This window comes from Ursus maritimus, unplaced genomic scaffold (genome assembly GCF_017311325.1).
Source record: "Ursus maritimus isolate PB19 unplaced genomic scaffold, ASM1731132v1 scaffold_14, whole genome shotgun sequence".
Classification (NCBI taxonomy): Eukaryota; Metazoa; Chordata; class Mammalia; order Carnivora; family Ursidae; genus Ursus; species Ursus maritimus.
In genome coordinates this window covers 58,813,221-58,880,104 of record NW_024423786.1, presented here as the reverse complement: position 1 = coordinate 58,880,104, position 66,884 = coordinate 58,813,221, and the positions used below count along the sequence as shown (strand labels likewise).

At 60.5% G+C, this 66,884-nt stretch overlaps 1 protein-coding gene across 1 annotated transcript; it reads left to right on the top strand.

Moving 5' to 3' along the window:
- Nucleotides 1–6,737: 6,737 nt before the first annotated feature.
- On the top strand, nt 6,738–26,197 carry WSCD1 (WSC domain containing 1). The gene is made up of 7 exons (XM_040629846.1): nt 6,738–6,828; nt 7,949–8,133; nt 10,308–10,429; nt 18,566–18,725; nt 19,176–19,340; nt 21,155–21,355; nt 22,366–26,197. The coding sequence occupies exons 1-7, from the start codon at nt 6,791–6,793 to the stop codon at nt 22,716–22,718; spliced, it is 1,224 nt and encodes a 407-aa protein (XP_040485780.1). The 5' UTR covers nt 6,738–6,790; the 3' UTR covers nt 22,719–26,197.
- The last annotated feature ends 40,687 nt before the right edge of the window (nt 26,198–66,884 follow it).

The window sequence follows — 66,884 nt, the reverse complement described above, 5'->3', positions numbered from 1 at the left end:
CCCGCGGCTCGAGGTGGGTGCCACCTGAGAGCTTGGGGCCCAGGACCCCACAGGAGCAGCAGCCTCTGATACCAGGACTAACCGGTCAGTTTATCCTCTCGTTCACCCTGAGAAGTGCGTTCAGAAACCAGGGTCGCCGCGCATCCACACGGCCGGGCAGGCCTTGCGCTGGGGCCAGAGTTACAAAAACAGACAGGGTCTGGCCTCTCACCTCGAGCCGGTCACAGTCCTATGTGGATGAATGACAGTGAGCTGGGCGACGACAGCTGTCCCAGGGTGGTGGGTGCCACGTTGGGGGTTGGCATGGGCTGCAGGAAGACAGAGGAGCCTACACCAATGTGTGTGTGTGTGTGTGTGTGTGTGTGTGTGTGTGTCACTGGGGGTGGTCAGGGAAGGCTTCTTGGAGGAGGTTGCACCTGGGCTAAGCCTTGGAGGGTAGACAGGGATTCAGTGGGCTTTGAGGGTGGAAAAGACAGAAGAGGCCCCAAGGCAGCGGGCTCCGGTGGCTCCCTGGGTCTTGGTGTGTGCACGCTCGCACGCGCGTGTGCTGGGAAGCCCGAGGTGAGGGCTTGGCTGTGGACAAGCCCCGGCAGGGGGCCTTGTGTGTCCCCCCGAGGAGCTCGGCGTTTATCCGCGAAGCCGCAGGGAGCTATTGAAAGGCGTTTTGAGCAGGGGAGCACCGTGATCAGATTTGTGTGTTCGGAGGACCGCCCTGGCCGGCTCGCGGAGGGCGGATTGGAGGCCCAAAGCTGGAGGCAGGGGATCAGGCAGGATTGCTTGGGATTTTCTCTGTGGCGTTACAAATCTGACGGGGCTGGCTGGGGCAGGCCTGGCGCGCACCGGCTTAACGAGAGAGTGAGAGCTCTGGAGACGGCGCAAATGGCTTCCCCGCTTAGAGTTTAAACACTGCTCTGTGTGCTGATGCTGGAGCTGCCACCCCCCGCCTGGCCGGCAGGACCTGCCTGCCACAATCCCAGACCCCGGCCCTCTCGGAGTTGAGCTGGAAAGGGCGGTGCTGGTCGGGGGTGCTCTGGACCTCCACCCGGGGCATGCCAGGCCACAAGAGCCCAAACATTGTCTTTCTGCTCACACCGGGCTGCCTGTGCCCCACGCACAGAGCAGCCATTGAGGGGCTGCGGGGCCTGGCGGGGGTCCCGGGCCACGTTAGTCACGGTCCTGGGAGCTTTTCTTCCGGGGACAAGACCGTCCTTGTGCTGAGGGCCGCCGTCAGCTGCAGAGCCCCCGCCAGCCCCTAGCAGCCCGCTTCAGAGGTTCCGCCAACGGGAGCCAAAGCCCAGCGTGAGAGCCGAGGGCAGCCCTGGAAGGTCGCGCAGCGTGCCTCCCGCCTTCCCGCCAGGTGCCCCGGCCTCCATTAGCAGGTGCACGGCCCCGCACCCTCTCCCGGGCTGAAGCCCCCGAGCCTCTTCAGAAGCAGTTTCCAGAGAACAGCCCGCAGGCCCAAGGCACCCCCGCGAGGGTGTCGCCAGATTGCGAGCATGCATGGAGCACCTGCTGTATACACCTGCCCCGGGCTGGGTGCACTTGTACGTGCCGGCTCCATCACTGGCCAGGCCCTTTACTTGTTCAGAGCCCAGGCCCTGAAACAGCCCATTCCAAGCCTTGGCTTCTCTGTTGGCTGGCTGAACGACATGGGAAAGTTCCTTTGCCTCCTTTTGTCTCCTCTGTAAAATGGGGCCACTCCAGCGTGCACCTCGCTGGGCTGCCCTGAGGGTCGAATGAGATACCACATCCGTGTTCAGCTCAGGGCCTGGCCGGTGAGGATTCCGTTCCGGGCCGCCTCTGTCCCCGGATCTTCACTGCTGCTCAAGGGGCGGGGGCGTCATTCCCGTTTTACAGATGGGGCAGCTGGGGCCGGGGGGTGGCTCTCCCCTTTCCTGGCCCTGCAGGCCCGTGGTCTCCAGACTGTGGGTTCTGTCCACTCGGTGGGAGCTTTGCTCGCTCGCTGACTGGGCAGGCACTATTGTCCCAGAGCTCGGCCTCTGGGTTTAGGCGGACCTCAGCTTGCATCCCGGTGTTGCGGCAGGCGTGACGGTGACCTTGGACACGTGACTTAATGTCCCCGGGTCCCTGGGGAGTGGGACAGAGATACCCATCCCAGGGCTGGCGTGGGGATTGGATGGGACAGCAGTGAGGGCCCCGGGGCAGCAGCCTGGCCCACGTGCAAGTCCTCAGCCTCCCCCGAACGCGGGGTGGGGGCTGCGTCTGCACAACACTGTCTGTGGGTGACTCTGGTGCTCACACAGGGAGACCCCTGGGCTGGAGGGCCTGGTGCGTTTCTCGGCACGGGTAACTGGCAGCTCTTATTTCATTTCTAAACAGCTAACTCGTGCGGTGTTTACGGTGCACCTGTAAATGATATTTATGGGAATTACCGCTATCGTGATACCCTGATCTGCAGGGGAGACACTGGGGAATGGGGACGTTCAGTCAGTTGCCAGGGTCACTCTTCTGGTTTGGGTTCCCCAGAAGCCGTGCTGGCCTGTCTGGGCTGTGACCCCAGGACTCCGGCAGGGAGCGAGGAGGGAGCTGGGGAAGAGAAGGTGGAGGGGAGGGGCTTGGAGGGAGGGCAGAGTGTGCATCTCGGAGTGCAGCCTGGAGGTGGCGGGTCAGGAGGAGGGCCAGGCCTGGGAGTGTGGCTTTATTCTCAGGATGGTGAGAAGGTCCAGGGAAGAGGGAGGAGCCCCCACGGCCCTCGTGTCAGGGGGATGACTGATGGACAGTGAAGCCCAGAGGACAGTGCCCCCCCCCCGTCTCCACAGAAGGAGGTTTCCCCTGAGATCACGTAGGTCAGAGCCCTTGCTGTGGGGTTCCTCAGTGAGCCTTCTACCTAAGAATGAGGGGGACATAGGAACGGATTCCGCAGCTCACTTGGCACAGGACTGCCTTCTGTAAACTCGCCCCAGCACTCCAGGAGGCTGGGTCTCTAGGCAGACAATACCAGCACGACTCATTTAGACTAAAGTGTGAATGACTGACAAAATCGACATGGAATCCTTGAGAAGCAACCATGGAAAGAGCACAGGTTTTGAACACAGACCTGAGTTTCTCTCTTGATATTGCTGGTCACTGGCTCTGTGACCTTGGGCAGATTGACCAAAGGTCAACTCCTCTTCATTTGTCCCTGTCCGCCCTTTCCGGGGATCCATGCTTGAGTCTGTTCTCCGTGCACTTGAGGAGCTCAGGAAGCGGCGGAACCATCACTGCGCAGCAGCACTGAGGCACGGGTGGGGGTCTTTATGACCCGGCCAGCGGAGGGGGCTGGGGTGACCCAGTCAGAACCCTGGGGGCACCCCTTGGCTCCAGGTCATCTCCCCCTAGGGAAGCCGTGGACGGGGTGTAGCGGCAGCTGAAAGATTGGGGTGAGACGTGCTCGGGACCGCAGGGTCACGGTGAGCAGCAGTTGTGGGGCGATCGGGATGCTGACCGCCGTGAGCCCCGGGGCGCCTTCCCCATGACCCAGTGCGAGGAGGAGGGTCAGGGCCAGTGTAGAGGGTGGCAGCTCTGAGTGGTCGGTGCCCCCCCGCCCCCAGGATTGGAGGAAGCGTTTGCGCTCAGGGGGAGACTGCGGCGTCACCGTCTGGAGGGACACCTTCAGAGCAGGGGGTGCTGGCCTGCCGCATGCCCCCAACGCCTGGGCTGGTCACGGGGCCCGGCGGCCTGCGGGCCAGCTGCTGGGGTTGCAGACAAAGAGCGCGGCTCTTTGCGGCCGGGCAGGCCGCCATGAGCCTGGAAGGGGTTCCTGCAAGGTGCGGAAGCTGCAGGGGCCCATCAATCAGCGAGCATTTCATTATACCTTGGACAACATCCATAATGGAATAAAATGTCAGTAAGTTTACTAGGGGAGAAATAGTAACTTCCCCTCGCCAGTTTGTTTTTTATTGATAGTAATTTCCAGAGACATTCCAATATCTCCAAAGCCGTCGTTAACAGCCTCACGGCTCGTCCGTGTTCATGTGCAAATGAACAGATGCGGAGTCACAGACGATGATGCGTTGCCTCCGTTTTAGCCGAAAACAATAAATCCGCCTCAGAATGTGTCCCAGTGTGTCCCTCGGACGTCCTCTCTCTGCCGCACACCCTCGCCTCCGTCAGAGCTGGAAGAGCCATTCAGTAATTTTCCAGGAGGAAGGGCTCGCCTCCTCCTCCAGACGGAGCGGGCGCGTGGGTCTCGGGCCTTCTGCGTGCCCCGTGGTGCGGCCGGCGGAGAGCCCAGCCCACGGCCCCGAAGCGTTTCCCCCTCTCTCACTCGCGGGTCAGGTGTCCTGCTACTGTTTTCTGGCCCAGCATCCTGCTCGGACCCCACCCGCGAACTCACTTCGTCCCCAGACGGCCTCGCGGGGAGGCAGGAGGGGGCCGCCGACCCAGGGATGAAGGACCGGCGAGTCTGCACCCTGGTTAACGGTAACACAGTCACCCTCAGCACCACTGCAGGCCGAGCAAGGCACCAGACACTGCCCGCGTGTCACCTCCCTCTCTCAGCCCTCCCTGAGCCCGCGGGGCCCGTCCCCACTTTACAGGTGGGGAAGCCGAGGCACAGCAGGTAGGGGGCAGCTTGGCCTGGATTCGTGCCCCCGCCCCGCCCCCAGACATGCATTCCGCACGTGCCAGGCTCAGCCGTGGACCCCTTGACGCGTTGCTGGTTAATTTCCTGTCAGCGGTGATACACGTTTACCCCTGAGCTTGAGTTTTGGAGCTTGATTGAAAGTTGTAATAGAATTTCTTCTTTGGTGAGCAGCACGCCAGAAACTTCTCAAATATTAGTTTTCTTTCACCAAGTACACGGCCGAGGGTAACCTTTATTCCTGCTGCTGGGGGGGGGATTCTTGTCCCAGGGGTCCTGACCGTCCCGGACCCTGGGGGCCGGCGTCCTGAGCGACAGCTGGTGCCCGTGGCTGGGTGACGGCGTCCTAGGGCGAAGGGGGCACGGAGGCTCATGGCCCCGCGGGCAGACAGTGAGGAAGGTGACCTCAGTCCCCGCTGCCCCGGGGCTCTGCCAAGGCAGAGTCCTGTGTCCGGCCACATGCTCTCCTCCTGCTGCTCCGCGTCTGTTGTTTGGGGTCCCGGGAGCCGTGTGTGGGCGGCCGGCAGGCCCACCCCTCCTTGTATCCGGGCTCCTGCTCCCGGCCCCGTCTTCACAGGGCGTCAGCCTGGTTCTGGGGGCCTGACCCACCGCAGACACGGGGTGCTGGTGCTGACCATGTGCCGGACCCAGCGGGGACCTCCCGGACACAGGGCACGCGGGTATAAGAGACTTTGAACAGCAGCAGTTAGTGACGAGGACTTCTGTGCTGCCCAGTTTTTCAGATACAGAATGTAAGAATATGGAGAAGGAGAGGCCATGGCGGGCTGCCGGGCTGTGACGGGCTGGCGGGGTCGGGGACGCCGGTCGAGGACCGGCAGGAAGCAGAGGGTGGGCATGATCGGGGAGCAGGCACAGGTCCACGCTGGAGGCAAGAGGAAGGGGCTCAGGCAGGGTGGGCAGGTGGTGGGCTTTTATCTGTTGGATGGTTAGGGAAACTGAGGCAGAGACCGTTGCTGTGACGTGGCCAAAGTCAGAGGCAGAGTTAGGTGTGCACAGACGGGATGATCGCTCCTGGGTCCGGCCCTGGGAATGAAGGTTGGGGACCCACTGCTCCAAACCCCTCGGTGGGCGGCCCCGGGCTCCTGCTCTGGGCCGGGTCCTGGTAGGGATGCAGTGAGTGTCGTCTGCCCTCGGGGCACTGGGGCTGGGGGGCAGGGCGTCATCCTGCCGACTGTGGGGACGCCGTGGGCGCGTCACCCCCCAGAGGCAGCGTGTGCTGTGTGGATGCCCTTCCAGACATCCTCGGGGTGGCGGGCAGCGTCTGCACCACGGGCGCCCCATCCATGTCTCGCCACACCACTGGCGTGCGTGCGTGCGCGGCGTGGGACCCGGGGAGCTCCTGCGCCATGTGGTGGTGCGTTCATGCGCCCCGGTGCACTGGCCCTGTGCTCGTGTTCTCCAGGCTTCTCTGTGCATCTCTGGGCGACCCCCCCTGTGTCGGGGTGGCGGGGAGGGCTGTCACCGGTCACTGCTGGGGCAGCACTGCCTCTGCTTAGCGGGGTCGCGTCCTCCCAGCGTCCCCTTCCAGGGACGTGCCAGAGGTGCCCGGACAGGTGAGGGCTCCGCAGTCCCGTGGCGCCGTTGATTCCCACACGGACAGCTCCCTTACCGCCTGGCAGACGCTGTGTCTCCGCCTCCAACGACAGCGGCTCATGTCCCTCCCGGAACCGCAGACTTTTCTTGAGATAACCCTTCCCGTTTGCAAGATGCTCTTTATTTTAGCGAAGGTCAGACTTTGCATAACTGATTCCTTCCCTCTGGTTCATATGCAGGCGACCGAACCCGCTCGTCAGGACGATCGTGGAGCGGGGGGCGCTTTCCAAGCCGGGAGCAGGGGAGGGGGTGGAGACGAGGGGTCCTCGGAGGTGATTCAGCTGGCAGATGCGGCGAGGTGAGGCTGGAAGAGGAGGGGGTGTTCAAGCTGCCACCCGCACCTGGCAGGTGTGTGGGGACAGCCGGCTGTCCAGGCACAGGTGTCTGGGAGCGCCGGGGGCATGTGGGACCGCCCCTGGTGCCCTGGGCCCTCTGAGAAGTCCTCCTGGGGGTGGGCACACGTCAGGACCCCCCTCGCGCCCCCCGCCTGAGTCTCCACTGGGCTTCCCGCCTGCAGGCACGTATGTCGGATGCTTCAGCGACAGCGGCCGCGATAGAACCCTGAAGGGCGCCGTGTTCTTTGACTTGAGAAAGATGACCGTCTCCCACTGCCAGGACGCGTGTGCCGAGCGGTGAGTGAGAGCCCTGGGCCGTCGAGTCCGCCTCCGAACGAGGGGCCCGTGGCTGTGGGGGGGGCCATCCTGCTGTGACAGGAGCTGGATGGATCAGCCCCCCGGGTTACGGAGGACGCAGTGCAGAGTCACAGCTGTGCCCACGGGGCTGGCGGATTTCCTTCCCCGGGCCTTGGTTTACTAGTATGTTCAGACTACAGTAGAGGGCTCAGCTTCAATGCCACCTCTTCCTTGAGGCCTTCCAGCTTGGTCATAATGCATTGTGCGCGCTCTATAGATGGAGAAACTGAGGCCGGAACGACAGGTTGGGTCCCGGCTCGGCCTTGCAGTGTAGACAGTGTTGAAAGTGGCACCAACTCAGTCGCCTTTTATCTTCCCAGCAGTTCGGGGAATAGACTTGGAGATAGGAGGGGACAGTCAGGGCTGCACGGCCAGCAGGTGGCCACACGAGGATGAGGAGCGCGAGGGGGTTTTCAGTCCTCTGAGCCGCGGGCGTAAGAGCGCCGGCCTCTCTCCACAGCTGACGTGCTGTGTGGCCCGCGATGGGTCCCATTTGCGGTGTTTCCTCACCTGTGCTGGTTCCGCACCTGATGCGCGCGGTGGGGCGCGGCCCTTCGGGGAGCCCTGGTGGCCGGCCCCAGTGACGCGCAGCAGGCGCGTCGGACTCCTGCTGGCCCAGCAAGGGCTAACGGTGAATCTTAGACATGTCGTGAGCCCAGGGCTGAGCGCTCGGTGGCTGAAATCATCCACGGCAGGAGTGCTGGCGCCCCAGGAGCTGACAAGTGCCACAAACGCAGGCTCCCGTCCTCCCACAGCGAGAGCCCGTTCACAGGCCGCCACGGCCTTAGGTCCAGTGTTCCCGTGGGTGGCGCCTCGGGGACAGAGTTCAGCCTGGCACGGGCGGGGCTCATGAAACTGGTTCATCACGAAAGAAGGTCTGCTCCCCAACGTCAGCCAGGGGGACACCTAATCTGGCCAAAGATCGGCCCCTACGGCCAGCCATGTGCCGATGGCCGTGGCCCTGGCCTCCTGACCCGACCCCAGACTGCCATGACCCCGATCTCGGTCACTGCTGCTGTGGGGTGGGGGCCGCAATTCAGTGGGGCCACTCTGCCTACAGGTCCTACGTGTATGCGGGGTTGGAGGCCGGGGCCGAGTGCTACTGCGGGAACCGGCTCCCACTGACCAGCGTCGGGCCCGAGGCGTGTAACCACGAGTGCAAAGGGGAGAAGGGCTCCGTGTGTGGGGGTGTCGGCCGGCTGTCCGTCTACCGCGTGGAGGAGTTGCAGCCCGGCTCCAGGAAGCGTGAGTGTGCCCGCCTCTCTCTGCGCTCGGTCTCCCCGCCCGCAGCCCCGCGACCAGACAGCAGACACGGGAAGAGCCGGTGCCCTGCCTTCCCTGTTGCCCTCGCTGGAGGGGCTCCCGTGGGGACAGGGGCGGCCAAGGGCTGCCTGGGCTCATGGCCTGCAGGACAGACACACCATCCGGAGGCCTGGGCCCAGGCCTGTCTCGCACGTGCTGTGTGGCTCCAGGCCCCTCGCTTCCCCTCTCTGGGGTCCCGTTCCTCGTAAAGTGTGGAGGCAGCTCTAGATGTGTGGCAGTGAGGCCGCCCGGAGAGTCTGCAAGCTTCCTAGCCGTGAGCACTAGACGTTCCCAGCAGACAGGAACAATCCTGGAGAGCCCGGGCCCAGAACCAAAGGGGGACTGAGGATGGTGGTGGGGAGGCCAGTGTGGGAGGGGGTGAGGCGGCCGGGGCCTCCTCCGCAGAGCGGGGCTGCTGGTCTGGGCGGTGGAGTGGAGTCGGGCCCAGAGCTCTGCACACAGGGGGACTCGAGTCTGCTGAAGTACAAACCTGTGAAATTTTAGGTTCAAGGGAAAATACCACCTATCAGTTCGGGGAGATAGGAGAATGGGTCTGTTTTGACCTGAGCTGTAGACGAGATTAGAACAAAACCAAACCAAACCAGACTTTGCTAGGAACTCGTAATTACAGGCCTGCCTCTGGGTGAGTCTTGACACTCAAATTTTTACCGCCTGCCTGGTCCTGACGCCCCGACTGGACAGTTGGCTCTGGCCGCGTGGAGCCAATGCGCGGCCCCCAACCCAGGCAGACGGAGTTCGCCCAGATAAATCCTGAGGGTGAGCTCACAACCCAAAATTACAGAACGCGGGAGGCAGGAGTCAGCCGCGAGAGGCAGTGAGCTGACGCACAAGGAAGCAAGGTTGCGCCCCCAAGACTTTCCACTGAGCACGCCCAGCAAGCTGCCTCTGAAACTCCAGGCTGACGCGCCCCGGATCCACTCGATGTCGTGATCAGAGGCTGCTTCTAAAATACCCTGGCAGCGCACCTCTGTCCCCCTCGGGCACACCTGTCATGATGGGGCGCAGCCGGACTGAGCGTGGGAAGGTCGGAGCTGGGGAGACCTTCCCCCAGCACCGGCAGACGTGGGACCACCCCGCGTCCAGCCACGGCGCCTCCTGGCCGCGGACCGAGTGACGGGCTGCAGGAGAGCTCTGGCTTAGTCAGGACTGCGCCCAGCTCGGAGAGGGCTGGGATGGGCAACCCCGTGGGAAGACCCACCACGAGAACCCTGGGTGACGGGGGAGCCAGCGCGGGCCACCAGGTGTGGGTGCTCAGGCCAGGCCACCGAGGCTGCTCAGGGGCGTCTCTGTCCAGACGGGGTTCGTCTGGGAACAAGGAGCAGGCGGGAATGGCGACAGGGCAGAGCTCCCAACAACACGCACTCTGTGGACTCCGTGGACTCACGGAGACATCCGCCCAGTGGACGCCTGCTCTATGCCAGGCCCTGTCCGAGACAGCTGGAGCCCTGTCCTGTCACCTGTGCACACACACAGGCTTCCGGGCTGGTCTCTGGGACCTTTGATGTCCCTGGGGTCAGGCACCACTGGCCCCTGCCCTGGCGGGACCAGTCTACACCAGGGGCTCCGGGCTGCCCCGCCGGCCCCTTCTATGCGCCCAGATGCTAACTGAGAGATCATTGTTGGGCTCCAGGTCGTGCACGGTCAGGGTCAGGTGGCCCCAGGTCTCGGGTCAGTGGCCCTGCTGTCACCGTTAGCGTCGACAAGGTGGAAGGCTGCCCCGGCAGCTGACCTTTGCCTGCCCACCTCAGGGGCTGAGCCACAGGGTGTCTGTGTCAGGGTGACCAGGGGACCACCGTCTTCGATTTCGGCTTCCCACCAGCAAGGAGCACTCACAGGGCTGAGACCCGTGACCGTGCTCCCGGACGGTGGGCACTGGGCCTTCGAGTTCATCTCCATTGCACCTTGTGTCCCGAGAGGCCCTGGCCTCAGGAGTCTGGTCCGTCCACACCCTGTCCAGGGCGGTCTGCTGTTTGGTTTGAAACCCGCCCTGCTGACTCTATCCGTGTCTTTTCAGACCCCGCAGCCACCGTTTCCCCGCGACAGCAACAACAACCAGGGGCACCGTTTCTTACCAGAAACCCGTTGTGTCCCCGCAGGGAAGACCGTCACGTACCGCGGATGCTTCCGCCTGCCGGAGAACGGCACGCGCTCCTTCCCCGACTCCCTGACGCAGGCCAATGCGACGGTGGACGCGTGCTCGGGATTTTGTTCCCAGAAAGTAAGGCCAGCTGTGACACGTGCACGGTGGGCTGTGTGGGGCCGGTGCCTGGGCCGGGTGCAGGGGTCAGGGGGCCCGAGGAGAAAGACGCGGAGGGGCTGCGTGGCCTGTGCTCACGTGGGCCCCATCCGCGGGGCCACGAGGCTGGAAGGATTGTGCCTTCCCCCGATGGCAGCTCTTGGCACAAACGTCAGGCGTTACACTGACTGGGTTTGTTAGTGGGAAGTCCTGGCTCGGGCTCAGGGAGACTGGACGGGTCATCGGTTGTGCCGTGGACAGGGCTGGGCGCTGAAACCGGCGTCAGGGGCCATGGTCACGCGTGTGCCTTTGGCGCAGCCGAGGCTCCAGCACAACTCCGCAGGGGGTGGGGAGGAGCGCCAAGGCCCCTGTATCTGGGTGGACATGGTGGTCAAGGCCAGACGGGGCTGGTAAACAACGGGTCCCCCAGAGCACTGAAGTCTGGGGTGGGGTCCGGTGACCCCACATGTGGCCCCCGGGGCATGGCTGCAGGCTGAAGGTGGGGCTGCTCCCGCGTTCTGGGGACCGTGACCAGAAGCCACGACGGGGCAAGGACGGGAGGGAGTGTCCTGGTGATGGTGGCGCATACGTCCTTGTCCGTGTGGCTGCAACCACACTCCTCACCGCTTAGTAACTCACTCGATCCTGCTAACGGCCCTGTCGGGCAGGTGCTGGGACACGCTGTGTTTGTAGGTGAGGGAACGGAGGCAGAGAAGCTTGCGTGTGCTGCCCAAGGTCACCCATCCCCTACGTGGGGGAGCCAGGATTTGGACCCAGTCGGGCCCCCTGGTTCTGACCGGGCCGGTGGCTCGGAGCTGCAGGAAGTGGGCTTCCGGGCACGCCGAGGAGTGTGCCCTCCCTGGCGCCTTGAGATGTGTCCCTTGGGGCCGAGACAGAGCTTTTCTTGCACTTTCCACCCCAAACTGCAGCCTTTGGAGTGGGTCTCCGCATCTTTGGCATTTCAGGGTGTCTGGGGCATCCTCGGGGCTCACGGCCTCCGGCCGGGGCCCGAGTTCCTGCACTCCCCATGTGGGAGCAGATCTGTGGGTAGAGGGCCATGTGCACCTGCTACCACGTGGCCCTCCCAGGGCTTCTGCACACCTGACGTTCCCAACAGCCCCGGGAGTGACCACCGCCTTCCACAATCCGAGGAGCTCGGCTGCACCAGACCGGGCCACCTCTGGTGGTGCCCCGCATGCCAGGTGACCCGCTTTACCCTCCCGGTGCTCCGAGGGGAGACACTCTGACCCCACACGCTGCCGGAGCCAGCGGGGTTCCCGGCAGTGGGTGCAGGCGCCAGTCCAGTCTGGATGCCGGGCATTCTGTGCTGCGGTCCCTGCTGAGCGGCGTCGGGGGAGGGGACAGGCAGCTCCTTTTCCTCACCTTACCTCTCGGGGACTGCTCCGTACTGGCAGGGACAGCGCTTCCCCGTTCTTGGGCTCCGTCGCGTGGACGTCCTATCACTTGTGTCACCCCTCCCCCGCTGTGGAGCATTTCGTGGTTTTCAGTGTTTCACTTTGGGGAGCGAGAGGCGATGGCTCTCCTGGTGGGTGGGTCATTCTGTGTCGGTGGACCCCAGGGAGATCCTGGATCAGGGTCTGTGTGTCCACTGTGCTCGGCAGAGGTCACGTGGATTTTACACCCCTGCCGTGGACGCGCGAGACAGACCCGGCGGCGTTGAGAATTTTGTGGGGAGGGCTGCTGCAAAGCGTCCTGGGCAGGTGCGCCAGTGACCTGGGCAGCCCCGGGCATTCTGCTCTGTGGTTACAGACAGAGTCCAGCCTCGTGGGTCCTCAGCTTCTGGTTCCAGCTTCCCATTGACCGGGGGGGCTCGCGGCATCCTGAGCCGCACTGCCGCCTCTGCCCAGCACCTGGTGGCAGCAACCCCAGTCCGTGTGACAGCCGGACGTCCCCTGTGGGCACAGCTGCCCCAGGGAGAGTCACCGCCCTCGAGCTGGCTCAGCCCACGAGGCCCGGCCCACATGCCCCACACTGAGGCCTGAGGAGCCGCCGTCTTTTCTGACTCTGTCTGGGCTGAAGTCTGGGGGAGGTGGAGTTCACCATATGGGGACCAAGGCCCACCGAGGGACCTGTGGGCAGGGATGGCTCTCTGTCCTCCCCGGACGTCAAGGCGGTAGGAAAGGTTAACGTGGGATGTCTGGAGTACCAGCACCTTCTCCCCAGAAAGGCTGGTGGCCTTGGGGCCTCGGGGCCGTGGGGGTGGCTTTGTCTGGCGCTGATTTGGGTGGAAGGCTCAGATGTTCTGGGACGCGGGCACGGCGGGCAGCACGGCCACGGCAGGTGTCTTCACGGACTATGGTGCAGAATCCCCACCGTGGAGCCAATGCCGGGGTCGGGTTGGGCTTCACGACAGCGGGTCTGGGCCGTGGCGGCCTTGTGGCACCCTGCTTCCGAGCACCATCGGGGGCTTGTTTACAGCCCCAGATGAAAGTTTCCACTGTCGTTTGCGGGTTGGTTACGATGGTTCAGGAGCTCCAGGGTGTGGCTGGACAGAAGGACATGTGCGGCACCATTAGGGCCTCGACAGTCTGACTGCTGGTGTGGCGCTCGGCCGGCGTCACGTGTGTCTGAACACAGAGAAGCGATCTGATTTTCTGTGGTCATAGGGAGGGACTCATCCCGTCTCCATTCTTGGATCTGGGATGGTTGACGTGGGGCCTGTGTGCAGGCCCCGCAGTGGGGCCGACGAGGGACTCCAGCACCGTCGGCAGACGGGCTGCCATCGCCTGATGCTTCTGCAGGGATCCCACGTACGGTCGGAGGCTCCCTGTCCACGCGCCTGCTCCTGGGTCTGCTGACAGGAGTCGGAGGGCGAGGACGAAGGGGTCTGCCAGCCTCTGGGGTGTATGAGCTCTTCCTATAGATTATTGTAATCGCCCCGATTACGATTTCCCACAGACAGTCTTCTCAGGCTTTTCCTGGCAGGTGCGCTCTGTCCCGGGGGGTGGGGGGTGGGGCTGCCTCTGCGGCTTGGCCGGGGGTTGGGTCAGTAAGGGTCTGGGTTTTGGGGATTAACTACCTGGACATTGGGAGTTTTCCCTTTGCCAAAATGCTAGCCGGTCCTGTGAACAGGTGACGATCTGTCACAGTTTTGGGGTTTTCACACAATTTCGGCAGTAAACCCGTCAACGAACGTTCCACCGTGTGTGTCTTTAAAGAAAACCTACTGTCTTTTGGGGGTTGGTGGTTACAAAGGTAACGCATATCTATTTCAGAAAATTTGGAAAATGGAAAGTTAAATTAAAACTCACCTGTAACATTACCACATCAGAGAAAACCACCAATAACATTTCGCATCCTTTGGTCTTTTATTCTAAGTGTGTGGAATCTGTTTCTTAAACACTGAATCTTTGGGGGCGCCTGGGTGGCTCAGTCGGTCGAGCGTTGAACTCTTGATTTCAGCTCAAGTCATGATCTCAGGGTCATGAGATCGAGCCCCACGTCGGGCTCCGTGCTCAGTGGGGAGTTTGTTTAAAAAAAAAAAAGAATCCTTCCTTCCGTTTGTTCCTTTGCTCCACGTGTCCCTCATGGCTCCGAGGCACGCCCTCTACTTTGGGCTTCCTTTCTGCACTAAGTAACGCCGCCGTGAACATTCCTGAAGGTCGACTTTGAGCAGGCTCGTAATCATTTCCTCGCGTCATCACACGTGGAGTCAGTGGCGCGAGGATTCATGTATCTCCTACCTCACTCGTGAGACTTCAGGTGTGTCCAGAAGCAAGTCAGCTGGCCTCACTCCGGAGACGGCGGAAGGTGGCTTCAGAGTCCGTGACTCAGGTGCGTGTCCCTGTGTGGCCACGTCCTTGCCTTGTGGTCCTGGCCAGTCTCGTGGCCTTGAGCCGTGGCATCCTGTCTCACACGGATGCAGTTGGAAGCCGTGGGTTTCTGTGGTCGAGTGTGGGTTGGTTCTGACTCCGTGGCTGCCTCTCTGACCACACGGCTCCCACTTAGCAGCCCGACGGCAGGGGCGTCGGGTCAGTGGGAGACGCGTGCTCAGTGACCCGCTCCGTGGACGGGCTCTGGTTCACCCTGACACTCGCCTGTGAGTGGAAGTCCGCCCTCCACTCCCATCCCTGCAGCCGCTCCCTGGGCACCCTCCTTCCTTTTGGGCCTGAATGCTCGGAGTGAAGGGAGGCGGGAGATCGGTCAAGGCGAGCTCCGTGCTGGTTCGCAGATTTCACTGAAAACCCCCGTTTTCATGTGTGTGTCCACGGAGTTGAGCGTGGTGTGTGGCAGAGCCCCGGGCTGCTGCTGTCCCCGCTCTGCCTCACGGTCTGGGGTCTTGGGCTGCTCGCCACCTGCCTCCTTGCCTCAGTTTGCCCTTCGGAAGCCTGACATTCTGATCTCTGACATTTCTGTCATTCCCTGTAATCCTGGGGACCGACCCCAAGAAAGGTGCTCAGGGAGGATGGGGACTGACGGGCCCGCTGGGACGTCCACACACTGACCCCTGGCCACGACCACCACGTGGACGCCCGGGACGGGAGGGCCCAGCCCTTGCTGCATCGTGACCCGCCGCCAGGCTGAATGCTTGTGCACAGGGCAGCCGCCAGGCCCAGGCTCTGGATGCCGTCTCTGGGTGGGGCCCTGTCCCCTGCCCCGTGCCCCTTCACCCCTTCAAAGAAAACCGTCCCACGTCTGTGTCCCGGCCTCCTCCTTCCGCCTCTCCTTCTCCGACCGTCTTCTCTCTCTGAAGCCCGGGCGGGGGTGGGGGAGCAGGGAAGCTGGCAGAGAGGAGCCTCATCAATATTTAATTTTTATGGAAATCATGTCCTAGAAATCCCCAAGGGGCTGAAAATTGTTCTGTGTTTTCAGAATCCGGTGATGTCGCCGAAGCGGTTATGTTGTAAATAAAACCGCATTACTGTCTGCGGCTCCCCCTTGCTCCGCACACGCCTGGAAGCTTGACGGCTTCATCCGTGCGAGGAAGCCGAGGGGCCCGGGTCGTTGCTGGTGGGGTGCAGGGTCACAGGGCGGCCGCTACAGCTGGGAAGGGGTCCCGCGTGGTGGCAGAGACTGGGTCCTGGCGGGGGAGGCCTTGCGGCTTTCTGCTCCTCCCTCCTGCCAGGGTGCACGCAGCCCACGGGAGGCAGGCACCCGCGTGTACCGCCAACACCTCGGGGGACATCCAACCGTCTGTTGGCACATCTGTCAGACGTTCACGGAGTGTCCACCAGGCGCGGACTCTGCTGGAGCCCAGGACGCAGCACAGCGCACCCAACAGGTCCCGCCCACGCTCTCGAGGACACAGAGCATAGATGCGCGTGGCATGAACGGACACCCCGATGGTGTGCCTGCCCGTGGATGGCGACCCCGTGGTTCCTCGACGGAAGATCTGGCATGGGCGCAGTTGGCACGCAGGTTTCTGGGAGGGGAGGGAGCCTGTTCGTAGGGCGTTCTAGGATAGACTGGGTGAGCGTGGAGCACGGGTGGGAGCAGCCGCTGGCTGCAGGAGGGAGGGGGCCGAGGCCGAGGAACCGTGGCGGTGGGAGGATACGGCTGTGTGTGCGCGTCAGAGCTGACCCAGTGATTCCCACGGGGCAGAACTTTCGTCTGTTTTCGTGAAACAGAACCAGAAGGCTCGGCAAGGGGATAGGGGTCTGGCGAGGGTGGGAGGGGTGTGGCGGTATGAAACGGGGTGACTAGTGAAGGCCTCTAGGGGAAGGGGCTTGAAAAAGTGGGGGGGGTCTGGGGGCGGGACATTCGAGGCAGAAGGAACAGCAGGTGCAAAGGTCCTGAGGTGTGCGTGTGTCTGGACCGTAAGGACCCCAGTGTAGAAGGTCACCACGGCTGCCCGAACAAAGTGCCACAGACGGGGGGGCTTGCAGTCCTTGGGGTTCTGGGAGCGAGAATCCTGAGGCAGGGGTGTCAGTGGGCTGGTTTCTTCTCAGGCCTCGTGGGCTCACAGACGGCTGTCCATCTGTGTCCTAATCTCTTCTTATGACACTAGTCGGATTGGATCACACCTCCCCCCCATGGCCCCATTTTTACTGAATTGCCTCTAGAGACCCCGTCTCCGAATGCAGCCGGATCCTGAGGTGGGGGTAGAACCTGGGCAGGATAGATGCCATGTGTGCGGAGAGATAGCTGGGGGCCCCACCAGTGCTACTCTGCGCCCCCGTCCAGGCCCGGGCCCTGTGCCCCAATGCCAGCCGCGCTGTGGTGCCCGAGTGTGCAGCTGGTGAGGGCTGGGGGCTGCTGTGGCGGTAGGCGGGTCTGACAGGTGCAACGGGGGTGGGACTTCAGACGTCCATCTCGGGCTTGGGGGCCTTGGAGGGGAGCCCACAGGCAGAGTGTCAAACCCTCAGGTCCCCAAGCATGGGGGGGGGGGAGCGGAAGTTCTGAGAGATGAGAGGGGGCTCACCTAGGACATGCACCGGGGTGGGGGGGTCCTGCCCCCAGCTCACAGGGAAACCGAGGCTTGGAGGGAGCAGACTGCTGAACTGTGGGTTTGGTGTTGGGTCTGATGGGTTCCACACCTGCCGCTTCCTCCCTCATCCCCACGCACGTGAAGCTCACAGACACCCCGAGCCCTGCGTCCCCCATCCTCCGAAAATCTGTGTCTCGAGCCTCAAGCCTCGTCCAGCAAAGTCATGGGGACCGGGGCTCTGGTCCCAGGGGAGCCAGTGAGGAGGCTGGAGGGAAGCGAGGTCCTCCCCCCTCCCAGGCCTGGGCCGCAGGACTTGCCTATTTCACAGAGAGACTAACGTTCCAGATGGGGACCCACGGGTTGTTTCAGGGCTTTCCCCATGTCGGGGGGGCGGGGGCTCGGTGTTGTAGCAGCAATGGGCATGTGTGGTGGAGGTGCATGGGGGTCTGTGATGGAGGGCGCGGTGGGGGTCCGTGGCGGGGCTGTGCAGGGGTGCGTGGTGGGGGTGCGCGGGGGTGTGTAGGGGTGCACAGCGTCAGAACAGTGCAGGGTTTCGGCTTCTGTCTCCAGCAGGCAGCTCGGCTGTCAGAGGGACGGGCCGGGACCCTGGGAGCTCCTGGCAGGGGTGCAGCTGCTACAGGCGTCTGTCCGGGAGGAGGAGGGAGGCAGGGAGAGGCTCTGGTGGGGGCTGCAGCGCACTGGGGGGAGGGCGCACGTCTGAGCGCAGGAGCCACCCCGCCCCAGGCCCTGCCATCGCCCTCGCATGGACTCGGCCTCGGCAACTTCTCTGAGTGCGGAGACCCTCCGCTTTGCCGAGCCACGCTGAGAAAACGCTATTGATTTTCTTTTCTTTATTTATGAGATTTTTTCCTGTGGGCGAAAAATAAAAAGGCCTGTGCGGCGTTGCCTCAGCTGAGAGAGGCTTTCTCGGGCTCCGGCCTGCCTCCCTGCCCGCTTGTCCCTGCGTTCCCGTGTGCAAGAGGCAGGGGCAGGCAGGGGCGAGTGGGGCTGGGTGTCCTTCCCGTGCCCGGTGCCCACCCCCCTGGGAGCGCCTGCAAGCGCCGTGCCCAGTGTTGGGCCGTCCTTGTAATGAACGTGCAAGGTGGATTGGATTGCCCTTGTTCAGAGAGGCTCGGCACCTTGCCCGGGGTCGCCCAGAGCCTGGCGGGTCCTCTGTGGGGGCAGAGGGAGCAGGGAGCTAACAGCACAGGGGAGGCCAGGAGCTGGCTCACCGCAAGGGTCCACCCCGAATCCTGGCAGGGCCGGCAGGGACTGTGGCGGTCTGTTCCAGCCCACACCCCACCGCCCCAGCAGGGTTGGGCTGGTCTCCCCAGGGAGCACCGCGGGAACGCCAGAGGTCGCCTTGGGGCTCACGGCCTGTGGGCCCTGCCCTGTCCTGTGTGGGCTTACGTGTCCCATTCTGACCCTCGCACACATTGGCTCCTGCAGACGCCCCTGCCCCGAGTGTCCGGTCCTCCCCGCACTCCTGCCAGGCCCCCTTAGTCCCAGGCTCCGCTCATGTCCCCGGCCCCGCTCACGCTGTGACTGTCGACGGGTCCCCGGCCTGCTCTGAGCTGCTGGGGGGCACAAGTCACATCCCGGGTGCTGTGCCTCCCCTGGGCTTGCACTGGAAGGACAGACGTCGTCCACCCCTGGAAGGGATCCATGAGCTGGGAGGCCTGGCCCCGGCGTGCACCCCACATGCTTCTCTCCCCCTCGCTCCTGGGTAGGAGTTCCCGCTGGCCATCCTTCGGGGCTGGGAGTGCTACTGCGCTTACCCCACACCTCAGTTCAGCCTTCGGGACGCCGTGGACAGCTCGCTGTGTGGTCAGGAGCCCGAGGCACAGAGGCTGGCCGACTACTGCGAGGTGTACCAGACGCCCGTGCAGGGTGAGTTCGGCGCCTGGGGGACGAGGTGCGCGGGGTCCTCCCCGCCGTGTCTGTCACGTTTGCACTCGGGGGGTTTGGAGATGCCAGCGCGGCCGCATGCAATCCTGGGGCTGGGAGGGGAGGGCTCCACCTTCCCTGGAGGCTGGACACAGGACGCACATGGCCTTTGCGGGTCTGGGGTCGAAGGTGATTTGTGGAAAAACAGGAGAGCAGTGAGACGGGGCCCCTCCACCCCCTGCAGAATCTGGAGCATTCTGTGCTGCATGGGGAGCCAGGGCTCACTGCCCGGGGTGTGGGAGGCCTCGTCATCCCTGGGGCTCTCTCTGGCCACAGCCCTGTGCAGCCAACCCCGCCCCCCCAGGCCTGCCTCAGTTTCCCCGTCGGTGAAGTGGGAGTCTCGGGGCAGCGGGTCCTGGTGGGGCGGTTGGTGGCCAACTTCCGGACTTTCAGACACTCGCTGCACGGATCGGCGGTTCCTGCCCACCAAGTCCAAGGTGTTTGTGGCTCTGTCGAGCTTCCCAGGAGCCGGGAACACGTGGGCGCGGCACCTCATCGAGCACGCCACCGGCTTCTACACGGGGAGCTACTACTTTGACGGGACCCTATACAACAAGGGTGAGTGGGGGCCACGGGGCCCGGGGTCCTGGGGTGAGAGCCACCCCAGGGGGCCTGAGAACTGGCATTGCTAACACGCTCCCCGCGATACGGCCGGCCCAGGACCACGCTCCAGGGGGAGAGTCACGAGATCTGTCCTAGCGGCTGGGACTCCCACACTATGGACGCTTCCCAAATTTCCTCTCGTTTTCAGAACCCTTGGTCATTAAGGGAGACGTCACGTGCTCTGTCATGTGCTCTGTTTGATTTTCTGTGAGGCGAAGACGGGTGCGGAATCCCCCAGGAGTCGTGCGGCTTCTAGTCTCCCCCTTACAGAAGCCAGAGGCCTCCCTGTGCCACGTGGGACCGAGAGCCCCAGCCAGGCGAGGGCTGTCTGCCAGCAGGTGTCATGCCAGCACGTCCAGATTCTTGACTGGACTCTGGTTTAGGAAGACAAGACCGGGTCCCCGGCGTCCTGAGCTTGGCGGTGGGCCCTGGGCTGGTGGGAGAAGCCAGGGGAGCTGGTCCCTCGTCCTCAGGCCGAGTGTGACCGGCACCCATGGTGGGGCGGCCCGGTGATCCTGCCCTGGGGTCCTGCCCTCTGCGGCCCGGTGCCCGTGGAGCCCCGCGGCACAGGCTGCCCTGCCACCCGCTCGTCTGGCGGGCTGCACCTGTCCGCACAGCTGGCGGTCTTGGTCTGCAAGTGGCTAGGGGGCCCAGTGGCTAGAACGGCCACGTGTGATGGCCCCGGAGGCTCCCTCTCCAAGGCTCACGGGACTGGCTCAGGGTGGCCACTGGCCTCTGCACCGACCCACCAGTGACACGCACGGGTGCCCAGCCTGTCCTGGGCGAATGTGATCCGTGTGCCGGGTGAGAGTGGCCGCTGTGGGGACAGCCTGCTGTGCACGGAAGGCACCGCAGGTGTCGGGGACCCAATCCCATGTCTACGGCCCGTGGTCTGGCTCCTCCTTCCTGGACCTTCCCAGTGCTTGACAGAAGGAGCCTGGCGGAGGCCGGCGTGTTTGGCCTGCGGCCGAGTGCTGAGTCCCTGTAGGCGAACCTGCATTCGGAGGAGTCCATCCCTGCTTGCTGCACTTCACGTGCTCCCAGCTGCTCACGAAGCAGCTGGTGCTGGGGTGCGTTGGTGTCCCCAAGGGCCCAAGAGAAGCGCGTGCTCGTTTACGGAGCAGGGGCCCCGGGCTGGCGGACCTGGGATCTGAGGGGACGTGGCCAGAGTCTAGGTGCAGGGGCACCCCTCCAGGGGTCCTCCTGTGACATCGCGCTGCACCCCCTGACCGGCCCCTACTCCTGGTTCCCACGAGCCCCTGTGCTTGGCGGGACCGCACGCAGAGCCCCTCCATCCCTGGCATAAAGCCCCCCGCGGAACGAGCACACAAGCGTCTTGTTGACACACCTGTGACTCTGTTACGGATGGGGAGGGCTGGGGCCCCGCTACAGGACCGCTTAAGGTCAGAGGCCAGGGTGGCGTCTTACAGCCCTGGTGTCTGGTGACAGGGAGCCCACCCCCACTGCCGGCAGGCGGGTGGAAGCCGGGCCTCACGGGGACACATGCGCCATGTGCTGCTGTGTGGTCCTGGGCCAGTCACCCACCCACTCAGCCACGCCTGCAGCCACGACTAACCCGCGGATTATTGGTGGTGCTTGCGGGAAATCAGCATGCAAACACTACACGTGTGCACACACCTCCAGGGTCTAGAGAGGCGTCAGGCCCCTGACCCCTGACTTCTGGGGTCTCCTGGAGGTGCGTTCAGCTCTGTCTGCTGCCACGGCGGGGACCCCGACGCCGTCCTCAGGGGTTCCCCTCTCCCCCGCAGGGTTCAAGGGCGAGAAGGACCACTGGCGCAGCCGACGCACCATCTGCGTGAAGACCCATGAGAGCGGCCGGAGGGAAATCGAGATGTTCGACTCAGCCATCCTGCTGATCCGTAACCCGTACAGGTCCCTGGTGGCCGAGTTCAACCGCAAGTGTGCCGGGCACCTGGGCTACGCGGCCGACCGTAACTGGAAGAGCAAAGGTAGGCAGAAGGGGCGGGCGGCCCGTGCGGCTTTACTCCTGTGCGGACACGCGTGCCCCGCCCGGCCCGGGCTCGGCCACTGCCCCCCACCCCCAGGCAACACAGTGTGGCCGAGACACGGGTCCGGGTGGCGAGTGTCAGGACACTGAGTGGTCAGAGGGGAAGCTGTGTCCAGCAGGTGCGGAGCCTTAGGGCAGGCAGGCCCACCCTGCAGACTCTGCCCCTTGGTGACCCCCCGGATGCAGGAGGCTGAGCTCGGTCCCTCCTTGGCTCTCATCTGAGAAGCCAGGGAGGCCCCTATCCCAGGGTCATCGTGAAGACCAGGGAAAGCGAAGGTCCTCGCGGCTTCTGAGGTGTGCGGGCGGCATGGTTAGGCCGGCTGTTTGACGTTTGCGCCTTTCCCCACCACAACTAAAAGCCCGCCAGATGTCTTAATTTGCTGAGATAGAAACCTCAGGGAGTAGTCATCTGCAGAAGTTGGCGGTTGCCCCGCCCGTGGCTTTGCTGCATGTCCTGCTGCCGGCGGCATCACGGGGTACACTGGCCACCCCCCCCCCAACGAGACGCGGTCAGCATCAGGCAGGGACCACGTTCACTTAGCTACACAGGAGGATGCCGGGCAGGCGATGGGGCCTGCACGCATCCTTGCCACACCTCTGCTCCTCCCGGGACAAGGGGAAGGTGGACGGGGGTCACCCTGTTCCCCACCTGTTCTTAACACCGTTGTGCCACGTGGGCCTGTGGCTCTCCCTGCCCCGGTGTGGGCCTAGCGGTCACGGCATTCACCGTCCACGAGAGAGGGAACCAATTCTTGGTACACACAGTCCACATCCGTCCTCGTGTGATGCTGCCATGGCCACAGATGCAGACACAGCCACATGACCCAGGCTGGCCAGGGGTACCGTTCTTACTCCCCGTGGTTGGTCAGGAGGGCCTCGTCCGTGGGGCACTGTCCCCCCACCACGAGTGCCCAGGAGGCAGGGCCTAACGGCGCCATCTCTCCCGTGCAGAGTGGCCGGACTTTGTGCACAGCTATGCGGCGTGGTGGTCCTCGCACGTGCTGGACTGGCTGCGGTACGGCAAGCGGCTGCTGGTGGTCCACTACGAGGAGCTGCGCCACAGCCTGCTGCCCACGCTGCGGGAGATGGTGGCCTTCCTCAACGTGTCTGTGAGCGAGGAGCGGCTGCTGTGCGTGGAGAACAACAAGGAGGGCAGCTTCCGGCGGCGTGGCCGGCGCCCCCACGACCCCGAGCCCTTCACCCCCGAGATGAGGGCGCTGATCGATGGCTACATCCGGACAGTGGACAAGGCACTGCGCGACCACGGCGGGGCCGGACTGCCCGGCGAGTACGTGCCCAGATGACGGCCCGGAGCCGCCGCGGGCCCCCCCCCCACCCCGCGCTCCCAGACGCGCTGCACACGCCGCTGCACGCTTGCGGGGCCACGCGGGCTGGGCCGGACCCGTCGCACTTGCAGACGCCGGCCTGTGCGTGTGCCCTGGGCTCCCGGTCCGGCTTTCCTGTTTCCTGCTGCAGACTTGCTGGCCAGAGTCCTTGCTGCCGGACGCGGGGCTAGGGGGGTATCAGTGCCATGGGCAGCGGGCACCCCGGTGCAGGCGTGAGCTCACGGATGCTGCTGGGCCCTGCAATCCTGACGGCACATCTGACGCCCCGTGAACGCGTGCGGCGTGGCCACCAGGCGCCCTGGTCCGCAGCCCTGCTCTCCCTTCTGTGCAGACAGGCTGGCAGCGCTGGACAGAGTAGAGCCCCCCCCCCATGCCGCACACTGACCTCAGGACCTGCTACGAGCTGTGTGCACCCCCACCACCCCGTCCAACGTCAACACTCTTTGGAGGGGCCCCCTTGCCTGGCTTCTTCCTCCCGTGTCCCAGAGGCAGGGTGTGAAGCCCAGGGGGCATGGGGCAGGGAGGGGCTGGCCTCCAGGGGAGCCCCAGACCCGAGGGCACCCAGGTCTGCAGGAGGAGGTTTGGGGTGCACATGGGGACCCCAGGAGGGACGGGTCTTGGGGGCCACTTGAACCAGTGGCCCCACCCATCTTGGCAGCCCTGCTCCCTGTGAGGCCTCATGGGCTGTGTCCCCCATCCACACAGCCCTCGGGGGAGAGGCCATGGCTGTGCGTCTGCCTGACCCTGAGGCCAAACCTTCTGTGTTCACCCCCCGCCCGTCTCTGGGCCTCATTGCCACATCCTCTGTCTCTGTGGGAGGCTGACATCTTTCCCACTTGCTTATCCCTGGAGGAAGGGCCCTCAAGGATGCTGCGGCCTGCTGTGTGCTAGCTGGGCGGGGGCGGGGGCGGGGTGGTAGAAGAGCCCTCCTGCCCCCACTCACAACCTCAGGGGGCAGGGGAGCTGGTGACAAATGGGAGTAAAGCCAGTTTCAGAGGAGCGTGTGTGGTATGCAGGCTGAGGGTCACCGTGTGGGCCGGTCTTGGGGAGTCTGCAGGAAACACCCCAGCAGAGCAGAGGGAAGGGTGTTGAGGGAGAGAGAACAGTGTGTGCAAAGGCTCAGAGGCTTGGAGAGCAGGTGGGTGGGGTGTAGGCGTGTGCATCTGAGTCCCTGCAGCAGGGGATGGAGTGGGTGGGTGAGGACAGAGGTGGGGACACAGAGGGACTGTCCTCCAGCCCCCTGGTGCTCAGCCTGGACGGACAGAGCTCCCTTCACCGGTACCTCGGGTTCAGAATGAGGCTATGCAGACCAGGGCTCCGGTCTGGGGGTGGGGGTGGACCCCTGCAAGATGGATGATGGTGCGTGGGCCCCTCGGCAGCTTCTCCAGGCTTGGGGTGACCCCGGCTGGGCCCCGTGGTCTGACCTCCCACAGCCTGAGCCAAGCTACACCAGGGGGAGAAAATGGGGTGAGAGATTTGGGGAAACCAGCATTGGAACATCCTGGCCCTGTGCTCCCCACCAGCCATGGGAAGCCGAGAGCCACCACAGCGAGGGCCCAGCGGGCTGCCCTTCCTCGGAGGGAGGCCTCCACACCTGTCCCCAGCTCTGCCAAAGCCACGCTGGTGCCGAGCCCGACCCGGGCCCCCCACAGCTGCTCTCGGCGTAACGCTGGGAACGCCAGGTCTTCGTGAACGTTTATTGGCACGGATCCGGCTCCGCGGTCCAGTCTGGGAAGGCCCCTGATAAAGCTGTTTCTCTGGCTTTGTAGGAAGAGGTGAGGCCCGCCGGGAGGCCCCACCTACCGTGGAAGGTGGCCCAAGGGTCCCTGCACCCCCCAAGCAAACCTGGAGTCTCAAGGGGATGGAGAGCCAGATACTGGCTGCCTCCTGAGATCGGCTCCCTAGCTCTGGCCGTTATTCTTCCTGGCCACCCGGGTGACTTCGGGGAGAAGACCCCGACACTGGGGAGGCTGGGAAGGGCAGAGGGGGGGCCAACCCGAGCTGGAGTCAGGATAGCAACACCCCCTTCCCCCCGGCCCTGGTAGATGGTTCATTTCCTGCTGCCAGGTGTCCAGAGACCCCCCCCCTTCCTGCCTTGGGGCTTGCAGCACACCTCAGTCAGACCGGCACATGCGTAGAACGATGGGGCTAGCATGCACCCAGGTCGTGCGGAGTTGGTCCACACGGTCAGGCACCTGACATGGGGCTGGTATTCCTGGGTGACAGATGAGCAAGGACGTGCAAAGGCCCTGCTGCTGGTTCTCTGAGGCTGGCCGTCACCATGCCCTGTCCTGGGGGAGAGCCTGGGGGCATGGAAAGGGGCTCTGGCTGTCCATTTGCCTCTGCAAATGAGGCCTGCCGGGGCTCTCAGCTTTTCCATTGAGCGGCTGCTGCCCCAAGCAGCTAGGGAGCAAAGGCCAGTGTGAATTTGGGGGAGAACTGTGGCAAAACGCTGGCTGCCTGTGGATTCTACCTTTCATGGTGAGGCCGTGAAATCACACAAACCTGTGTTAAGACGTGTAATTCCCATGGTTTTCATCTCCCGTTGTGGATCAATTTGGAAACACCAAAATATATAATTTAAAAAAACTAAAACACATTTCTGATAATCCCAGTGATGTGTAAATGAGAAGAATAGACAGGCTTCCAGACCCTGGGAAGAAAGCTGCTTAATTATGTAAGCATCTTGTAATGAAGCGTCTTGCAGCTAAAATTAGATCCTGAGTGCATGAATGTGTGATAATGTTTGCACCCCAGAATGCATTTTCCCCTTCAACGCAGCAGGAGCTCCTTGGTTCTTGGGGGGCCCCCAGGGAGGAGATGGGAGTTCTGGGGGGGTCTTCCTGGCTGCAAGAATGCCTGGGGCAGAGCTGTGTTTTCCCGTGGCTGGAAAGGCGCCAGGGGTGTTGCAGGGTGGTTCGAAGGCGTCTAGCGGGAAACCGATGGGTCTGGGCCCACATTGCTCACCGCTCCCAATGGGACCAGTTGCCTGAACGAGGTCAAAATGGAGCGGAAGTCAGACCCAGAGCTGGGCAAGGCCGTGCGTGCACCTGTTCCCGCCCTACTTCCTTCCCCAGCAGCCCCCAGTCTCTGGGGGGATTCACAGTCATCATCATCTCTGGGTGGGCCCCCCTGCCCCCGGCCTGGATGAAGCCAGCAGCTCCTTCCATCTCTCTGGCTGTGGGTCGATTCAGGGACAGTGGTGTGGCCGGAGAGCATCTCAGGATGTTGGGAATGTGCGCTGCTGGTGGAAGGGGAGGTCGGCGACCCTGGGTCTGCGGAGGGGCCACCCTCAGGTGATGCTGGTTCTGTCGCGGGGGCGGTCGGGGGCACGAGGAGCCAGGAACGGCATCATTAAGTCCGCTCAGCTTTGCCTACGATCGCCCTCCGTCTGGACGGTTTTGTTACATGAGCCAATAAATCCCCTTTCTTGTTCACCTCGGGTTCAGTTGGGCTTCTGTTCCTTACGGGCTACAGGGCTGCGGGCTTGGCTCCAGGTTCTGTCTGTCTCTGTGGCTGATGGAGGTGGAGGCCGAGCCTCGGCCCCGTTTGAGCTGGGGGGCCGGCGACGGTGCCTTTCCCTGGAACAGAGACCTCGTCCTGCGTGCACCTCAGTGGGGGGAGAGATTTAGCTTCTGAGCGGGGCTGCCCTGAGCGTAAAACCTTTACTTCACAGATAAGGGACCTGGGACTCTGGACGGGCGGGTCCCCCACGAGGTCACGCTGGAAGGACGAGTGTGCACAGCAAGGGCAGGAGCGCGGGCTCCTTCCGCGAAACCACCTGACCGCCCTTCCGCTGCATGCCTATAACTCTCGGAGGCGTCGCGGCAGACGGGGCAAGTGTGCGCAGCCAGCTCATTTGGAAGCGACCCCATTAATCTCGCTGCTACTTCTTTGCCAGAACACACTTTGGTGGGCGCCCGAGTTCAGCGCCAAGGGCCATTTTATCAGAGCGTTGCCAGGACTTGAAGACCTGCCTAGACGGAGCAGGGAGAGGGACCAGGGCATGCCTGGGGGTTCATCCTCCGTCCCACACGTCCCAGACAGAGAAGGGTCCTGCTCCCCCAGGCGGTTCACGGACAAGCCTTAGGATGTTCACCCATAGGACAGGCGGGTCCCCCTCCGCATTGCGTGCCAGCCCTCCCGACCAGGCGCCCAGTCACCTGGACTTTGGCATCAGGTCACTCGGTGATCCTGTCCCCACGGTCTGAGCCCCGCACCTGGCCAACGCGGTGACCCACACCCACTGTGCCGACGGCACACAGGGAGGAAGCGAGACAGCGGGGCAGTGGCTGCTTCCCTCCCTGCCAGCACCCGCCCCCCGCGCCCACCACTGTCCAAACTGCACAATGGGACTGCCAGAGGTTGAGATCACACCCCACCAGCCTCATCTGGCCACATCTCCTTTGCTGGGTGACAAATTACCACGAACCCAGCAGCTCGAGCCGACCCCCAGTCACCCTCCCCCAGCTCCTGTGGGTCAGGCATCTGGGTGGACCTCCGTGGGCCGGCCACCATCAAGGTGGTGTTAGCGGGCCGTGTTCCCACTGGAGGCTGGCCTGGGGATGTGTCCATGCCCAGGCTCACCCACACTGTTGGCAGAATTGAGTTTCTGTGGTTGTAGGACTGAGGCCCTCAGTCCCTCCAGCCCACATGTGGTCCTGACATGTGGGCCTCTTGTAGGAAGGTCACGATGTGGCTGCTGATGGGAGGGTGACGCAGGGTCCCACATCTACTACATGGTCCCAGGAAGCCCATCCTGTCACCTTTGCTGCATCCCACTGCACAGAAGGGGGCGGGGGTCCCACGAAAGCGTGAACACCCGACAAGGTGGGGATCCCTGGGGAACAGCTTGGGGTCTGTGTGCCATAACACCAATGTGGGAAAAGTCTGGAAATCCATACTTTCTGCTCCCCACCGGTCTGCACTGAGTGTGCTGGGTGTTTGGGGGATGTCGCGGGGAGGGGGGGTCAGGTTACACCTGTGTCACCATCAGTCAGGGCCCTGTCCCCAGTCCACACTGGCCACTCTGTATTCCTTTCTAATTCATCCTGCACAGCACACAGGGGTTTTCACTATCTGGACTTCTTTAATTTTAGGACATCATTAACTACTTTTGAGTTGAATGTTGCCCCTCTCCCAACATCCTTCTCGAATTCCTCACTCACTGGTGTGGGGACTCCAGAGCACAGCTGCGACCGTCAGCACGCGGGGGGCTGTTTCCCACACTTGCTGTCTCATCCCACCACGCGGGTCCTGCACTTTGATCCTCAAAAGTTACCATTTGCTCTTCACCGCATACAGTTCCCGTTAACCTATCTGTCAGTGTCCATGATTATTGGCTTTTTTTTTTTTAATTCCTGGAACTTCTAATTGATTTTTATCACAATCTGCACTGGCTTCGTGGATGATGCCCCCCATGTCTACTTGCGGACGTTAAATACACTCAGTGCTCTGTTAACTCTATTTCCTTGGGTGTGAGTTCCTCTCTTTGTTGACTTTATGGTCTCTTTTGTGGTTCTGGTCCCCATCGGAGTTTTGGCGGCTCTGCGTTCATTACAGGAGAGGAGCATGGTGTGGGGTCGACCTTCCTGTTGGGACCTTAGCCAAAGACCCAGTAAATCACCCCAAGGCCACCTCCTGCTCCCCGATTCCACCGACTGCTGATAGCACGTGCATGCCGTTCTGAGGCACAAGCCCTGCTGCATGCTGGGCGCTCACCACCTCTGATCTTCCCGTCTGTTTGCTGCCTCTCAGGGTTTGTCCCCTTGCTGACCACTCCTCGCCCTCCTGGTCATGTCATCATGCATGTTCAATTCAGGGAGGGAAACGCTGAGCGAGTGCTTCCCAAACCAGCCGCCGTGAGAACTGGATCCCTGACCACAGAAATCAGATCAGATGACCTACGAGCATGGCCAGCAGATGCTGTGTGATCTTGGGCAAGCATCTTCTCCTCTCTGAATCTCAAGATCATTAAAACAAAACGAAACAAACAACAACAACAAAAAAACGCTGAGAATTTGAAAGAAGAACGTTTAAGACCTCACCCAGCTTGGATGCTCGACAGTTCTGCTGATGCCGTCCACACCATCTGGGGAAAAAGCACGTCTGCACCTGCTCCAGATGCGGACCTCACCAGGGATGTCATAGCAGCCAGACCTTCACTTGACAGCCCAGTCTCTGTCAGGTCTTCCCCAAAATGGACAGTGCCGTGGAAAAACATAAAATACTCTTAAGATAATTTTTGTGTATTCCTTCCATTCATCATGTTTTAAATTTGATCAATAATCACCATTTTCAATTCACTCGAAAAACTTTATTTGCATGTTCACCTTGCTGGATTTTTTAAGCCAGTGGGTCAGGGACAGAGCCGTATTTTGTATGGACCTTTCCAGCCTCAGCTCCTGGCACAGGACTCGCACGCAGGAGGCACAGGAAATATCAGGGGAAGGAAGTACGGTCGCATGAAAATCCTACACCATCTGGCTTTTCAAGTTTTCCAGGAACACAACCGCTGCCTCGTGCTTCCTGTTCGTGAGTCAGGGGGACGTGGCTAAGGACACCTGCTGAAATCCCCCCACGTGCTGAGAAGCTGGGGCACGAATGTGACCTACGGGCTCCATGCGGTAGGCAGAACGAGAGGGACAAACACAGCACTCAAGCTCTCCAGAGAGTTCTTCTGCACCGAAGACACACATTCTTGGTCGACTGGTGTCCCGCTCGCAGAACAGGAGACAAAGCAGCAGGGCTGTCGTCCAAAGGCTGTGGGCGGACGTTCGGGAAGATGGTCTAACGGCATCGCCCACCTTTGCCCCCGGTTCTGCCGCTTGGTAGCTAAAGCTGAGCGTCAACCCTCCAGCAGCGACTTCTCTTCTAATCAGAACCCCCCCTCTATCACAGGCCTGAGGTGCAACACGGAGACGCCCGTTCTCCTGAGGGCAGCAGGAGGGCGAGCGTGTTTGGATACAGGCAGCCCCCAGACCACGCACACAGGCTCTCCCGGGGGAGGACCGGGCTTCTCTCCTAGCCCCACTGCCCAGACGAGGGGGCCGGGGTGGGAAATGCAGGGCGTCTGCTTCCCAGGCAGCCTGGAGCCCCCACCCCAGTGGCGAACATCACCGTGAGTGATCCATCGCCATGCAGCACGTCACCCCAAAACAGCCATAACTTAGAGCCGCGGACTCCGAGTTTGTGTGGGTTGGGAATCAGGGCACGGCTCACGTGGGACCTGCGGCCCACAGACCCTCTCGAGGCTGCGACTGGGAGGTGGCCGGTCCACAGTCTCCTCTGTGGGCTCCACCACAAGAGGGCTCACCGCCAAGCCTCTCACTCCGCCGTGGGCAGGACTCCTGGCAGGTGGAGGAAGGAGGGCTCTCACCCGCACAGCTCGCTGCATCAGAGTAAGGAGGGGAGGAGGGTACAGTGTGTGAGCCACGTGGCAGCCGTCTTTGTGACCCAGCCCCGTGAGTCCCACCTTTGCTGCAATACGGTCACTAGAAGCGCGTCACCGGGTCTAGCCTCTGCCCAGACGAGGGGTCACGTGGGGGCACGGGGGCCAGAAGGTGGCCCCTTAGGGAACCTCGCTCTTGCATTGCGGTCCCGCACACGTCCCCGTGGCTGCTCCCCGCCCCCACCCCACCCCACACACGGGGCCTTCCGCATCCTGCTGTACCACCTGGGGGTGGGGCTCCCTTCCTGAGGGCTCCACCCTCCAACCGTGTATCCGTGTATACGCGGACAACTGTCCCGCTCCCCACACTCAGCCTGGGAGGGAGTCTGTGAGGCCGGGAAACTCTGGTCAGACATGGTGGGGGCCACTCCAGGGGCTCACCCACAGAAACTGCTCTCCACACAACCCCAGGCTCCCCTCTCCCGCGGCCATGTTAATCTCCATCAGATAACGAAGGGCTTGGCTCTCCATGGGAGACCTTCACGGTCACCTTTCCGCCAGCCAGTCACCTCCGATGGACACAGAGTCTAATGAGATGTTCGAACAGAGAAAGCCAACGGCTCCTTGCTTTTGCCACGACATCACTCCGCGTGCGGGCCTGACCCCCCGCTGCATCACGCCCCATCTCCACGGGACCCTGGGCGCAGAGTGTGATCTTTAGGGAAACTATCCACGTCCTCTCCCTCGCCTTAGCATGTAATACTGAGACAAATTTCCGGATGTATGGACGGGTGATAGGACTGGAAATCAATTTCCCCCTCAAATGGCCCGGGAGCCAAGGGCAGTGGGATGGTCCCTGATGCCAGAGTCCAGAGGAGGACGCGTCCAAGTCGGGCTGGGTCCCCCCCCACTCAGGGCACTGACTAGGGCTCATCCCGACCAGTCACCGGGCCCTCAGGACCCCGTGCCAGGACGCCCTCCCTGTCTGTTACACGGCTCAGGCCCCGAAGAGGATGTCTGATGCACATGCCCACCGAATCCTCCGATCCGACACAAGCGAACCCTGTGGTGTAGACTCTCGATTGCAGAAGAGCCCCGTGGAAATAACCGAGGGAGCCCCTCCTCTGCTCTCTACATGGCCATATTCTGCTCCGTGAGCCTCTCTGCCACGCTCCCACAGGAACGCCACGTTAGGAAACCCCTGGCCTGTCTGAGTCCCAGAGGTCACCAGCCCTTGGACGCGGGCAATGAGAAAACTGACCTGAGCCCAGCAGTCTGGTTCTGTCTGGCACTTGGACCGAAAGACACCAGCTTGTCTGCTTGGTGTGTGTGTATGGGGGGTGGGGAACATGTGGTCGTGGGGTCCGTGTACCAAGGACTGGCATCCCATGGGGAGAGGAGGAGAACGGGGCTAAGACCCACCCACGTGCTGGCCACGAGTCCTCCTGTTACGATGACGACCCAAACCCAAGACAGAAATTGTGCCCCTCGTCCCTGTCACTGGCAGGCTCCCTTTCTTACGCTGCCGTCCTCCCCGTGTGAACTAACACACGGGGGTTTACTTTCTTTCCTACTTGGCATTACATCCCGAATATTTTCTCAGTTTGTAGTATCTTTTTAATATCTTGTTTCCTGGTTGCCATCCAGCCCCCGCCGTGGCCCCCGGGGTGATGGCCGAGGATTACCCGTCCGGGCCGTGCTGTGCACGTGTATGAAGACACGAGGCGCGTGCGTGCTCCCATCTGCGTCTCTGCAGCCATGAAGCTGTACCCACCGCCTACAGACCGACACACGGGAATGCTGAAGGCCATCGTGTGTTTTTGCAACGACGGGACCCTACAACGCAGAGTTTTCTGTCCTTTTAGTGTCCACTCGGTGATGCGCTGTTGGAACATGGCGTAACATTCTCCAGCAAGGATCTCCCACGCGGGGCACATACACCCCACCGGCGCAAGGAAAAATATGCAATGCTTTATCTCACCTCTCTAAAGTGTCTAGTTTCTGTTTGTTTATCCTACGCTTACAATACTCGCACACGCACATAAAAACCTTTGGAGGAGCACGCTACCACCAGGCGAGCAGTCAGCAGTCCTCAGAGGCCACCTGTCCACGGAAGCAGGAAGTACTGCATTCACAGCTCCCCACTGGATGGAGATGCGTGTTGCTTCTAGCTGGGGCCACTGCCGGCCTGTTGCAACACCGATCGCTCTGCGTGAGCACTTAATACGAGCACTTTGGGGTCTGCAGGACGGACCCCCAAAGGTAAATGGTGGCCTTCCGATCGTGACGGATATTGGTGGCCTCCTCTCCAAAAAGCCTGTAGCAATCCATATCCCCACCAGAACGTATGAAATGCCAGTTTCCCTGCATCTTCCTGGACCCCGTGGCTTCTCAATGTCTTAAGTTTTGCTGATCCGGTGGGTGGGGTTGGGAGGTGGCCCCCATCTGAAGGGCACCTTCGTGGCTAAGTCAGGGCATCCAGCAAGATGACCCCCTGTATCCCTGATTCTCCACGTGTCTGTTCTCAGAGCTCGCCTGTCGCAGGTGTGCCTTTAGCCCGCCTCCTTCACCAGCTGCTCGTGGACCCCAGACGCGCAGAGCAGCGATAGAAAACCACACACTGGGGCCCGGGAGGAAAGAAAGCCAAACGTCATCCAGGAGATCATCTCGCCAGCCCTGCTCAGCTTGTAAAAAGCATGTGCGCCAAATCCCTGCAATTTCATCCAGAACAAATAATAAGAGGCAGTGTGCAATATTTCCAAGATGAGCACATTCATAGTAAATATTTTAAGATCAATGGCTGCACAAAATGCATTTCCTGGGAGTTTCACTAACATGGCTTTGTATTAAAAGTGCCATTTCAATAAATATTCATTGATGTGTTTTACCACTTACAGCGAAAATTTCAAAGGTCCTGGAAGAGAAGGTGTCGGATGTGTGTGTTGCCTGCTTGGGAGAGGGGTGGTGAAAACTGCGTGAACCCTCTGGGGCAGGAGCCACGTGTCCCACGCCCCATCCAGCCCACCTGCAGCAGAGCCCGCGGGCGAGAAGGGCTGCAGGAGCAGGGGCGGTGGGAGGCGGGAGCAGGTGCGCTGAGCCTCTTCAGAGTCCGAAGACCCCCCCCACGGCTGCCGTTTGATGAGCACCTGCTGCCTGCCCCGCGGTGCGCCCCAGACATTCACACTGTCCCTGAGTCCTCACGGCCACAGCCAGCGCCACAGCGCTCCCACACCGACAGGGACACCACGTCTCGGGAAAGTTAAGTGATTTGTCCCACTGACACAGGGCAAGTTCATGTAGGCCCCACGGCTCCCTCCTTGCCTGCGGTTCCCGCCTGTGGTTCCTCCAGGTCTCCAGGAGCCCCTGAGGCAGTGAGGATGGGAGGAAGGCCGGCACGGGGCCAAAGGCCACCTGGGTCACCTCCCCTGCCTCGCGGTCCCTGGGAAGCCCGAGCTGGCTGCCTGCTCTGGACATGAGGCCTCCCAAGCTCCTGTGACATCACCCTTCCTGGCCCCTTTTCCTGCGGCAGGAAGCAAACTCACACAGGCCGAGCATTGAAAATCTGGCCGCGTATTCCTGCCAACTTCCTTAGTCTCGGGTAAACGTATTTATTTTTATAATGGCAACTTGTACCCTTGGCACTGATCGGATCCCACTGCTCCCTTGTTTAAGATGCTGGAATCCCTCCCCACGGCCAACAGAATACAGCCCAGATGCCCCACTTGGCTTGGCCTTCAGGGCCCTCTAAGGCTCTCTGTAATCTGGCCACACAACCTTCCTCTTCATGGCCGCCATCCTCAATCCACTCGGCGCTCTAGAGGGTTGGCCATTCATGCTCCTCCATCTTCCTGGGAAGCCTCCCCCGCCCCCATTGTGGACCATGAGCGTTTTAACTATCCTTCAAGGCCCGGCTTGGAAGGCCCTGCCTCCTCCCTCAGGCTCCCCTGCTCCCCCAGGCAGAAGAGACCACGGGCGCCCCTCGTACCTGCCTTTGCTAGACTGTGAGCCTCCGCGGGGCGGGCGCCTGACACTTGGTTTCACAGCGAGGACACCCATGCCAGCAACAGCAGAGAAGAGCTACGGGGACTTTAAAATGAGACTGTACCACGTTCCTCAGATCAGCTAAGGGAGGCCCATTGAACAGATAAGCAAACGGGCTTCTGGGAGATCGGGTGGGGCGGTGGGGCTGGGATTTGAACCTGGCGCCTGTGAGAATGGCTCTGATCCACTGGCCTCACTAGGTGCTCGTTAAATATTTGTCGAGTGCATATTCAAGCACACAATGAGCAAATGAGTCATGAGTGGGAAAAATCACACAAATACAAAATAATTATCTGCTCGTTGACTAAAGCAAGGATTACCTAGAATTCACACGGTGAGACTCAGCATTTCCTCCCACTCGGGAAAATCCCGCTTACAATGGAAGCCACAGCAGCGTGCCTCACTCCACACACACTCCCAGGGATACAGACAAGGGTGTCCTGGCCTTCGGGGTCCAGGACAGCAATGGTCCTGGGGGGACACAAACGTGGAGGAGGACCTGGGCCCGTGGGGTGGGGGCACTGGCGTGTTCACAGCCCCGCACGGGAGCCTCCAGGGGAAGAAGGTTCAAACACGGCTACACAGGGTCAGAGAGCAGTGCACGCAGGAAATGTGTGCAGAGCCAAAGAGAGCCAAGTGGGACGCAGGAAATGAGAGAAAGGGCAGATGGAGAGCGGCCACAGCCAAGCGGACGCCAGGTCGCAGCTGCGACTTTGCTTGTGGGGAACCACAGGCGCTGGCAGAGCAGCGGCCGCGGTGGAAATGGGGGAGGGATAACCTGCATCTCGTTCCCAGAGAAGCCCAGGGCGCCGGTGGGCACGTGGCAGACACGCTCAGTTCAGGGAGAGGACACGTTCACGTGGGGCACAGCCAGGAGCAAACACAGACTGTGGCTGGCCCACCTGCCTGCCGGCCGCCACCCAGCCTCACCTGATGCTCACATGGAGCCGGTGGGCCCTGGAGCACGTCCTGACCTCTCATCCCCACTCACTCCGCACAGGGCCCTTCTGGAGACACGGGAACACACACCCACTCACACGTGGTCACACGCACACACATGCACATGAACACGTGATTGCACACACACGATCACAGACGTGCATATGCATGCTCACACGCGTGCACATGTGTACAAACATGCTCACACGCACTCACCTAAACAATGGGCACACACGACCTCACACATGATTGCACGTGTGTACACATGAACACACTTGCACATATATGCACGTGATCACATGCGTGTTCACACGCACTCACATGATCACACGCACATACGTACACACGTCACATCAACACATGCACATGGTTACATGTGTGTTCACACGAACACACATGATCACGTGCACACACGCGATTGCACGCACACATCACACGCATACACACGGTTGCACTCACGCGTGCACACACATGATCACACATGCACACACGATTGCACTCACACACACACACTCAGAGGTTTATCCAGCTCACAGCACAAAGAGAAGGATGGGTCTTGTCTCTGGAGAAGTGCATCCTGAAGGCTGCTGTGTGGGCCCCTCTGTCCAGGGCCCAGTCTTTGTTCCCACCTGGGCTGGTTTCTGGCCTTGCACAAGGGAGGTGGGTGGACCTTGGGGCCAGAGGTCAGAGAGGGGCCAGAGAACAGGGTCAAATGGCCAAAAGGAGCAAGAAGAAAAGGAAAACACATTTCACATGGAGGATTTAATCTCCACTTGGGAACATGGAAATACTTTCCTGAACATGGAAATACTTTCCTCGGTGGTTTTGGAACCACCTGAAGGTGTCTTCCTTCCTGACCTGGGAGGGTCTGGAGGCTGCAGTCACCTTCCCGGCAGCCCCCAGTCTGCTTGTCCTGACAACCGGGACCTGTGGCGGAGGGAGGCACGGTCTCAGGGGGATGTGGGACGTCCCACCCAGTCCACCTGAACCCGTCCATCCATCCGACCATCAGCCCGCCCACCGACCGGGGGCCATTCACTCCCGCACTTCCCACTTATTATCACTCCTGTGTGTCTACCTTCGTCCTGGCCCTGGTGTCCAGTCCCCACCCCCACCGAAGGACCTCAAGCCTCCTCTTGATTATCTACAGAAAGGACAGGATGCCTGCTAAAGGGCTCATCCTGTTTTAATTCAAATGCAAAACAGGATAAATTCTCTCGGGTTTACACCCCCTTGACTGGAGGACAGCACGATGGTCAGTGTTCACTCTCACGTGAGACCTGCCGACGGAGGTGACCCGTACGCCTGGGCCGATGCCCTCCATGAACCCCACTCCTGCCGCCTTTGAAAGTCTTTCATTTGGGCTTCACGATGGGAAGAAGCTGAACAATTATGTAAGAGTGTTTTTTTGTGGAAAGTTTATGGATATATTTTGAAGGAGGCAAGCATGTGCCTATTAAGCATGGGGCAAATTATCAGGGAATGTTTTAAAATGACCAATAAAAATGAAATTATCATTGCTCATTGTTTTTTATGGATCATAATGTGTATTTTTTTTTTCTGATGAAAATATCCAACAAACTCCCCTCCTAGACGCCGGCCGCTAATTACATAGTTAGCACACGGTAATCCGTGCACGCGGGTGCTCGCCTGTCATAATTCATCTTCATAAATGTAATTGGCCCAATGAAAGAGACCACGAAATGACTCTGCGAAGAGCAGACAGATTCGATAAAAATTGAGTTCACTCTCCTCTCTTCCGAAGCCACAAGCTTGGGACGGGAGCTCTTAAAAACACATCCAGTTTGTTCTCAGAGTGCCACTCCCACCCCAATTTGATGATTACTCGCCTATTTATTGAGGACCTACTCCGCTGGAATCATTGGCTAAGTACGAGGGGGGAAAGCAAAGCCTGAAGCAAATTCCCCATGGCAGGGAACCGGCAGTCAGGTGGGCAAGTAGATAAGGTGCACAGACAGAATCAGTGCTCCAGGAGTGCAGATGCCTCCTGCCTGAGAATCAGCGAGGGCTTCACGGAGGAAGTGGCATTTGAGCTGAACTGTGTATGATGAAAGGGCAGGGAGAGGGTGGGCAGGAGCTCAGACACACAGGCGGGCTCACTCAGACTAGCACGGGGGCAGTTATAGCAGAGTGCAGGGGGGAGTGGGGGAGGGAGTGGAAAGGCAGGTTGAAGGTCATCGGAGTGAGAGAAGCAGGTCCCGAAATTTGTAGGCGAAGGCTGTGCCCCTTCCCCTCTGAGGTGTAGTCGGGAGAGAAACCGCCACCTGCCAGGCCCTGAGCTGGGCTCCGCGGGAGGCCCAGGTGCCTCAGCTGCAGGCCTGCCCCCAGGAGCCCAGATGGGCGGTGGAAAGGACACCGCCAAAGCTGTTTCTGACGGGAGGCACAGGCGGGTCACTGCTCCCACGCGGGTAGCCGGTCTGGGACAAGCTTGCCATCCACCCAGCCCCACGTCACAGCAGACGCTGTTAGCGGGAGGCTCCAGTCGCTTCCAAGGCAAAGATTTTGGACCATTTACTGCCAAGCGTTTCTCTCCATCTCTGCCGCCAACATTTTCCTTCTTGAGCGTTTGAATGCGCCAGGAAAAGACACTGAGAAGAAACATTCTGGGAGACAGGAGGAAAGTGCAAATGAGAGGCACAAAGCAGGATCCCAGGAAGGGGAAGTCTCCGGGAGGAGTGGCAGCCGGTGCCACACGCCAACAGGGAAGTCTGGTGAGCACCTGCTGGATCTGGCGTGGAGAAAGTCATTGGTGACCCGGCAAGAGACTTGTCAGGAAAGTGGGGCCCAGGCGCAGAGGACAGGTGGCAGCAAGGGTGGCGTGGGAAGGAGGCGCGTGGCTGGTGCAGGTGTCTGCTCGCTGGGCCGCCATCCAGACCTCCACTCTGCTGTGGGGTCTTTCCTCATTAACAGGCCTACTAACTATGGGGCAACGAGACCGCTGCTCTTCTGCAGAGGAAGGCATGCACTGCTGTGACCTTTCCACCCTGGAGGGTCTTTAGGATGTGTGGGCCGTTTCTCGGGAATGCGCCACATTTATCGGTGGGTCTCACCTGTCGTGGGGCTGAAGCCCTGACTCGGAGACCTGGTCGTAGCGCATACCCCCCCTTCCCTCTCCAGGCACATTCCACCTGCTCCCAGGCTTGGTTTGTTTCCTCTGCTCCCCGCTCCCTACCCCACGGCTTCCTCTGGGACAGACTGAATCTCTGGTTCTGACTCCTTGCTGCTTTGTGATAGATCTTACTTCCCACCCTTTCCCTTGGCCCCAGGGCCCACTCCCCACGGACCCACAGCCCCTCCCCTGGCCCCACGACCCTCCCCACTCCCTGCCCTTCAGGTGGACCATGTGACTTGTTTGGGCCAATGAGATGTCAGTGGGCGTGATGCAGCCAGAGGCTAGCCATGTTCTTGTGCAATTGCGTTTGCTGTTTTTGTATTCCTGGGATCCCCCAAGAAGATTATGCACCAGGGAGAGGCGCCACTTCAGACATGGCCCCAGGAGAAACACGAGGAAAAGACCCAAGTCTACCCCACAGTCTGGAGCTGTGGCTGGCTGACTTGAAGCCTGAATTAGATTAGCTCAGATTAGCCACACCGTCATCAACCTGCAGATCCAAGGTTATGAGAAGAAACCGTTTTGGGATGTTTTGTTACGCAGCATGGCTGCAGCGTTAGCTGGCTGATACAACCCTGGTCGTTCAAGTTCTCCACTCTTACTCCTTAAGCCCGACTGCCGTACAGACGATCGCTGTAAGCGAGAAAGACTTCCCCATCAGGGATATCCTTTCTTCCAGAAGGCTTATTCCTTACTTGATGCACGAAACACATGGAGACTCACGCTCAGCCTTAGCGGGGGTGATGGGGGGGCCCGTGTGGGGGGGCTATACATTAGAATGAGACACATGCCATTTCTCCGAGTGAGAGAGATGGGCCTGTAAGCAAATAATCACATCCCAAGGTATCGGCCATGTTTCCTACCCAAAACCAAACCATGTGGCAATAAGGTTGTTGTTCTGCGAATGCCCATGTTTATACTGAAGAGAAATTCTCTGTGGGTATTTAAAGAAAATAAGGTCTACAGTAATTAGGAGTTTGCCTCCTTTTTCACATGCCGCAGGAGCCAGTGAGGAAGCGGAATGCAAGACAGTCTTACCATATGTCAATATCAAACACGTTTCCCTTTAAAGCGTGTTCTGTGCATCCTTCTGGAAGATGGGGAATGAAGTGTTCTTGTAAACAGAAATGATTCACGGGATCATGACTGCTTTTCATCAGCCGCATCAAGTCTATGCAGCAAGGGGACTCGGTGAGATCTATTTACAACCTGTTAAAAACACTCCTTGGAACAACTCAGGCCTTGTTAGGTCCTGGTGAGCTCAGCCGAACACCGAACCTCGTCCTCCTGGCACACCAGGCCAACACGGCCCAGAGGAACCGAATCCTGGGATGGGGAATCTTCTGGAACTCTTTCCTCTGAGACGAGCACAGGACTTTACCAGGCCGTCAACGAGGCATTCAATCAGGTATCAAGCCTAGTGACACTGTGCCAGATGATGGGGTCACAGCAACACGAGGACAAACGCATGGTCCGGCCCTCAGGTCGCCTACGGTCTCCTGGGAGGTAGAGCTCCCCAGTCTACTATGTAGTCTTCCAAAAAGAAATGACCTGGCTTGCCTGTCCCTTAATCCCCTCATCCGTCAAATCATGAAAACGGTAATTACGTCACAGGACGGCTGGGGCAGCCATGTCAGCCGACACACGTCCACCATCCCCTCCTTGTCTCCTGAGAGGACCCTGAGTTTGTTGGGGTGGCCACGCCTCCTGATGGCCACCTGCCTTCCCAGGCTCCCTTGTGATCACGCTGACCACGCACCCTGGTTCCTGTCGGTGGGTGTGGATGGAAATTTTGGTGAACACATTCCTTCCCAAGTAAAAGGACAAGGTTTCACTAGAGATGCTGCTTGTTGACCTTTTCCCAGAAACACTCGTTCGGAACGTCCAACCACCTGGGACCAAGGGGACAGTGACAGAAGCTGAAAGGGCCTTGGGCTCCGGCTGCGCTCCCGGGACGCCTGTCTGAGCGCTGTTCCACTTAGTTCCAGACAGTTCTTGCTTCAGCCACGCTCTCGCGGGTGAACGTGCTCCCGAGCTCCAGCCCAGAGTGCCGGGCAAGCTGGAAACACTCAGTGCCTACTGACGCTATGAGCACACAGCACGGCCGCGCGGTGAGGGGGGCGCAGGACTTCCAGTCCAGCCCAGGGAAACTTTCTGGGGAAAGAGACATCCAAGTGGGGGGGGGGGGCGGGAGTGCCGCAGGCTCCGAATCTCAGAGGTCTCCCTGGGCTGACCCCTCCACTCGTCCTTGTGGTCCTCCCCTCCCACGGAGCATCTATGTTGGCCGTTCCAGCAGCTTCTGAGCAGGCCTCCTGCCTTCGGTCTTGCACGAACCGTCTGCCACACTTGTTTCCAGGTTGTCCCACAGCGGGTCTGCTCACAGCTCTCCCCCAGGCGAGAACCACCCGGGAGCTTCCCCTCACCGTGAGAGCCCCTTGGAGCTCCCGTCCCTCAGGCCCTGAGTGCCAACGCTGCCCTCCACAGATGTTTCAGCAAGGCCCGGGAAGACACAAAATCTGACTTTTTTTAATTCAATCCTTAAAAAAAAATCATGTAGTGTTTGCTCTTTTACTCTGTGATATATTCTCGTTGCTTCAATATAAAAATGTCTTAACTTCACTGCTGATGGGAAGAATTAATCGTATTCTAGGGAGATGCTGGGTGTTCAGTCACGGTTCTGGGCGTGTCCTCGGCGTCCATCAAGCACACTGTGGGTGTAGAGTCCCCCGATGGCTCCCCTGGGCTGGGACACCCACAGTGGCTGGCTCACGTGGCTGATGGTTCATCCTGGCTGTCATGCGGGGCCGCATCCAGCCACATCCTATCAGCTACCCCATCCCTGTGGGGAACGAGACTCCACCCCCCGACAAGGGTGCATCCTGAGGACCAAGCTGGCGCCAGTACGGTAGGTGCCACCGCCCTTGGGAAACGCCGCCTGCAAGCATCTCTGTACTAACACAGTTTACCGCGACCAGGGGAGCGAATGAGGACTAACGGAACTTCTGAGAATGGACACGACGGCCAGTGACGTCTTTACGCACCCTTGCAAACCGTCTCTGTCCCCACCCGAGTGTGGAGGCTCAGGCCGGAGCAGAAGGCACAGTAGAGGCCGGAGGGCGGGGAGGGACCGTCTCCAGCTCCCCTCCCCTGGTATTTCTTACCCGCAAACACTTCTGCTGTCCTTCCCCACCCCACACGGGAAACTGAGTGCTTGGCGTTCATTCCGAGGACAGGTCAATGGTCAGGAAAGGAAACGGAAATCAGGTCTGGTATTGCCCACTTCCCCTCCTTGGGGGCCCAGCAGAACAAGGGGGTTCTGGGCAGCTCCCGTGATCCCCTCCCCACGCCGCCCCCCCCCCCGGAGAGGCAGCCCACCATCCGAGAGCTCTCCTTCCCCAGCCTAATATCCCCTCATCTGCCATTACGAGCTCTGTTATGGGAGCCTTCATAGCAGGTGTCATTAAACAGACATTAAGACCCAACCGGCCATGGTTTAGGGGACCATTACCATATGCCTGATGTTTGCCGTGACAAATGGAGATCCAGCCAAGCACGCATGTGATAATGGGCCCGGAAACACCCCCTGGGGGGAGGTAACCAGAACAGGGGGGGAGGCACCACCTGCCTGGGGCCCTCCGCCCGTCTGTGCCTTGACGTCGGCCTCACCCTGGACTCCCTGGGGCCGGGGAGGTGGGGACCACCGTCTGCCCACCCGGCCAGCCTGTGCATGCTCTAGGGAAGCCTGCCTTGTGACTGTAGCACAAAGGGCCACACTGCCTCGGTTTCCCCAGAGCTGATGGTCTTTGGGCATCGAGGCGAAGAGTCAAAGTGAGCGGAGCTCCTTTATGCCTCTGCTGGTCTGGAGGGTGCGCGGCCTCTCCCGGCGCAGACAACCCACCTTCAGCGGAACTGCGCATAGGCACAGGTGGCCGGCCTCGCCCACTCACTCTAGCACCTGGAGCCCTCCGCGACCTGGAGGTGGCGTGGCACAGGGTGCAGGCGCAGGCTTTGGGTTCTGGCTTCCCTGGGTTCGAAGCCCAGCTCTGCCCCTTGTCAGACAGGCTCCTCTTTCCCGCTTCCTGTGGGGCTCGGCGTACAGGGGCTGAGGTGGCGGCCTGGTCTCTCTGACCACCGGTGCCCAGAGCACAGGGACCACCCTTGCTCCCATGGGCTGCGCGGGGGCAGCCGAGCACCCAGTGTTTCCCGCGGGTTGTCCAGCTCCTCCACACAAGTGCCTCCCCTAAGATTTTCTGTCGTCCGCCAAGCATGGTGGTGCTTTCGCTCTTATAACCCCATTAACTGATGCAGGCCTCTCAGTCTGCAGCGGGCTGAATGGCGGGCCCCAAAGAAGCATGTCTGCATTTGTGCCCCCGGGAACCTACGGCTGTTACCTTATCGGGAAAAAATGGGTCTTGGCTGATGTAATTAAATTAAGGATCTCAACATGAGATGGTCCTGGATTATCCCCAAATCCAGGGACAAGTGTCCTTACCAGACACAGATGCACAGAGGAGAGGCCACGTGGACACGAAGACAGACGGAGGGACGCAGCAGCTGGACGGGGCAAGAAGGACCCTGGCCCAGAGCCTGGCCTGAGAGGCTGCTGTGCCCTCCCCTCGCCGCCCCGGGACACTGACATGGGATCCCTCGGGGACGGTTACGGAGCAGCGGGCAGCTTGTCAGTCTCGAGGGTGCTGACGGAGGAGCCAGGGCGCTTGGGGGGTCTGGGCGGCTCCAGAGTCTGTGCTCCACGGCTCTCAGAGGCCAGGATTCCAGCCGCAGCCTGCAGCCCTGGAGCCCTGGGGCCCTGGGATTTGGGGCAAAGTGCTTAACCCCTCGCTCACCCTTTCCGAGTCTGTAAAACGGGGAGGGGGGGCGGTAGAAACAGCCCTTTGGCCCCTAGGCTGCCGTGGACTTAAGGGAGCAGGTGAGTGGACATGCGAAGGCACGGAGGGCCCGTCTGGGACAGAGCACTCGCCAGGAAGGCACCTGCTGTGACTGACCGTCGTGGGGTCTCCTGCGCACGTGCTCTGCGTCCACCCCGCCCCGCAGCCAGGGTTTCCCAGCCTTGACTGTTGACCTTCCCCATTGAGAGGCTGTCCCAGACTCTGCAGGATTTGAGTGGTGTCCCTGTGCTCCATTCGCCCGGGCCCCGGCCCTGCGTCATGGAGAACGACCCCGGCTCCCTCTCGCCCCAGTTCGGCAGACGCCATCGAGAACGGGCCCCCAGGCCAAGGGGACAGGCCTTCAGAACCTGGGCCTCCCGATGCAGCCGGGACAAGGGTGGGAGCCACGTGGGCCATGTAATTTAGAGGAGTGTCTCTGCCAGGGCCGAGGGAAACCCTGAGAGATTTACATCGCGGTGACAGAGGTTCCCGAAAGCCGCGGGTCCCCCTGGCCTGTGATAGCGATATTGGCTGTTGGCAGACACAGCTGAACAGGAAAAGAGAGACCGCACTTGCGGACTGTCACTTCATTTTCCTTCCCTGTGGCTGCGATCCAGCTGGTGGCAGTGCCAGCCCCTCCCGGGGCGGCTCCAGGCTCCAGGGTCGTCCCTCTCCCCTCCCCCATCCTCTGCGAGAAGCTGAGGGGGGGAAGCACAAAGGCCCTGGGGTCAGGAGGTCTGAGTCAAGGCAGTTGTGCGCTTGTGGTCTGGAGGGTGTGTGACCTCAGGCTGGGCGTGCCTGGACCACCTCTCTGAACATGACAGGAACAGCCATGGTGGCACCACGGCGACTTACTAACACCTTATTCCAGAGCCCACATGAGTCATGTCGTCAGATCCTCAGGAGAGCACTTGGAAGGGGGGTGTTCTCACTACTCCCATTTTACAGAAGAAATAGAGGCTTAGAAAGGTAAGATAATTTGCCCAAGGTCAAGCAGCTCATCAGGGCCACCCTGTACTGTTGTTCAGGTTGTGTACTGCACAAGGGAGCTCCACTCAGGAGGATGACAACTACGTCGCAGACAAATGCTGACTTCCATGACAGCACAAAGTGGGCACAGGGCTCCTAGGCCCCCCGGGTGCATCCTAGAATGACGTCCCCCATAACCCACCCAGACACCCATGCCCAGGCCCCCACGCAGGAGCGCAGGAACTCACGTGCTCTCTTGGCCTGACTCGTACTGCGGAGCAGACCCTGAGTCAGCTGTGACTGGCTGGCTGGGGGATGGAGCAGGTGCGTGTCTGGGAGCCCGTCCATGAGACTGGGAACCCGAGGGAGCTGCTCGGCATGGGGGCACAAAGTGGGGCCCCACCGAGCGACCACAAACACTGCTCTCCTACAGTCTGGAGGGCAGACGTCCCAAGGCGGTCTCACTGGCTGGACCCAGGTGTCCGCGGGGTCAGTCTCCTGTGGACACTCCGGGGGGACCTGTTTCCTGGCCTTTTCCAACCTCCGGAGCTGCATTCCCTGCCCCCCTCCCCAGCATCGCATCCTGCCCCACTGGCCGTGTTTCCTCCTACAACCAAATCTCCTGCTGCCTCCCTCTTGAGGGGACCCCTGGGTGTACACTCAGGGCCACCCCAGTCATCCAGGCTCACCTCCCATTCCAAGACCATAAACCCAGTCCTTCCACAAACTCCCTTTTGCCTTTCCAGGGTCAGGAGCTGGGTGGGGCAGGGTCATTATGCAGCACGCCCAGAACGCCAAAAGAAGGGTGCCTCACCTGTGCGGTCACCCATGCAGGAGATGAGCCGCTTGATTCCAGAGGGGAGGAGCGCCGCCTCTGGGGCAGGGGGGCGGAGGGGAGGGAGGGAGGACGCACATTCCAGTCAAAGGTTCACTTCTGGGTTGTGCTCAAGTGTGTTCTGAGCTCTCGGAGCAAATGAGACCTGCAGGGCAGGGACTGGGGGCCCCGTTGACTTGCACGGCACGGGGGTGCCCACCAGAGCAGTGGCCGGAACGAGGACAAGGGGCGAGTCCCCACGGGGCTGGAGGTGGTGCTGGAGAGGGAGAGGGGTCCCCTCAAAGGTGCCCGCGCTCTGTCCTCAGTGTGAAGAGAGCACCCTTCACGGGAATAGGAGCTGGGTGCTGCGGTTACACCCAGAACCCACCCCCGCTCGCCACTCCGTCCGCCCCTCCCCGTGTCCCCTCCTGATGGGGCTGCCCCTGCTCAGCATCCAGCATAACTGGAGAGGAAGCGTCCTGCTCCCCCTCTCCCCGCCATCTAAGGTGGCTCTGGGTGTGCCGTTGTTCACCCCACGCCCCACGCCCAGCACTTTTAACTTTCAGGAAGAGCACTGTTTTGTCTTGTTCGGCTGTTTGTTTTCCATCGGCATCGACGTCGCCCACGGGCTGGCAGAACCAAGCCCTAAACTCAGCCCCGGTCACTGACAAACCCAACACAAACTGTGAGCTCGGCCGTCCCCTCACATCTCACAAGGCGCCCGGGGTCCCAGGCATTGTAGGGGAGTGGGGGAGGTCACGGAGAAGTGGGACCTGCGGCTGACCCGCGCGCTGGCCCTGAGCCTCCCGAGGCGACTCACCTGCGCCCCATCCTTGGAATGCGTGTGCCGCTGGCCTTCCTGCTCCCAGAGCAGCTCCCAGGACACGGCCTCCAGACCGCGGTGAGGTCGAGAATGCCCGCGGGGTCTACCTGCCGGAGCCCAGGTAGGGCCTCCGCGCAGACCTCTCAGGTGACTCGTTCAGATGGAGATCTACTTGTCTACCCACTTCCCAGAGATTAACCCGCCGCCTACCAACATGGAGGGGCCGCCCCCAACTTCCGTGTCTCCCCGCCCTCCACGCAAAAGGGGTAGGCTTCAGAGCACACTTGGGAGGGGCTTGCAAACCCACAGACACCCCAGGTCTGGCAAACACGGGGAAGCCACAGGAAGAGGGGGTGAGCGCCCCGTCAGGAAGAGCAGCACGGGACTGGGGCCGTGCAGCGTGGGCAGCGAGCGTCTGAATGACCAGGAGGTCTGCGGGATCCTGGGAGGAACCAAGACCAGCAAGTGCATTTTAGGGAGAAGCAGGGCCCAAGGTGTTCCTGGCATCGAGGTGGGAGGCCCAGGACACCTGCTCCTCAGGGTTTCCCTGTGACCCTGTGGGACTGGGGGACAGGCTGGGCCCTGAAGAGGTCTCTCCATCCAGCCTCTCCCCCTGGCCCCCACCCCTCATCTGCTTGCCCCCATCTCCCGAAGCCCCTGGGCGGGCCTTCTGCCCCCGTTGCCCCCCCTCCCCCGTTCCATCCTGTGTCATCCCTGACCCCACTTTCTCTCCCGATCCCTCCCATCTGCACCCGTGTCTGCTCTCCCCTGACTCTGGCGGGCCGCTGGGGGTCCCAGTGTGACTCACTGTGCCCTACCCTCTCCCACCTGGAGGTGCAGTCCTGGCCCTGGCTGCCCCAGGGAGGCAGAGGGACCACTCCCATCCCTCCAGGACAGCCCCAACCTGACCACTCTGGCCTTGACCTTGACCTCGACCTTGGTCTGAGTCCCGTCCTGCTGTAGACTTAGCCCCACACTCCTCCCAGGCTAACCCGTCCCCTCAGCCTCACACATGCCCAGACGAGGTCCCCAGACCCTCCCAGGCTGGGTCCGTACATGTGAGTTACTGGTTTAAACGGGAAGATGGACAGTGTTCCCCCTTCCGACTTTAGCTTCCATGCGCGGGTCTGGGTGGGCCACGGTAGAGAGGCCACCTGGCTGGGGTCCGCGTCCAGGCTTTGTCACCTGCCAGCTAAGCCAGTGAGGCCGCTCTGGGCCTCAGTCTCCCTGTCTCACCCTGAAGGGATGTGGTAATGGCCGTGCAGCCTGGGGCCTGCATGGCCTTCACCAGCTGAGGACTGATGGAGGGTTTCACATGTTCTTTACCCCAGATTCGGGCTTCCTGGGGCCGATCGACATGCCTCTGCCCTGAAAGGCAGTCCTCCCAACACCACGGCAGGGGGCCTTCCACAAACCCCTTCCATCTGCCGTGTCCTTAAACAAGGCTCTGCGAGCCCCAGTGCGGCGGCCGCCGACCTACTTTCCTTCCAGTCCCGCAAACGGGAGCGCTATCCCCGTGTCCTCCGTGCAGTCTGACAAATGTGTCTCTTTATTGGGGTGAGCCCAGCCCTGGGAGGCCGCAGAGCAGGTCACGTGCTGACAAGGTTGCCATGGAAATTATCCACTTTTACTGAATTATTCATGTATGCAGCCCAGCCAGGACGTCCCCAGGCTCACAGCGGTGACAGACAGACCCCTGGACAGACAGGCATGCGGCAGAGACGAGTGGGGGCCACAATCCCCACAGTGACTTCCTGGGCGGACTCGCACTCCAGACCCCCTCCCTCCCACGTCCCGTGTCACCGCAGAGAAATGGCAGTAGAAAGATGCCCACTCACAGGGTTGTTGCTACAGTTTAAACTTAAAACATGTCTCAACACTCAGCACATCGGGAGCTGATGTTCTTGCAAACTGTGGGACTGCGGGCCTCAGTTTCCCCATCTGTAAAGCGAAGCCGCTGGACCCGATCATCTCCAAGGAGGCTTACAGGTGATCATTTCTGCAACTAGCTGCTTGAATCGGTGAATGTCTCAGGGGACACGAAACCCTCTTCCCCCCGGGGTAGGCTTTGCCCTCTTCCCAGCCACGGTCACGGGGCAGGGCTGTGAGGTGAGGGTGCGGTAAAGGCTCCGGCAGGCGGGTTCCAGCCTCGACGTCGGGGGCAGAGGCGGGGGGGACTGCGCCGCGTCTCCCGGGGAGACCTCTGCATCAGCGACAGCCCGAACGACTTTTTATCAAAATCAGCACCACCATCTGCAGCCCGCGGACGGCGTCTGGGCGTGTGGGGACCGCCTTCAAACAACTGATTCTCAGGAGGAAGGAAAACAAAAACCAACAATGGGAGTTTTGCTTTTTGTGATTCCGACCGAGCCCTTAAGCGGCCGCCTCGACACGCGTGAAAGGCGCATGTGGAGAGAGTCACCACGAAGCGTCTGAAATCCCCCGAAAGCCAATCAGCGCACACGGCCGGCTCCACTCTGGTGACCTTCTTGTTGGCCGTCGGGAAGAGGGGGTTGGACGCACCCTCACTGACGAGCCTGGAGGACACGGCGCGGGATGGAGACAAAAGACGTAAAACAGCAAGGGTGCGGGGGACCCTGTTTGAACAAAACTTGTGAACGTAAGTGTATGTCCCACGTGTCCGGGGGAGCCCGCTGCTTTTCATCCACAGAAGCGTGGCTTGAACCCCCACCCACCAGTCGGGAAGCCTCTGATTCCAATGCTTCAGTGGACTCCCACGGGAGTTTGTTCACACGGTCACTGCTGTCCCCGTCCGTGTCCTGTCCTGCTGCAGAAGGACGGCCTTCCTGCCCCGCGTCCCTGCGCTGGCTCCACTCCAGGACAGCCCTGCCGCGGCTTCAACCCGTCCTCCGAGCAGCCAAACCCTCACACTCACCCACGTGGGAGCCCGCACGTCCGAGGCTTGGGGAAGCCTGTTGAAGCTCCTGAAAGTCAGTCCCAGGTGTCTTCACCGGGGTTTCGAAGGTGCGTGGCTGTTCCCACGGCCAGGGGTCCAGCCTCCTGCCCGGCGGGGCTCAGCTCCTTCCCTGGCCTCCTGTTTGGAGCTCCATCGCTCTCTCTAGCCCCTGACCGGCCCCGCGACCTCCGAGCGCTTCCTCACCTCATGAACCATGGCGAGCCAGTCCTCCTTTGTGGCCCCAAGCCCCAGATTCGGATCGAGGCCACCCCCACGCATCTACACCCACTGAGGGGCTCGGGGCCCCCTCCCCACGGACCTTTCACTAAATAAGACCCATCCTCCTCAGAAAGCGGTTCACACTCATGCACACATGTGCACGCACACACGTGAACACATGTGCACGCACATGCAGAAAAATCAGCCCAAACATGCTCACCAAAACTTTAGCAGTGGTCCTTTCTGGGTAATAATATTTTGGGTAATTTTTTTTTGCCTTCGTTCTTTATATATTTTTATTTGGGTTTCCTAAGATGAGTACATGTTAGCATTGAGGTTGAGCGGGGGAAGCCGTTTTCATTGTGGGCACAATGTCCTCTGTGGCACGGATGGCCGGACTCAAGCACTCACGTTGCCCCTGTGTGCTCACACGTTTATTTAGCGCCGGTGTCCCCAGGAGCCCCGGACGTCACCCAGGCCTCACCCGGCCTCACTCCTGACCCCGGGCCTGACCTGTGGCATCACAGAAGCTGGCGTCAGCTGACCCCAGACCCACCAGGAGTCCAGAAGTTCGATCACACTGACGTGCCATCCTCTCTGCTCACAGGCATTCGAAGGATGACCCCAGGAAGGGCCCTGAGGCACCATCTTGAGCACCCTCCCCCCAAGTTTTGCAGAAGCCATTGAACTGACCACACATAGAGCCGCTCAGACGCAAGGCTCAGCATCGGATGCACCTGGGGAGCAGAGCCCCCGGCCCTGGACAAGGGTGCAGGTCTGAAGAGGAGCCCTGGGGAGCCCTCGAGAGAACGCCGGGTCTCCAACAACATTCCCTGGATGGCGGCATCAGCATCGCCACTGCTACTAGCGACCTGGGGATGACGGGCACCCTCGCTCTCGTGTCGAAGTGACGGGAGATCGGTAACACTGCTTCTGTGGGCAAGAGACTCATGAAGAAGAAGGGCCGAGAAGGGAGCACGTGGGCTCCGTTCCCGGCTGTGAGGTCTGAGAGGTGCAGAGGGAGGACCCACCTCTGCTCCATCTGTCCGAAGCTAACAGGAATCCAGCACAGGAGGGCATTTTACATCCGCCCCCCGTGGTGCCTGCCCCGAGCAACCACGGTGGGCACCGGTTTGTCGAGTCCAGCTCCCACACGACTCCTTAAAATCGCCGTTTCTGGAGCCTTCTACGGAGCAGGCTTGGCCCACGTCTTTGCTCAGGTCGTAGCCCAGAAACCACCTCACAAGGCGGCAGAGGAAGGGTCAGCACCCATTTCTCAGAGATGAGGAGACAGCACCCCATAGAGATAATGTAAGTATCCAACCAAAGTTCCCATGGCCCGTCGGTCTGCTATCGAGACATCAACGCTGTGTAACAAACAGCCCGCAAACTCCGGAGACGACCAACACTTGCTTCCCCCAACAGTGCGCTCTGGTGGGGTTGCTCCAGGCTGGGGCTGGTCTGCTCGGGGAGTTTGCTTACCCCCCCGAGTCCAGCACTTTCCAGAACATAGGCTCCTCACGGTGGACGGCAGAAGAGCAGGTGCCACGCCGAGGTACGCACATACATACCAGCCCATGAGCAAAACTAAGCCTATGGCCAAGCCCCACGGCAGCAGAAACGGGAACACAGCTCCCGTCTTCCGCAGGCAGTGACCGCAAGGTGCCCGCGTGAAGGGCGTGGGAGCACCGCTCAGCAGCAGGAGTTAGCAAACGGGAACCACAGCACAAACCACAAACACAGCTGCCGGTGGGTGGAGCCAGGATCAAACCCAGGTCCTTGTGATGTCAGAACCCCCAGGGAGCCTGCTTGCCTTCCTCCATCCCTGTTCCTGGGCACAGCCTGAGCTGGGGGTGCCCAGGCCTCGGTGGTATGGACGGATGGACGGAGGGGCCCGGGAGAGTCAGCAGCCCTCAGGAGGAGAGTGGGCTGGGCGCCTGGTGCTTCGTGGGGCCCTGCAGGAAGCCCGTGGTAGCCCCCGACCTGGCCGGGGAGGAGCCAGCCCTCCACCCCACAGTGGATTCAGAGGCCACACCTGCTGCCTGCCCAGCACGGCCGCTGACACCACTGCTCTCCCCAGCTTCTGCATGTGAGCGTGCCCCAACTCCTGGGGCAGGACACCAAACCCCAGCAGGAGAAGGGAGATTTTCCATCTGCCTAGCAACAGTGCAGCCAATGAGAGGCCACTACACATGCAGCTCCCAGTCCAGTACGACGCACTTTCAGTCAACAGCAGCCCGCACAGCGCCCCAAGAAGAGCTCCTCTCCTGCCCTCTGCGACTCCCCTCCAGTTTCCACCAGCTGTGTGTCCCACTTGGCAAGGCCTCTGTTATTCCTCAGTAAACCCATTTTGCTGGTAAGGTGGCTGTTTTGTTTTCAGGCCCCAGGTGCAGTGTTCTAACATCTGGAATTATGGTGCCTGGGGCCACCGCCAGCATCTGGGGCTCGGGGTGCCCTCAGCTGGGCGTGGAATCACCCAGATAGCCAGAGACTGGGTGTAGGGTCTGAGGTCCTGAGCTCCAGTCCCGGCCCTGCTTCCCTGTCTGTGAAGGGAAGGGTGTGTCTGCTGTTCTGTGTGCTGGGGGCCTTCCCAGGACGGTGCGTCCAGATCCCGGGGGCCAGCACTCATGGTGAGTTCCCGCTCCACGTCTGACCGTGCCATGGACGAGCCCCGTCCTCCGGGTGCTCTCTCCGCCTCATCCCTCCCTGTCCCTGGCTGCTTTCCCTGTCTCGGATTCTAGACGAAGGGTGGGACCCGTGGTGTGTCTCTGTGTCTCTCCGGGGCCTCTGCACCGGAAGCAGCCGAGGCCGGACTGGGCCACCTGAACCCGGCTCAGAGCCATCCAGCCCTGGGGCTCCCCCATGAACCCGCACCCGGCCCGGACAGGGAGTCGGTTAATAGGGAAGGTGTGCCTGTGGAGGCCACAGACACCCGTGAGCATGTTAAGCAGGCAGCATCTCAGGTCCCACCCCAGAACTCCAGAGCCAGAATCCACATCCCGCAAGATCCCCAGGTGGCGTCCGCACACGTGACAGTGAGAAGTGCTGATGGAGCCCAGCCCACGTCTGCCCATACCCGCTCAGCTTCCATTACCGCAATGCTCACACACCGGCTCCTACGGGCCTCCTCTCAGCAGGTGCACACCTGCATCTTCGCTGGAGGGCCGCCCCCGGGCTGCTCGAGGCCCCTCTGCCTGCAGCACTGACAGCCGAAGGGCCTGGAAGTCGACAGCCCCCCAGGGCAGCCCTTAACCCAGAGCTTCCAGAACATTCACAGCTCATGGAGCCCTTGATGGCTCAGTGATTTCCTCACAGCAAGCGTTCTGAGGCCAAAGGAAATACCTAACAGCTCCCTTGATTAAATAACAAGTTCCAAACAACTTAACAAATATTTATATCCTAACTGCTTAGCAGCTGAGCAGCTGGCTGAAAATACAATATACGCAAATTAAAACAAAAAATGCTATTCTTGCTTCGTTCATAAATAACCACAATTTCTTACTAATGGGACAAGCATGCCTGTCGGGCACTGCACAACTTTTCAGTTCTTAGACTGGGACTGGACACCACCACCCTCGTTGCCTTTTCCACGTGGCTTTTCACACAGAACTTGCTTTTTATCTGACCAAGCTGCCGCCCAGCGGGGAGATGGAAGAGATATGACATCATCCAAAGAAATGTAGGACAGTCGAACGTTGAGCTGTGAAATGTCCCTAGCATGGTGTCTGACAGCTTTCACTGTGTAGTCCTCAAAACTTAAAAGTATTCCACAGCACCCGCAGAGCCATGGCACATGGTTTGGGAGCCGTGGCCTAACCTCTAACTCCCTTGGTGGGCCTGAGCTGAGCAGTGATGGATGCTGTGCTGCGGGACTCAGCCAGAGTCACCATCCGCGGGGCTGGCCTTCCCTTCCTGCCTCACTGCTCCATGCCGCTGGCTTTTCTGGGAATGCCTCCTGAATGAGAACCTTCACGGACAATCTTCATGGTGGGGCCCCGCCCAAGGGAAGGTGGAGGGAAGAGTGGGGCTGAGGGCCAGTTGGGAGGCGGTCCGTAAGGTGAAGGCGGGCATCCCGCGGCGTACCAGGAGCAGGAGCTCGAGAGAGGGAAGGCCCTGGCCGCAGACTGGATGGGGAGGTGCCCTCAGCGTGGAGACGCCACTAGCAGCCATCTGGGGGCAGAGGCGGCTGGGATGGGGGGCAGGTGCTCAGAGCTTTCTCCCCATTGCTGAGTTCAAACCCTGAAATCCTGATTCTAAGAAAGGGAGAAAGCCAAGCCCGTGAACCTCTCCACCCACTCCTAAAAAAAAGATTCTGTGAAACATGCACTTGACCTGCTGCTCCTTAGCCCCTAATAATTACACCCATTACTGCACTCTGTGTGCAAGGATGCGTTCGGAGGCCCAGCTCGAGGTTGGCTAGAGATGCGGACCATGTGCCCTCCAGCGTGGGGCGGGGCTGCAGCACCTGAATGCTTTCGGCCAAGAGCAGCAGATGCCTGGTGAGGGTTACCCTTTGTAGCAGCTGGAATAAGGGGGCCGTCCGGCTGCATGAGTTAGAAAGAGCTGCCCTCTGGGTAGAGAGTCTCTTAGGGGCGACACCTGCTGAGGTGCTGGGGACAAAGGCAGCGGCGTGCCCTCCCCCTGCAAGTACGCAGCACGGCTTGCGCAGAGTGGGGCCCCGAGGGCCCTCTGGCCCTGGACCATAGCTGGGGCTCTGAGCGCACCTCAAGCTGTTGGTCCCGGTGAAGAGCCACGGGAACGCAGGCACCCCAGAACAGGAGCCGAGCCGGTCTGGGCAAACGAAGCAGGGGGAGTTTGGTGGCAGGTGGGGACAGGGCGTGGCTGGCCAAGGGGACTGCTGGCACACAGGCTCAGGGTGGGCAAGCGTAAGGAGGCCTGCAAACAGGGAGCAGCCTGTGGCAGGTGCAGGAAGGGTTAGTGGGAGGCCGCTCATCCCTCCCTCCGCTGTCTTCTCCAATGCACTGGGGTGAAGTCTGTCTGCCGCACCAGAATTAGGCTCTGGGATCAGGACCCCATGCCCCACACTGCCCCCACCCCGGGGAGCCAGGAACTGAGCCTGGGGATAGGCAGCCACTGACCAGCCTCAGTGCCAGAGCCTCTGGCACTGACGGAGGCTGGTCAGTGGCTGCCTTTCCACAGAGGGTCAAACAGGATGCCAACATCCAGCTGTAACAGCATTGTTGAAGGCACTCAAGAAACTTCCAGCAAATTCTGGAACGGGCAGTCCCTTCCTTGCAAATCAAATTGTGGACCATTAGGGAGAGGGGCGAAGGCCAGCTGGTCCCCTCCCTCCAAAACGCCCTTGATGATGAATCTAAGGCTGGAAAAATAAATAATTCTATGGGCATGTTTCCCCTCGAGATCTAGGGACAACGAAAGCGTAATGAATGGGAATGTTTCCGGGTTATGTGCTGGGAAATTAGCACAGGCTTGCGTTAATTGAAATTCAGTTCTTTATGTGTATCAATTCCCTTTATCCTTCTGGGGTTCGCAGCCGTCACAAGACGCTGAGCACCAGATTAATCCAAGTGTTGTCAACGACAATGATAAATTGAGGTTTAAAAGCCTACATTGAGAACAATTACTATTAAAACTCAGGACTCCCCTCTCCTGCTACTTAGAACCAAGAATTTGTGAAATTTTTGGGCTGCCTTTCATTAAGCTCATTCCCAGAGGTTGTGCAGGGGTTTCTCTGTCAGAGGCTTTTTCTTTGCTCTGTGCTCCTGTTCCTTCCAGATGGGCCCTCCCTGTCTCCCACTCTCTGCCTCCACTGCCCAGCACACCTGCACCTATGCCCTGAGAACCTGCACCCTGAGTTCCTGTGCCCTGAGCAATGGTGCACCTGCACCTGTGCCCTGAGAACCTGCCCCAAGTACCTGCCCCCTGAGCACCTGCACCTGTGCCTTGAGAACCTGCCCCTGAGCAACTGTGCACCTGTGCCCTGAAAACCTGCCCCTGAGCACCTGCACCTGTGCCCTGAGCACCTGCACCCTGAGCATCTGTGCCCTGAGCACCTGAACCTGTACCCTGAGCATCTGTGCCCTGAGCACCTGTGCCCTGACAACCTGCCCCCTGAGCACCTGTACCCTGAGTGCCTGTGCACCTGCACCTGTGCCCCGAGAACCTGCCCCCTGAGCACCTGCCCCCCCAGCACCTATGCACCTGACCTGTGCCCTGAGCACCTGTGCACCTGCACCTGTGCCCCAAGAACCTACCCCGAGCACCTGCCCCCTGAGCACCTGTGCACCTGCACCTGTGCCCCCGAGAACCTGCCCCCTGAGCACCTGCCCCCCTGAGCACCTGTGCCCTGAGCATCTGTGCCCTGAGCACCTGCACCTGTGCCCTGAGCATCTGTGCCCTGAGCACCTGCGCCCTGAGCCTCCCAGGACAGCCACGTTCCCGACCATCCCCTCAGTTACCCAAGACTGAAACATTGCCCTGGATGCCCTTCCTCTGACTCCCGCCCAACCACTCATGCATTCCTCCATCAGTGTCCTGGCCTCACCATTCCTGTCACTACCCCAGTCAGAGTCTCAGCAGCCCCCTAGGGTGGTGGTTGCCAGTGCCTCCTCTGTGGCCTCCCTAGCTGGAGTCACCATCCAACCCTGTCCCCAACCCACAAATCCATGCTCTGCCCATCACTCCCTGCTGTACTATCTCCACAGACACCCCCCATGGCACTAAACTTTGAGGCTCTTCATGGTGCAGCCCTAGCTTCATGCCTAGTCACGTCCACTTGCACTCCAGAAAGATGCTTCATGTCTCCAGGCCACACCACACCCTTCCATGGAGTGTCTTCTGCCCCATTCTCTGCCGGCTGGCCTTGCATCAGCCTTGCTCCTATCTCTGGGCATTGGAGCCGCGTGTGTGGCTTGTGCGCTCTCCAGTTGTTTCCCACTTCTCTCCCCAGTGCCAAGCCCCGGGCAGCAGGACAGACACTCTGGGAGCACACGAGACGAGAGTGCATGGGCAGTCTGTGCCCCGTGTGCCTGCACCTTCGGTGTGAAGGTCAGCAGCCCCTGGCTTCCAGTCATCAATCCCCATGGGCCACAGAGGGAGGGCACTGCCTGCCAGGCACTCAGGCTCCGTCCGTAGCTGCAGAGACCCCGAGCCCCATTTCCTGTGGCCTCAGCTGTGGCAGGTGCCCCCAGCACCCCACTCTCGCCCTCAGAAGCTGCAGGATCCCTCGTGAGCATGTCCTAATAGGACCTCACGCTTGCAGTGGGGGGAGGCAGAACAGAGAAGAGCAATTCCTATTAGCTCATGCCCAAGATTAACGTACTGAAACCGCAGTCCTGCAAGGCCTCCTGGGAAACTTGGACAACGTGGCTCCTCCCCAGGGATGCACCACTCTCTCCAGGTGAAGGCATTACCTGGCTCATCAGATTGGATTTTTCAGGGGGAAAAAAAGCCTCCACTCCCGTCCCTGCCTCCTGTCCCTTTCTCCTCCTCTTTTCCTCCTTCCTCCCCTCCCTCCCTCCATTACTGTGCCCCAACCTCTCCACAATTTCCCAAGCAACAGTGAAAGACGTGGCCTTCTCCGTAATCAGCCACTGCAGTTTGGGGTGAATATTCTGTTAGTTCCAGGCCAGTGATTCCTGGTCAATATTGCCTTCTCCCGGCAAACAGTGTGACAAAGCCTCTCATTAGCAGCTCCAAACCCCAACCCCGGTGCTGACACCTGTGACTGGCAGCTGTCTGCACTGTGATTAACACCTGCCTCTCGGTTCCCAGAGCTGTGGCCTATCCAGGCCAGTGTCTCCCCCCTTAACCCCGCCCCCGCCCCAGAGCCTGGTGAGAGCCTGGCTACTGTATGAGGTTCCCGTGAAGTTGGAAGCCCAGCCTCACCTAGCCGTTTGGTGCCTAGCTCTGGGCCTCTAGAGAACAACAGCATGCCCGCACCCACCCTGGGCTCCGGCCACACCTCACATGTGTTCTGTCCCTGCCCCTGCTTCTGGGAACTTAGTTAACCCTTCACAAGCCTGCTTCATGCACTCCTCTCTGGTAGGGGCCAGCTGTGCCCCATTCCTTTCAGAGCACCCCGCACTGAGCACAGAGCCCAGCTCTTAGGCTGTGCTTGCTTCTGTGGATGGAATCAGTGACCCTCAACTCCTATGGAGGCTACTGTGGCCCAGACTGAAATGCCCTTTGCTGAGCTATCAATCAAAACAGGAGCTGAATGTCACCGGAGCTCTACAAAGATAGCCCCGCATATACGTGCAAGAAAAAGGGCAGAGCAGAGTGGTAGAAAGAGCCCCAGACCAGGGGAGTCCAGAGCCCTGGGTCCTCGTCCCAGCTCTGTCAGACTCTCTGTGGTGTGTGGGATGCGGCCCTTCCTGTGCTGGGCCTCGGCTTCCTCATCCACAAGCCTTGGCTGGTACGGGTGGCTTCTCAGCCTGAGAGTACCTTGGTGGGTCCCTGCAAGGGGCAGCTGGGACGCTCCGGCCAGCGGCCCCCCCGGACATCTGCCTCCACACGCCACAACGTCCCCACATCCTGGCCGCAGGTGCCGTGGCTCAGAGGAGCGGCAGTAATCGACCCTCAGATGGCACCTACTGGATGCTGACGAGGTCCTGAGCGCTCGACAGGCCCAGTTCCACAAGATGGGAAGCCTGGAAGGCCTTTCCGAGCTGTGGCCCGGGCTGTACCCTAGTATTCGCTGCAGAAAGGACCCCCAGACACAGGGACATGCCTGCCCCCAGGCTGGCCGTCTCCAGGTTGAGGACCCTGCTTCCTAATGCACCCGGGAAACAGAAGCAGCCAGCCAAGACGGCGCCCTGCCCACCTGTGTCCGCGTTCACTCTGAAAGACATAAATTGGGTCGTGTCCCGGGAGGTGGCCGTCAGCCGCGACGTGGCCCTGGGTACTGCAGTGGGAACGGACACCGGACCCTGTGGGTGTGTGGGAGACTTAACAAGATAGTCTCTGGACTACATAGCCTCATCCAGAGCAGTGCTGGGTGGCGGGCTCACCTCATCATGAGGACACCCCAGTAGTGGCAGCCAGCATGGACCTGTCACCACACTGTGCCAGGCACCTACCTCCCAAATCCTTGTACACGAGGAAACAGAGCTCAGAGATGAGGTCACAAGGCGGGGACCAACCATCTAACTCCAGAACAACCCATGTGGCCACCTTGCTGACCGCCACCAACGGAGGGCACCCTTCCTCCTTGGACCCATGCCGGGGCCCCCTGGTCCAGTGACTGAGGACGCAGGCCTCCTGACTCCCAGCCCATCGCTCTGCCCTGTCGGCCCCCGCCCTCCCTGACTTACTTCTTCCCCGTAGCCAAGCACTGTCAACGTCGGCCGCCAGGCATGCGGGCATTGCCTTAGGGACCAGGTTCAGCCTGATGGCTGTAACGTGACACGTTGTAAGTCACGGGTTGGTCCCAGGGTGGGGACAAATCCCAGTGGAACAGGCCACGTGCGAAGAAGCCTCTGCCAGGGACCTGGACAGGGGTAAAGGGCCTCTGGGTAGCTGATGGCGTCTGTGAGCACCAGCCTCCAATATGGTTGGCGGTGATCCCTGCCGCCTGGCTCCTTGCCCCTACGTGGCACGCATGCACGTATGTTGCATCGCACTGGTCTGTGCAGCCAAGAGAGCACACGGAAACGGTGACTCGTGGGCCTGGGTCATGAGATCTGGCTTCCCCGTCCCGTTTCCGATCTCTCTCCGCGGGGAGCTAGCTGCCACACTCTGAGGACCCTCAGGCAGCCCTGGGGTGATACCCAGGTGGATAGCAACAGACGCCTCCTGCCCACAGCCGACCCCAACCTGCCGGCCGTGGGAGTGCACCACCTCGGAGGCCTCGGGTGACCAGGACCTCCAGCTCCCGACGGCCTAGAGCCAGAGCTGCCAGCCGAGCTGCCCGGAAGCCGTGACCCACGGATCACACTTGTTTCAAGCCATTCCCTTCGGGGTCGTCTGTCCCCCGCGCCGAGGCTGCCCCCCACTTCGCCTCCCGAGCAGGCTGCAGTGCCCGCGCTCTGAACAACTGTGCATCTGGGCACCGGCTGCAGGAAGGACCCTTCTGGCCTGCCGGACGGGAGCTCCATCACTGGCCAAGAACTGAGGCCCCCGCCCGCTGCTAAAGGGCCCAGGTTGAGACCAAACCTCTGTCGTGACAAGCCTGTCCGTGCATACCGATCGACAGACGTAGGCAGCGCGTCTCAGTGAGGGACGTGAGGCCCCTCGGACCGGCGCAGATGGGGTGACGAGGGAGAATGTGAACAAGCCAATTCAGAGAAGCTGGCTGTCACGGGCTTTCCCACGAAGCCAGCTCCTTGGCCAGGATGGGGCCCGCCTCTGCCACACCCTCCATTGCAGGACCGTGCTGAGCCCCACGGCCTGACTGTGGCCAGAGCAGAGCAGCTGGGGCAGGGGGGCACCGTCCTGGGACCCCTGCCCCATGGGAGCCAGGTGCCCAGCGCTCCAGCCCCTGAGACCTCCCGGTCTGGGATCCCACGCAAGTTTCTGGCTGCCTCCCGTTCATCAGATCCCAGGCTGCGTTCTGCCAAGTTCCACAAGTGTGTAATTTTAAGGGGAAATTAATGCATATGTTTCTGATTCATCTTATGTGGAAACTATCAAAATATTGTGTCTGAAGTAAAGTAACATCCAGAAACGGCTCTGGGTAGTTGTGCCAGGTTTCTAAGTGTCTCTTGATGGGACTGGGTGCTGGCCTCAGAGCCGGCCAGAGTCTCACCAGTCAGTGCTAACACCGCTTCCTCCAGGAAGGCCCCCGGGAGCCCCCAGGCCTCTGGAGCGGCCTCTCCGCAGAGCACAGCGTGCTCCAGATCAGGGCCACGACCCACGGGACCGCCCTTGTTCCCACAGGCCACAATCCCCCGCAGACTGCAGCTGCCCAGGCCCACGAGGAGCAAGGAGCCCAACCTGGCAGAGGCAAGGGGGTGGGTGGGGCAGGGACAGCTCGTCACAACACTCCTTTCCTCCGTCACGGGCACACAGGTGGTGTGGGGACCGCGAGGGCTGGAGCCCACAGCCACACGCCGTGCCTCCCTGCTGGGCTCACTGACCCTCCTAATGTGAGACGGGGATGCTGACCCCAACCCGGCCTCAGAGCGGGCGAGGATGCTGGCCGTGGACCAGACACTGGCCACTCGGTACGAGTGGACCATGGCCTCGGGGCAGGTCACCTCCCCACCCTGGACACAGGCACACATGGCCTGCACGTGACCCCTGAACAGCGTCATAACTACCTGGGACGGTGTGGCATGCCCCCATCCCAGGGACAGTGGGGTCAGCACCCCTCTCCCTGAGCTCTCGTGTTTGTCACTCTGCTGCTGTGAATTGGGAGCCTGAGAGGTCTCTGACCGGCCCCCACCCCGCCAGACCAAACGGGTCACCTCTTCCACCAGCTCACCCAGGCACGGTCGCAGTCCTTCACAGAAAGGACACGCTACAACCACGCCCAGGGTGAGCTGCCTTCTCTGGGCCCTGCGGCCGGTGAGCTGGAGCCGGTGAGGTGACCCGGGCTCTGCGTCCCCTCCCCAGCAGCTCCCCCAACATCTCTGCAGGGCTTGGCCTCAGCCCACCGGACGGTCCGGTCCTTCCAGCCCTTCCTTCCTTCTTACGAGGCGCCTTCCTGTTGTTCCTCTGAAGCAAATCAACAGGGCCATTTCCTTAGTGACAAGGGCCTAGTGACCACTGGCCAGGCAGCCACCCCACCTGGCATGTTCACATAGGACAACGCCTGCTGGGGTGCGTGTGGGTGCGAGTGCTGGGTGAGAGCTTGGAGCCAGCCTTCCATGCTGGAACGACAGGGTCAGGAGGGTGATGTCCTGCAAGGGGACAGTGACCTTCCAGTGTCCTCTCAGGGAGCAGGCACGTGCTGCTTCCAGATGCGGCTGGTGGGCATTCTTGGGAGGAGCCCCAGGATGGGAGGTCAGGGAAAGAACATTCTGGAAGGAGGGCACTTCCTCAGCCAGCGCAGGGACACGGGGAGGCAGCATCCTGTTTTGAAGCTAAGAAAGGGCACTTCTGCAGAAAGTCAGGACCCCCAGGGAAAGACAGCACACGGTCTCCCTCCTGTGTACCCATGGGTGGAACTGGTATGTTCACGGTCTGAGCCTCAGAAGAAGGCAGAGAAGGGCACGTCCCTGTCATTGCAGGCCCAGTGAGTCCGTTCTCCTCCATGTTGTCATGGTCGACATCCCACACTCAGGACTCTGCTTCCCCATGGGGCCTCATGCCCGGGGGGGAGACCGTGCACCTGCCGGATGGAAGCTGGGTGGGGCCAGGGTCTCCTCTCCTGCGTGAGGCGCCCTACCCGGGTCCCAGCTGCATCTCCAGGGGAGATCTGAGCCTTTGGGAGGCCGTGCCTGTTTCTCTGCTCTGCTCTCAGAGGGGTGGTGGGCAGGGTCTGTCCAGGGGCATAGCCAGCCGAGGAAGGGGCTGAAGACCCATCCTTTTGAGAGCCCAAAGAGGCTGTGGGGGCTTGGTCTGGGGGCAGCACAGCAGACTGGTGCAATCCAGGAAGGCTTTGTGGAGGAGGTGGCACACAGGCCAGGTCTTTTACAGGGTAGGCCTGGAGACTGGAGGACGGTTCAGGAGGAGGACATTTGGGGTTCAGGGTGTAATTTCTTTTACACAATTCTAGATTTTTATAAGTTTTAGTTGCTTAACTTAGTTTTAAATGGCAGAGTGATGAAGCCACTCTGAAAAAAGAGAACCAAAGTCATGGCACTGCAAGGTAATGCAGCGCGCCACTTTTATACAAATTCACGCGGATATGTCTCCTTGAGGACGGTGTGGATGACCCAGCCCTGCCCTGTCCGGCAGGAGTGTGGGGGTACAGACACAGGGCAGGGAGCAGACCGTCCCCTGCAGATGGGGGGTGCACCTGCAGCCTCCAGCTCAGCCTCTGCCTCAGTCGCCCCGGAACCCCCCCACCCCCAGCTGGGCCTGGAACTGCTATCTTCCACGTCATTCTTTTCTCAGTGGTGTCGGCAGCTTGCATTGTTGAAAATGTCTGTATTGGCTTTTATCAGAGCCCTTGCCAAGCACTCGCCCCCTCCTTTTGTACTTCATGGTCCTCGAGGGGGAAAAATTTATTACGAGCATCATTTTACACAAACCTCTTGGACGTGCTGGGATTCCAAAATTCATGAAGCCACGACTTGGATTCTGCTCACCACCCAGGAGTCACGAAAGACAAAGACTTCTCCTCCTAGCTGCTACCAAGTACTGGCTGGCTACTAGCTTGCTGTGTGACCTTGAACCAGTTACTGCCCCTCTCTGGGCCCAAAGTTCATCATCTATGCAACTGGAAAGTCAGAGATGGTCTCCGAGGGTCATCTCATCCCAATCTGCCACAATTCTGTGGTTCATAAGCACAACTGGGACTCACCCAGATGTTCCCACCAGGTGTCCCCACTTCTGGCCATCCTTACCCCCTAATGCCAATAGAGCTTCCCTACCACACAGCGCTCCCCAGCTCCAAACCTCTGATGGCTCCTTGCTTCTTGGCCTGACATTCAAGGCCCCTCATAGGAAGTTAAGGCCAATGTCAACTTCCCCCTCTCCTCCCTCATCTGTCCCTGTCACCCGAGCCCATCAGTGCCCCTAGCAAGAAGCCCACCTTCAAAGTCTGCATCATGCCTGATTGTGCAAATGCCGTTCCTTCTGCCTGGAGTGACCTTTCCCCAATTTCCCTTACCTGCCTGGCTCCTTCCTTGATTTCACAACCCAGTTCAAATACCAAAGTCTCGTGGTGGTACCAGATGAAATCAGTCTAACCCTTTGGGTTTCCCTGGCCCCTGGACATCACCCAAGCCCAGAACTCCCCACGGTGTGGCCAGGACTGACTCCAGTCCACAGACTTTTCCAGGGCAGGGGCCATGATCATGGTAATCTCTGGGCTCCTGGTGCCCATCACAGGGCCTGGCATGGGGGGTGCGGGTCAGCTGCATAGGGAAGGCCAGAATTCACCCAAACAGGGCTGGTGAGCTGGCCTTAGCTCTGGTCCTCCAAGAGCTGTAGGGCACAGTGGGAAGGACACAGTGCTGGAGACTCTCCTCTTAGGGTTCGAATGCTGTGCTGTCACTCTCTGAGAGCGTGCACTTAGGCAAGTCACTTAACTGCAGTTTTCTATGTAAAATTTGGGAATAATAAAGCTGAACTTTCAGGGTTAATGTAAGAAATAGATAAGAGAGGTATACAGTGTCTGGTACATGGTAGATACTCAATAAATGGTAGCTATAGGACCTATCCATTGCTCTGTCTTCTCATTCATCCATCCGTCCTTCCATCCCTCCTTCCTTCCATCCAACCTTCCTTCCTTCCATCCAACTTTCCTTCCTTCCATCCAACTTTCCTTCCTTCCATCCAACTTTCCTTCCTTCCATCCATCCTTCCTTCTATCCACCCATCCATCCTTCCACCCTTCCATCCCTCCATCCTTCCATCCATCTTCCTTCCATCCATCCGTCCATCCATCCATCCATCCTTCCACCCTTTCATCCTTCTATTCACCCATCCATCTCTCTATCCATCTTTCCACCCTCCCATCCCTCCATCCTTCTATCCAACCATCCATCCTCCCTCCATCCATCTTTCTTCCCTCCATCCATCCTTCCACCCTTACATTCTTCTACCAATCCATCCATCTATCCTTCTACCCTTTCATCCCTCCATCCTTCCATCCATCCATCCGTCCATCCATCCATCCATCTTCCTTCCTTCCATCCATCCTTCATCCTTCCACCCTTCCATCCAGCCATCGTCCCATCCACCCATCTGAACATCCATTCATCCTTCCATCAATCCATCCATCCTTCTGCCTGTCCATCCATCCATCCATCCATCCATCCATCCATCCATCCATCCATTCTTCCTGCCATCCATCCATCCATCCATCCATCCATCCTTCCTTCCTTCCTTCCATCCATCCATCTCTCCATGCAACCAATATTTACTGAGTGTTTTGAGTGCTAGACTGCCAATGTAACAGTGAGTAAATGGATGAGCTCTGATGGAGCTTCCACTCTCCCTCTCCTGCTCCTGATGTTTGAGGCTCTGGCCTTGGTTTCCTTCCAGCCACCCCTGCCCCACCCCCACCTGACCTGGACACCCTGACTTGGGTCAGGCCACCTGGAGGAGGAGAGCTGGCTCCCTCTGCACTTGTTCCCTGAGGCATATGGGCCTGGGCTGCCCTGAGGTGGGTCTCAGAGATGACTAAGACAGCTCAAGACGGTGTTGGGCAGGGCCTGGGGCACCAGAGTCAGTGCTGTCCACTGAGCCACATGGAGGTTCCTGGGGCGCGGCCAGATCCCACTCCTGCCCCCAGCCCCAGGGTCCTATACCCAGCTCATCTATTCCTTCTCCTACCCCCTCCCAGAGGGCTGTTGTGGAGACTGAATGAATCGACATAGGTGAAGTTCCAGAAAGTTCCTGGCCCGTGGTAAGCACTGTAGGGACATTTGTTTTCACTGGTTTATCACTTAATGCTCAAGGCAACTCATTCCGGGTATCGTGGCCCTTAGCTTATAGAGGAGACAGGCTGAGCCACAGCCGCCTGAGGACAAAGGCTGGGAGGAGGTGGGACTGGAGGCCACATCCGTCAGCAAGGCTGGTGGAGCCCCATCCTCCTCTCCTGCGGTGAAGCTGCAGTGGGGGTCTCCCCACGAAAGCCTTTTATCACTGCCCAGAGCCATTTAGAGCCCCGCTGGGCAGTGTGGCCGGGGTGGGGGCTGCAGGTGGAGACACTGCCCTTCTGCTGGGCATGGCAGAGACTGGTTCCAGCCCCAGCACCCCCAACAAGCACACACCCACACACTCCTGGGAAAGCCCCTGGCAGCTCATCCCATGGTCAGCCTCAGCCACAGTCCTGCGCAGGGAGCGCCTGGGCGAAGGGCCTTTCAGAAATGCAGCAGCCCCACAGCTCAACACCCCAGAGGCTTTGTCCGGGCACGTGTCGAAGGAACACGCCTTGTGTCCCAGCAGCTCTCGGGTCGGTGATGGCTTGCCCCTTTCCCAGCGAGGGTGCTGCGGGTCAGACAGGGCTCGCTCAGGGACAGTGAGGGAATGATCAGCCTGCCAGGGGGAGAACCACGTGTCCTGAGCCCTTCTCAGGTGCTCCCCCCTCCAAGCTCTGCATGACTCGGTTGTCTTTGGACTGCCCGAGGCACCTGGCCCCCGAAAACAAAAGAATGAGGGAGACAAGAGATGAGGCATTACCAGCTCCTTCCGTGGGACCATCCTCCATCCCAGTCCCACAGAGCCCTTCAGGGGTGGCCTGCTCTCCCTCCGCACCCTTCACTGGTGCCCTGGACCCTCCGTGCGCTTTCCTCCACGCGCATCTGTCAGCACCTGGCAGCCCGCCTGCAACCCCCGCTCCCGCATGCTTCTCGTTCCCTCCAAAGGTGACTGGATGACACTGTTCAGGGAGGACACACCTCGAGTTTCAGTTATTTGTGATTTAATGAGGAGCCTTTTAATTATAACATCTGTTGTTTTAATTACCAAAGGAATTATAATGAGGCTCCTGGAGGAAGCTGCTGCCAGAGCAGAAGCTGGCGGAGACTTCCACCATCAGAGGCCCTGCCGGGCTCCTTGGCACAGTGACTGCCACAGAGCGTGACCCGTCATGGAGAACACTTCATCTTCATTTTAATTAAGCTTCAGGGGCGAGGCAGGCAGCCCTGGGAAACCAGGGAGCTGAGCAGCCCAGCCCCCGCAAGGGGCCCTGCATTAGGCAGCCTGGGTTCTGTGGACAGAGACGAGCAGAGCCAGCCTGCCATGTTGCTGGTGCGGCCGCAGGCACCAGCCCTCCGTCAGCCCATGCGGCTGAGGGGGTTGTGACCTCCGCCAGCCCAGCTGCTGCCTCGGGTTCGCTTTTGCACGCAGAAGGTGACGTCTTCCCCTCCTCTCGAGGGATGATTCTTCCCTGACCGTAGATCCAGGGTCTGGGGTTGGCCCAGACGCGTGCCCGCACAGCAGAGAGGAAGGTGAACAGCGCATGGACAGAGGGTCTGAGACAGAGCGGGTGTGGCGGGAGCGACCATGCTGCCGGAGCTCAAGATAGAGGTTGCACCAGTCGTGAGCCTGCTCTCGGTTTCCTAGCCCCAGACCCGTGCCCTTTGCAGGCTCTCCTTGAACCGGGGTCTCCTCGCCCCACTGAACCTGGGCCTCGCGTGCCCCTTGCCCTTGCTCCTCTGCCACAACCGTAGCGTGCACCCACCCACGTGGGCCCACAGAGCCGCCTGGCCTGCTGCTCACGTGCTTACCTCAGATGCCCCCGGGGCGTGAGGCAGCTTTATGCAGCATCGGGTGCGAGAAATCCAGGACATACTCCTCTTCCAGCCCCTCAGTACGTACAGGGAACAGGTCACAAACATCATTTCTTTTGACCACACAAGACACTTCTCCCTCGGGCAAGGCCAGGGCAAACCCACAACCCACACTTCCAGAAGGCTGGGGTTCCTACTCTCGTTTCTATGGGTCTTGGCGGGAACACAGGGCTCCTCCGAGAATGATCAGGATGGGGTTGGGGGGTGACAGGGAGGCTGGTGTGACAAAGCTGCTCTTCATCAGCAGGCTTTGGTGGAGGTCCCGGAGTCTCTCCAGGCCAGGGGTCGGACAGACTCTGCAGCCACGGGCTTTCCCCTCCCAGCCCGCGGGCCTCCGTGATACTTCCTGCTCACGCCACGCTCCCTTGCACCTCGGCCTCAGAGCACGCTGCTCTGCTGCCTCGGACATTCCCCCACCCCCAGCTGGAAGCTGGTTCTCATCCTTCAAGATTCAGGTCCCTGTCTCCCCTTTCAGTGACACTTTCCTGGCCCCAGCTTGACAGACGTCCAGCCTGCACCTGCTTCCAGCTCGCAGCACAGCCCCACCAGCTCCCGGCTTACCTGCCAGTCCCTCCACAATCATCCTTGTCCCCCGCCAGCTTCCGGCTTACCTGCCATCCCCCATGATCATCCGTGCCCCTCGTGCATGCTCGCCCACTC

Excerpts from the sequence above, each read along its gene's own strand:
- WSCD1 (XM_040629846.1), top strand. The coding sequence starts at position 6,791 with ATGACCGTCTCCCACTGCCAGGACGCGTGTGCCGAGCG. Across the intron at positions 8,134-10,307 it reads GCAGCCCGGCTCCAGGAAGC|GGAAGACCGTCACGTACCGC; the intron begins GTGAGTGTGCCC and ends GTGTCCCCGCAG. Across the intron at positions 19,341-21,154 it reads CGGGACCCTATACAACAAGG|GGTTCAAGGGCGAGAAGGAC; the intron begins GTGAGTGGGGGC and ends TCTCCCCCGCAG.